Raw genomic sequence first — 72089 nt, 5'->3', positions numbered from 1 at the left:
TACCTTTAAAGTTATGAGTCACTGAGCAGCAAACTCAGTGATCTTGGCTTTCCACAAACTCACCTGATCATTTCAATTCCAAAGTCTTTCGTTTGCTTACTTTATGCCCCTTGTGTTAGTCAGTTTATCATTATTATAACAAAACATCTGTGATACTAGCTTAGGAAAGAACAAGGTGTATTTGGGATCATGGTTTTAAAGGTTTCAGTTCATGCTCAATGGAGCCTATTGCTTTCAGAGAGATAGCAAATTGTAAAGGAGCACATGGTGGAGCAAGCTCACTTATGTCATGTCTAGGAAATGAAAGAGAAAGAGGAAGGACCCGAGGTCTTACATATTCCTTCAATTCGTCTCCTTTTAATCTGTTATTTTAGTCTTATTCATAGTCTGACATCAGTGACTGAAAGGACCCCCAAACTTTCTGCAAGTCTTATCTCTTAAAGGTTCACCACCATAGTGTCTATAACACATATACCTTTGGGGGACATTTAAAATTCAGATTTTAGCAGTCTTCTTCAGAAGACTTACTCTTGGTGAATCACTGTCAGCATTCATAGAACTATCTTCATTGAAATAATTATTACTATCCAAGATTTTATTCATTTTATTATTTTATTATAAGCTATATGGCAGTAGATCTTTATTGTCTATAATCATACTAGCCATATAGAAGTATAAAATTAACACACATTTCATGGCTGAAGAGATGGCTAAGTATTAGGAGCACTTGTTGCTTTTGCAGAAGACCTAGATTTGCTTCCTAGCACCCATGTGGTAGCTTACAATCATCCATAACTCCAGTGAATATGATGCTCCTCTGACTTATTCAGGCACAAGGCATGTATATAGTATACATATATCCACACAGGCAAAACATGCACATATATGAAATAAAAGATATTGTTTTGACTACACTTTGTCAAGAACACACAATGAGGAAATGATATAGTATGGATTCAGAGACAGATCTGTTCTTAGAACTTGTACCATTTTTTTCCCATTTGATATCACACCTTCAATCAACATACAATGAGTCTTGAAAATTCAAGACCTTACAATTTTCATAAATACTTCATTAAATTGTCAGAATATGTGTATGGACACTCACATTTCAGCAGTTGCTGCCTTTCCAGAATGCTTCAAAAGTTTATACACATATCCACTCCACATATATCCACTCCATAGCTTATGCTTCAGCTTTCCTGAGGGAAGAGTTAAAGAGAAGAAAAACACCTTTCAAAACACATCAATGCAAAAGATTGTTTTAAAAAAAAAAGACAATCAATGACACACCACTGACAATCTGGTAAATGCACAGATCCGAAGAATTTCAGACCATGAAGTGAAAGTGATAGAGCCAGATGTCTTTTATCTCTTTGATCACAGGTTCAAGTTTAGCATAGGCCTGGAGCAGTGCTTAAACCCTCATACTGTACAAGAGGAGCTATTGACCTCGGCATTAGAGAGGACCTAATGCAGATATCGAAGTCAGGTTCTACTGATTTCGAACACAAAAAGATTTCTCTTAAAGTAGTCCAGGCAACAGCCTTTTAAAGACACACATACGAAATGCTCAGTTTTCTTGTTTTTAAATTATGACTTCATTCTCATTTAGTTCACCTTTCAGGAATGAATTGGGTTTGACAGAACAGATGCTGGGTATTGCTTTGGCTAGAATATATCTTTCAAAGTTTATATGAAAATCAATAAACTGAACTTTTATCATAGTGATATGCGTTGGATCCCCTGAGTCACTTCATATTTTTCCCCAGGAGATATCACAATAGCATTTATGTCATTCTAGTTTTCTCACTCTTAGTCCTTGTGTGGCCTGAACTAGGGTAGTCACTTAACTTTGTGGGGCGTCCATTTATGAATGTATAAATTAAGGATAATCCTGTCCCCCTTCTCATAAAATTCTGATGAAGGCTAGAGGAGAAAAATGCTAAACATGCTGTTGGATGTTCAGGAGATGCCAGCTAACATATGCCTGTTCCAGGCTTTGTCTTCACTACTGACATCGATACTATTGACATTTTGGATGGGGTAATTCTGTGATGTAGAGTACTATGCTGTAGATTTAGGAGGCTTAAGAGCATTCCTGACCTCTACTCATTAGTTGTAGGTACCAGCCACTTCCCTGTTCTGTGTTGCTGTAATGACAAAAAGTATCTTCAGACATCACAAGTTTTCCTGTGTCCCACCTGGTCCACAGCCACTCAGACCCAAGTAAACACACAAAGGCTTATATTAATTAAAACTGCTTGGCCATTAGCTCAGGCTTACTACTGACTAGCTCTTGCACTTAAACTCAGTCCATTTCTGTTAATCTATATGTCGCCACATGTTCCATGGCTTTACTTGTATGCCATTACATGCTTCTCCCCAGACAGTGGGCTAGCTTCTCCTGACTCAGCCTTCCTCTTCCAAACTCCTTGTCTGCTTATCCTGCCTATACTTCCTGCCTGGCTACTGCCAATCAGCATATTATTAAACCAGTGTACAAAAGCATTATTCCACAGCAATTATCCATGTTCCACTTAGGAGAAGGAGACTTAGAGTACATGGAAAGCCACTGTGTTAGACCAATGTATTTATCAGATTTCATTTTCATATCTGGCTCATGAGATGGGGGATAATGTTATTCAAGGTTTAAACTAAGGAAAGCAGGCTGTGGGGACATTAAATATTTGCTATGATATATCTGAGGACTGAGCTGTTACTAGAGCCTAAGTGTGCCTGACCTGACAACAATACTTTGAATGTGTGCTGGTTGCACTGACATGAATTTAGATTGTCCTTTGTGATATTTGTAGTTGTTTGGTTGCTTCTGCACAAAATACCAAGAAATCAACATTTTATCCCACTTCTCTGCTCTCTAACTCAAAAGACTCTTCTGTCTTTTTAGACTATTTTCTTTCTTCTTTACAACTTGTTACTATTCTCCACTTTTGCTTCAAAGAATGATAATATATCTTGCTGTTGAAATCTGATTGTTGCGACTTCCCAAACCTTACAAAATATCATTTGCACACTCAGCTTGACATTAAAACAAAAGTTTCAGCTTGGAAACTGTCAACAGATACAATCTGCACTCTTGCTTCCTGTCTTTGAGAGTCACATTGAACTTGCTTTTGCTTAACATTTATTACAAGCTTCACTGAGAAGAATGAATTCAAAAATATTGTCTAAAAATGCATAGTGTTGCTGATGGCTGAGCAAGGCACTGATCTATAAGTATGGCAGAATGCTATTAGATGTCATTTTATTGCTGTGTTTCTTTAGCAATACAGTAGTATTTAGTCCCCACCCCCCTTCCAGGTCTCTAGCCTATTTAGTTCTTCAGCAGTTGAGAACAAATACAGAGGCTTACACCTGGAGAGTGTGCAGAGAATGAGAAAAACATTGGAATTTTCAGTCATAAATGGAATGTTTCTATCTAATACCTACCTTCAGGAAGAAAAGACAGAAAGAGTGTAAGAGCCAAAGCGCATGGAGGGCACCATGGAAACAAAGCCTTTTAAATACAGCATGACGGATGTACATAAGAACTCACAGAGACTATGGCAGCATTTGTAGAGCCTCTGGGACCACCTTGAATAACAACTCATAAGGAGGTATCCTAGCCTTGGCACTAGGGTTTTTGTTTAATAGCCCATAGTTTCTGTAGACAATGTTCTTCGAGCCTTGTAGGGTATTTCCCTTTAAACTATTATTTTAAGAACTCTCAGTTATATTTTAAAATTTGGTTACAAGATCGTAGATTTCCATATAGATTTTTGGTTGTGGGTAATTCTCCTCCTCCTCCTCATTTCTTGTATCTTCTCTCCTTTCCTTGCTTAAGACCTTTTACTCTCAGTATTCCCCATCTCTATTTTCATATTGTCCTATGTTCTACTACTTCCCATCCCTTACAACATACCCTTTCAATGGCCTCTTCCTGGCTTTTACAGAAATTCTAAGTTGAACATACAAAAGCAAAGATTCAAGGCTGGATTCACATATGAAGTAAAGTGTTACCTCACTCAATATGATTTTTCAAGTTCAATTTACTTATAAATTTCATTTCATTTTTCTTTGCAGCTTAATAAAATTCCATTGTTGTGTATACATACAACATTTTTATTATCCTTTCATCATTTATGGACATCTAGATTGATTCCATTTCTTATATTGTAAATAGAATGAAAATGAACGCAGATAAGCCAGTATCTCTGTGGGAGAATACAAAGTTTTTTGGGTATATGCTCAGGACTGGGATAGATGGGACATAGTAACTCTGCACTTGGCTCTTTGAGGAATCTTCACATTGATTTCTATAATGAAAGCATCAGTTTGCACTCTTGAGCAACAGTAAAAAAAAAAATGAGCTCCCCTTTTCCCACTTCCTCACTAGCATTTATTGTCATTTGATTTCTTGGTGAGAGTCATTCTGATTGGGGTGAGATGGAATGTCATAGTAGTCTTAATTTGCATTTCCCTGGTGGCTATTTATGTTGAACACTTTTGAAAGTGTTTACTAGTCATCTGTATTTCTTCTTTTCAGAATTCTCTCTAGGTCTATATCCATTTTTTAAATTGAGTTCTCACCCTCCTTCCCTCCCTCCCTCTCTCCTTTCTTTCTTCTTTCTTTCTTTCTTTCTTTCTTTCTTTCTTTCTTTCTTTTTTTCTTTCTTGGTGTATTCTAGATATAAATCCTTTGACATGTATATATCCTTTGACAGATATTTTTTGCACATTCTCAGTGTTGCCTCTTGACTCAATTGACTTTTATTTTATTCCTTGCTACACAGTAGCTATTTAATTTCATGAAACCCCATTTACCAATTGTTGACCCTCTTTCTTGAGTGACTATTTAGAAATGCTTTAACTGTGTCTGTGTGTTGTGGTGTACCCCCAACCTTTTCTTTTATGAATTTCAGAATTTTAGCCTTCATGTTGATGCATTTCAGACATCATACACTTTGAGTTCTTTTTGTGCAGGCGAAGAGATAATGTTCATTCTAGTTTCATTCTTCTTTACACGAACACCCAGTTTTCCCAATATTATTTGTTGATGGTGTATTTCCTTGAATGTGTATTTTTGATGTCTTTATAAAAAAGCAAGTGTTTGTAATTGTGTTGCCTTAAATATATATCTTATTCTATTCTTTTCATTAATCTATGTGTTTGCTTTTGTGTGAATACTATGGTTATGTAGTATAATGAGATCTTGTTTGTTAAGGCCCCCAGCATTATTAATTCTTGCTCAGGATTGCTCTAGCTATCTGGAGCCTTTTGTGTTTTCATATTAATTTTCAGGTTTATTTTTATTTCTGTGAAGAATAGTATGGGGATTTTTATTGGATTTAATTGATTTAGTAGGATGTTATTTTTATAATATTAATTTTAACAATCCATGCACACAACACATTTTTCAATCTTTTTGTCTTCTTTAATTACTTTTTTTTTTTTATCTGTTTGAAGTTCTCAGTATAGAGCTCCTTCATCTTCCTGGTTAGGTTTATTCCAAAGTGTTTTATTTTTAGATCATTGTGATTGTTTCTTCAATTTCTTTCTCAGTGTTTTTCATTAATTTATTGGAAGGCTGATTTTGTATGTTAATTTTATATTTTGTCTCTTTGCTGAAAGTGTTAACTAGTTCTGGGAGTTTTAGGGTGTGGGATATCATTGCAGGAATACTTTGACTTCTTTTCCTACTTGTTTTCCTTTTGTGTGTTTTTCTTGTCTTCTGCTCCATCTAAGACTTCAAGTACTACATTGAATAGAAGGAATAGAGACATCGAACAGCCCTGTTCTGTTCCTGATTTTTCACCAAATTCCTGTGAGATTTTTCTCCATTTGGGATGATATTTGGCCATATATGTGTCATATAAAACCCTTATGGCATTGGGGTTTGTTCCCTCCAACCCTATTCTCTCTAAAACTTTCACTATGAAGGGATGTTGGATTGCACATTTATTGTGATAATTGTATGATTTTTGCCTTTCATTCCATCTATATGATTTATTAAAATTATCCATTTGTGAGCTTTGTTTCTCTTGGATAAAACCAATTTGATCATGCTGAGTGATTGTTTTGATATGTGTCCGTACTTGGTTTGCAAATATTTTGTTGAAAACTTTACTTCTCTGCTCGTCAGGGATATTGAATTATAGTTTTTTCTTAATTGTGTCTTTATTTGGTTTTGATGTTAGAGTAATGGTGGTTCTGTAGAAAGTTGCAAAGTGCTGTTTCTATTTATATTTGAGAGATAATTTGAAGGCATTGGCTGTGGGTCTTCTTTTAAGGTCTAGTAGAAGTCTGTTGTGAATCCATCTAGATCTGGGCTTTAATTAGTAGAGATATTATTGAAAATAGTTTTTCCGATATGATATATTCTGATTGTGGTTTCTCCTCCACCCCTCTTCCCACGTTCTCCCCACCTCCCTACCATTCAAATCCACACTTCTCCCTCTCATTAGAGAACAAACAAACATCTAAAAATAAAATAAGATAAAATAAAAAACAAACCAGAATAGGACAAAACAAACAAACAAAAGAAAAAGAAAAAAAGAAGTAAAAAATGTAGAGGAAACAAATATAGACATAAACATACACATATTTGTACACACAGAAATTCCAAAGAAACAGAAAGTTGGAAACTATAATATATAAGCAAAAAAACTTTTAAGGAAAAAAAAAAGAATCATAAAATAAAATACCTCCAAAAATAACATTGAGTTCAGTTTGTGTTGGCTGTCTATTGCTGGGCATGGAGCCTGCCCTTAAGTATGATTTGTATATCCACTAAGACTCTGTTGGAGAAAACTAATTTTTCCTTTGTATATCATTATCAATTGGAGACAACTTCTTGGTTAAGGATGAAGGCTTGTTTCCACTTCCTTTATCAGTGCTGGAGCCCTATTGAGCTTAGACCTGTTCAGGCCCTGTTCATGCTGCCACAGTCTCTGTGTTTATATATGCATCCATCTTCTTGTGTCTAGATGGCTTTGCTTTTTTTGGTATCTTCCATCCCCACTAGCTCTTACAATCTTTATGTCTCCTCTTCTGCAAAGTGCCCTGAGTTCTGAGAAGAGGAATTTGATAGAGACAGCTCATTTAGAACTGAGTATCCCAAGGTCTCTAACTCGCTGTATACTGTCCAGTTGTGGGTCTCTATATTTGTTCATGTCTACTGCAGGAAAAGGCTTCTCTGGTGATATCTGAATAAAACACTGATCTATGGGTACAATGGAATGTGGTTAGGAGTCATATTACTGCTATGTTCTTTTAGCAGAAGAATAGTATTTGGGTTTACTCTAGGTCCATGCCCATTTAGTCTCAGGTTCTTGGCCCCTTGAGTGGGTCTAAGATGGCTTCCATCTCTTGTGGTTGATTTAAGTCCAAGCAGATAGTGGTTGGTTTCACCCACTACTTTTGTGCCACTGTTGTACTAGTGTATCTTTCAGGTCACCATTGTAGATAGCAGAGTTTATAGCTGGGTTGGTGTTTACCTTTCTCCTCTGGTAACTTGCACAGGTACATGTGGCTTGGTGGAGTACCAAGTAGGTATAATCAAGGGGAGTACTTCTTTTGCCAAGGTTGTCCACACGGGCTAGGTATCTGGAGTGGGTGCAGCTGAGGGTGCAATCAGGTCAGATCTCTTATTGGATACTGCCTATATGAACTGACTACTGCATGAACAACCTGTGGAAGAGTCTGTATGGAAAACTTGGTGAAGGCAAATTGGTCTTGTGTAGCCTAGGGAGGTAGCACAGAACAGTTGGTATCCTACCTTGCTGGTCTTTTGTGTGGATTCTAGAGATGTCAATGCAAATCTTAATGTTACGATTGAAAACAAAATTTAGGGCTAAAATAGTGATGTCAGGAATGCTGATGGAAAGGCATATAAGAGGTCTTGCATCTAGGTATAAGACAACTTTACTGACCAGATAGGAAAATGAGAGGTTTCTGGGAAAAACAAAACAAAAACCAATAAAACTGATCTTGGATTGGGTAGGCTCTGGCCAGTATCCACATAACAACAGACTAGGCTCTAAGAAAAGCTAAGAAAGTCTCACCTGATTCAGGAAGGAGCCTACCCCAGTGCCCTTTGGACAAAAGCTGAATAAGGTAACTGAAGAAAGCTGCAGTTCCCTCATGGTAGCTGTGTCTCTTGACGTATTCCTTTGTGGCTAGATATACTTGAAACTGAAGTTAGGTCGCTTCTTGTAAATAAAATATTAATGCACCAGGACATTCCCCTACATGTGTATACCAATGAAGGATCTGCATTCTAGAATACTATGACCTATTGTAATATCACTTGCACTGTGGTTTGATAACTTTCTTTGTTGTGGAGCTCATGAGAAGAAATATCCTAAAAGGTAGGTTTCATCCACCATGATTTGGGACAGAAAAAAATGGGTCTCTTCACTTCATGAATACGCTGCTGACTTCATAAAGGCTTTTTAAAAAGGTCACCGGAATCTATAACACAGAACCTTACCCCTCTTGGAGGATCCCACCTCAATTTTTTTTGAATATGCTGATTAGCTTTACTAACTAAACTTTAGTCTTAAAAACAAGCTTTTGTTTAAATTGATTATGTCTTTTGACTGAATTCATGCTTTCAAGGCAGACTCAGATGTCCTCTTCTATCTATATCTACTATAGCCTTGCTTCTATGATGAGTGTTTTACCATTGAGTCATCTTTCTAGCCTCTAATTCTGTTTTTGGAGACAGGGTCTCATTTAGCCTGAGCCAGGCTTGGACTTATTAATGATGCCTTTGAACTCCTGATTTTCCTGCTTCTACTTTCAAATGCTGGAATTAGATGGATGAACCATTGTACTCGGTTTGTTACTATTATATGAATCATTGAATAATTATAAGGATGATGTAAATATGATTTAAATGTACCTTTAATATTGATTACATTTGATTATATATATGACGTATGCTATGGATTTCTCTTTATATAATTACCATACATAAAGTAACAGGCTTTTTAACATAGAAGTATGTGTAACATATCCTGTTGCTGTTAAAAAGTGTCAAAAGAATGTGAAATGTGACTGAGGTGGATCAACAAGCCATTATTTCTCTCATTTGTACTCATTTTTAATGATCAGCAATTGAGCTCAACTATATTTTTGTGACACTTTCAATCTCCAGGACTGAGCGAGTGGCTGTTTATCCATATCTCACTGGAGATATTAGCATTAACAAGCTCACTCCTGTACTGCCTGGTGCCAATTGTGGGTCACATTGGTGTGAAGGCAGCTGCCCCTTGGGGTTGGCCATGCCATCTCTATTTCCCAGACAGCAGCTGGCAGAGAGATCTCACCCTATTAACATCAATGTGACCCAAATGCCACCACTGCATTATGTCCTCAGGTCTAGGAAGGGAAGCGTGGCACTGTTAGCAGACTCCACGCATGTTACCCATAAAATATAGAAGGACCCTCGGATGGCAGGTGAGCAAAAGAAGTCATTAGCCTGCCCCTTGTACATGTCCCATCAGCTGACACTGTTGCCCTGCTCTTCGGCATCAGCATGAATAAAGTCAGAGCCACTAACACACTGAGTTTGGAGTGGATGGTTTTCTTTTCTAATGGTCTCCAGACATCTGCTGCAAAACAACTTGTGTTTACTCATTAAAACAATTACTTTGATTTTCAATCATGCGCATTCTCTGAGAGCCACTGATATTAGTAATATCTTGTGTGCATGAGAAAATGATATTCTTTTCTGTGTAGAAGTTCTCTCAGTTCTTGGTGAAGAAACCAAGCTGAAAGAACAAATATAATATGAAAAAGAGCTGCTCTTTGCATATATATATATATATATATATATATATATATATATATATATATTACTGCATTTCTATTTGTTGAAAAAATTAAAAGTAGTCCTGATTGTCTGAGCTTTGTATACTTCACAGTTCTTACCTCTTGTAAGTCCCATAGTTCTTTGTACGTTTACTTTTTAGATTAATTCCTGATTCCTTTCTTAATTCTTGAAGTGTTAGATGTTTTCCAGTAAAGCTTCTTCCTGCTTTAAACAAAAGTAAATTTTGGAAAGTATGTAAGTAGTCTAAATTTGTAGACATACGATTTTGGAATAAACAGAGACTGTTGAGAACTGGTTGTTGGATTTGTTTTCAGTGAAAATAGAGAAGAGGAGAGGAAAGTCCAGGATTTGAACTTGCTGATTAGAAGAAAGTGGATTATTTGTTGGAGTGAAAGTCCAAGTTGGATTGGATTCGCATGTTCTAAAGAGACACTGCTCTGGGCTGCATGCACATTGTTTTCCTGATGCAAATAGATGAATCCTGTGGTAGTCTCACCATTTAGAGAGAAAAACTATCAAAATCCCTTTTGGGGAGTCCCCAAAGGAAGTAGTAGCTTTATCATTACGTTCAGGAAATGGGTAATGCTGAAACAACACAAATGAATTCCACTGTATATAAATAAGCCAACTTAAAGTAATTTAGTAAAGAAAAGTCTCTATTGCTTTAATTTTTTTTTTTTTTTTTTTTTTTTTTTTGCAAACATTTTGTTTCATTGTAGCATGCACCAGGCTTCCGTGCTTTAATGTTCTTTCTCTTTTTACATCCCCCTCTGGGTTTTAGTCCACTAAATTCAAAAATCATTGCCTTTTGAGAATTTATTGGTATTTAAAAGCAGATCCCAACATCTTACAAATTGCATTGGTAGTCTGTGTAAGGTAATGGTCAATAAATAAGAGATGAAAAAGAACACTAAAGCTAGATGGTAAGAGGAGAAAGGAGGTGCTTAGTACATTCTTTCTAAACAAACAAAAGGCATAATTGGAAAAATTCATTTTTATGTTTTCTTACATTAGATGAGACGGCTGAGTGAAACATTCACTGATGAATTACTCCTGTAATCTGTGCAGGAAAAACAGCTACTGGCAAATTAAAGAGTCCTGGAACAGATCCGTGAGAACTAAATGGCTAAAAATGAAAACAGGCAAACATTTGAGAGTATTCTACAGAATACAGATCTTTCAACACCTCCCCCTTTTCACTAGCTAATTCATCGTCATGGAAACAGAATTTATCAAAATGTTCCTGCTTAGTCCTGGTGACCCAGTGAGTAGACTTGGAGAGCAGGGAGGTAACTCAGGCTGAAGCAATTTTTACAAATGATACACAGCGGTGCAGAAATTGGTGAATTCTGAATGGTGACATTGTGTCGGTTGAACAGGTTCCCAAGTCCCAAAGGGTTCACGTTTTTTGTGTGTTATTTTTTTTTTTTCCATGTCTGCCAAGCAGAGAAATCAGAAACCTCCTAGTGCGTGAGCACGGTTGACTGACCCCCACAGAAAGTGGTTGATTTTAGGTTTGAGTTCACCTTCTCCCCTCAGCTTGTTATCCCCCCCCCCCCCCCACATACACACACCTCTTGTCTAAGAGATGTCAAATCCAGAGTCGGGTGGTGTTTCTTTGGCTCATCTATCTGCCTCAGTGCTCTCCTGGCTATTCTGAAGTTCAAAGATGCAAAAATCCTTCACTCCTCATTGCAACTGCGTTCCCTTTCCTGCAGCAGAAGTGAGGTGTTGGCAACCAGAGCCTGACAGACCTGGACAACATTAAGCTAACACCTCTGTCAGACATGAATTAAACTTGCAGTGCTCTGGCTTTTTCCTATCAGGAAAGTGACTTGAGGAATTCCCCAAGAAAAAAGTGCCATTTCAAATATTTTAAAAAATATTGCATAATATCCATGTGGCTGCAGAAAAGGTTCACTATTTATTTATTTATTTTCCACTTTATTTGCAATTATGGAGTTGTCCTGGAATCCACAAATCATGCCTCAGATGATTCTTGAACTTAAATGGTGGAATGTCAACAGGCAGGAGCCCTCCCACTTTTTCGGCTCAGTCAGTAGTAGATGTCTCTCACTTTGGTGAGTCTAAGAACAAGATTACAGAAAACATCTCTAAACATGCAAAATAATAGCATGGAGCAGCATCAGTTAAAACTGAATATTTAATCATTCATTCTTTAATTAAAGCACTCCCCTCTTTTCCTGAAGCTGGAACCTCTCGAGTGTTGAAGCAGACATGAAACCTAAATCGTTTAGTGAAAGAAATCCTCTCTAATTAGCAGTTTGCAGTCCAATGATGAAGGAAAACAGGATTTGGAATTCCTCCCTCTTTTTATTTTTGGTTTTTGATGTTTTTATACAGAAAAGAAAAAAAAATGAAATGTTTCTTTTGGAAAAAATATATTCAAGGTGAAATAAGTGGTTGGAGGTTGGGGGCTTTGTGTGTGTTTCTTTTGAGTCCGAGTGAGGGTGAGTTGGGGTTTTATCACAGAAACAACAAGACCTGCTTGTGTTTCCTGGCAGCCAGAAATAATTAATCTGCATGGAGACTGCAGGCAAAATGTCCATGTTTGCATATGTGACTCTTCTGTGTGAAGCTGGGCAATGAAAACCTCTGGCTATCAGAGCAGCTCATTGTTAGAAAGAAAAAAAAAATCAAACACTCAGGCACTCTGGATTTGTTTGCTGATCTTTGTTTGAATACAGAATATACTCCTCTTCAGAGATTCTATCATGTGCATGTGCACTGAGTTTCACGTGTAGGGTCTCTTTTTACTGTTGAGGGATGTCGAGGTCACTCAGCTTACTACTTCATTATACGAATAATTAATCAATCAATTAATTAATTAATTAATTGCACTAGAGAGCCTTCAGAGAGAGAATCAAGTAAGCCTGATCAATTTTTACTTCCTTTCTTCCTTCCTTCTTCCCTTTGTTCTTTCGCTCCTCCCTTTCTTCCTTTCTTTTTTCTTTTCCAAGTAGGGGATATTTTAGCACTTCTAGTGAAAAATAAAGGCTTTTAGTATCTTTTAGGTGAGTAGCTAATATTTATAGCAAATTTGATGCAACATTAAACTGGACATTCACATTTTATGTTATATGAGATCTATGTCTCATCTGTTATCTCTTTCCTAACTTATGTCTGTCTTTATCTATCAATCACCTATCTATCTATCTATCTATCTATCTATCTATCTTTCTGTCATCTATTATCTATTCATTTGTCTGTCTATCTCTGTAACATAGCTATCTTCTATTGTCCCATCTATCCATCTCTACATGCCATGTGCCTTAAATGAAGGAAACATTTAAGGCTTTTTGAAAATAGAAGTGATATGATTTAGATGACTGTCATTGTACCCTACTTTTAAAGAACATGACCTAATTTTTACAATGATGCCTCATTTTTAAAGTTTAGATAAAGCATCTAGTATTTGAATGGCTCTTACTTCTTCATCTTTAAAATGAGAAAAGTATCTGACCATTTTAAGTTCTCAGGGACACCTTTAAATGTCATTTGAATCTTGAGGTACTCAGAATTCATGTTGGTGAATGAATAAATAGTCTTGATATTTTCTTTTGCAAATTGAACAGTGACAACACTTGGACTCCTTTTTAAGACAGAGGTGCTATGGAGGACAACGTTTGCTTTGTGTCCTATAAAAATTCATCCCAAGAAAGAGATAAAAAGTGAGATGCATAAGATATTTGAGACCACAGACAACTGGTAAAGTGGGACACTCCTCCTCCTAATACTACTACAACAGCAACTACTACTACATAATTTGAGTGTCTTTCTAAAATAGAAATTTTTAGTAGGAAGCCGAAAGTATCATGGTTTATCTTGCCAAGAAGCAGTATGCAGTTGGAAAGATATGATTCATGAGGGCAGCTGTTTTGATTCTGAGGTCAGAATTAGTAGAAGAACAAGATTCTTGCAACATCCTCTGTAGTCCTTACTGGCACATGGCCCTCTCTGCAAAGCTAGAGTAAATCAATTTATTCCTCCATAAGAAAGGTGCCCAGAAAGGTCAAACACAGTTGTGAACTGTAAGGAAAGATGCTAGTACCCTGTGCTTCTCCCTCACTGCTACGTGAAAACCCAGAGAAGTTAACTTCTCATGACCCACTGCAAACTAGTGAAGGAAGAGCACATTCATATCAAAAATGGAATCCAAGTAAAAGAACCGGTAGAATGTTATACTTTTTTTCAGCATTCATTTTCTCATCTTATTCAGAAAAATCAGCATACTAAATTGAAATCAAGTTGATGAAAGACCCATTTCTTCAAACATACTATGTTCTCCAGAGGAAAATTACAGACAAATATATGTGCACACCATACACACAAACATGCATTGGATTCCAGCATACATCTACCTTTTTGATTCATCAAGTTTTATTAGAGCCACAATTTAAAATATTTTGGAAAAGCAGACACTGTGAAGTTACTCAAAGGATGGATGGGATCTTGGCAAATGTCTATCTTAGGATGGACCAATCAATGTCTTTTCTATACCTTTTGGTCACCAGGACACACTGAGTAGTCTGTGAAGTCTGGCCTTGGGCCAGTAGAAAATTTACATTGGAGCTGTTATTTACAGTGTTACACTTGACTCTTTTCCCATATCCTGTTGCACACAGACAATATTATTCTCGATGGATGTTTCCACTCCATTTGTAGGTATCATTAGTAGGAGATGTGCAATCTACTTTCAGTAAGCTAGAAACCAAGATCAAGTAAAAAAAAAAAAAAAAAAGGCATATTGAATCAAAGCTCCCCTCTTCTTGGGAAACTTAAATTCGCTTTCTGTAGCATTGTCCTAAATACATAGATATTCAGATAAATTTGTAACATGGTAACAGATCACCTTATCACTAGTCCCTTCCAATTGTGGACTAGTGAGCAGCTTTCTGTCTGTTTATTTTTCTGTATAACTTGTCTCCTTAGATCAGAGTTAACTGGATCAAGAATCAGCACTGTACCTCAGCCCAATGCAGTCATCTTGTAAAAATCCCATTGATAATCAAGCAGTGTGATGAACAATATCTGTTGAGTAGGGATTATTATATTGGCATATGATTAACATAGCTGCATTATTTTTAAGCCACTTGTGTTAAAGTTATTTTTAACCCACTTATACTAATTTTTTGAGCCAAATAAGGACACAGAGAGGAGCACTCTAAATTGACCAAAAAGTTAAAAGTCACACCTGGTGGTAGGAGCCATAAAGCAAAGAACATGAAGTAGAAAAAATGAAGAAAGCAATCAGACGTCTCACTATGGGATGATGAACGACTGTGAGACTGTGTTGCGTGGACATTTACAGCCTAATCATCCACGAACCTGGCTCCCTTGGCAGCTGAAGTGCTGGTTTATGCCCCCTAGTTTCCCCTTGTATTCCTACACAGGGTCCCACTGGTGGAAAATGCTCATCACTAGCACTTTGATTTCTTCTGTTTAGTTTCTACTTTCTTATCTTTTGTGAAATTTTTATTAGTTATAAATAAATAGGAAGTTCTTTAATTCTATTGACCTGTCTTTCAGATCACTGATTCTTTCCCTGGCTGTGTCTCAAGTCTACAAATTAAGATACTAAAGTCATTTTCCATTTTTATCACATTGGTCTTTATTTCTAGCACCTCTTTATTCTTTTGTAGAATCCTCATCTCTTCCTTCCTTGAATCATGTGTTCTTTCATCTTTTCCTCCTCTTCTCTTAGATCCTTTAGCAGATTAGACAACACTGGTTTTCAGGCTTTCTGATTCCCAGATCTTGTTAGTGTTGTCCTGTCTCTTCAGGGCTTTATTTTGGCCATCTAGGATGCTTTCAAACATGTCTTCTCATTGGAATTTGGACATGGCATCTATCAAGTGAGAAGAATTGGGGTCATTAGAATATTTGCGTGAGGTTTTCTATTTATCTGGTTAATAGTTAGGCTGTATTTACAGATTACATTGTCTCAGGATAAAATTTTATGTGGTGTACTGGTTTTTATTTTAGCTATTGTCTTTAGTTTCCTAGAAGGCTCCTACACGAGCACTATCTGAGAACTGCACTTCATTTTAGCTGCAATTCTGTTGTTATGCAGGATCCCTATTGCTATGTATGTAGGGAGTGGGGAATCATGGCATAGTATGAGACTGTCTCCACTTCTCCATGATCCTCTCTCCTTCACTCAGGCAGGTCTCTCTCATCTTTGTTATTCTTTATTGTTGTTCTGTTTTCCCCTTTTGTAGAAAATAGGAATTCTATAGGGTTCTAGAATTGGGTGTTTTCTTTCCTCCAAGCCTCCAGGTCTTCCTTAGGATCCCTTAAATCTCAAGTGAGTTAGGCTTCAGTGGTGAATTTCCCTTCACCAAAGACTTGGTTAGGAGAGCAGAATGCTCCATGCATTTCTCAAAGTGATCACACCCCAGTAGCAGCAGCACCACCACCGACCGCCAGCACCTTGCCATGTACTGAGGTAAGGGGAGATCTTTCTTTAGATACTCCGAAGGGAATGAAATTATGATAGCTATGCAGGCAAAGCTCACAAAAGTGTAGAGGCTCCCTTGAGGCTAAATCTCCTAGGGATTACTTTCAGCAAGCTCCTTCAGCGATCGGTCAGTTCTTAATGCTGCTAAGGTCTCTGGTCCTATACTGAGTACATTGCATGGGTGTCAGTTTTCACTGTTCCTTCCATTGGAAGCATACAGAAATAGCGTGCCCTTTGTTTTCTTTGTTTCTTGAGACAAAGTTTCTCGATAGTGTGGATGATGGTCTCAATCTTGCCATCCTGCCCCCTCAGCCTAGACCTGGGATTACAGGTAAGTGCCACTACATCTGGCTAGGAGCTTTTGATTTTCCATTTGCTCAGCTTTCCCCCTCATATTGATGGGAGTGATGACTTCCAAGCTTGTTACATGTTAGATTAGAAGCTGAAAATGACTCTTAAAATAACCTAAATCCCCACATTTCTCTCCCTACTCTAAAATATCATGCCTAATTACTTTTTGAGGACTGGTTTTCCTTTTCTCTTAAGATTGCTAGGAACAGCCTATCAACATATGTGAACGCTCTTTTATTAGATGACCTGTCTTGTGTTTTGTTCAGTCTGAGCTGAGACAAATTGTATGGCTCATTTTAGTTCTTTTTTTACTGAAAGAGGAAAGATGGTAGGACAGAGGGGCCAAGGAGAGAGAAAGACACACACATTTAATTTCTAATAGAAGACTGCTAGAAATGTATGTGTGAGTGGTGTTTCCAAAATAAAGACTACTCTAGAAATTGGAATATTCCAATCTCTTACAGCTTTTGTGGTAACTGTATTTTAAACACTTCATACAAATTTTTATTTAAAATAAAAATATTATAATGCAATTTACTTTGCATTATTTATGAGAATTTTCTTCCTTTAAGTTGGTCTCATTATTTTCAGATATGCAGTCATTTTAGGTGCCTTTTCTGAATCTTCAGATTTGTGGGAATGGTAGATAGGTTGGCAGGTAGGCTCTAGACAGTGTTTTCTTACAATCAGGTTTCAAAATATACATGTTGCTAGGTGTGATGGTGCACACATCTAATCTTGACATTTAGGAGGTAGAGGCAAGAGGATTAATTTCTACATTCAAGGCCTGCCTGAGCTATATTTTTTTCCAGGATAACAAGGGTTACAGAGTGTGGTGATATTTTGTTTGTGTTCTAACAAATAAAGCTTGCCTGGAGATCAGAGTGTGGAGGTCAGGCCGAGGTGGCACATACCTTTAATCCCAATACTTGGGATCTCATGCCTTTGATCCTAGTACTTGGGAGGCACACTACTTTAATCCCAGCACTTGGGAGGAGAAAACAGGAAGTGATATGTGGCGGGGGGGGGGGGGGGAGTAATAAGGAGGCGTGGAGACAGGAACTTGGCCTTTTCAGTGGGAGGTGTCCTGGAGGTAAAAAGTTTCACAGTGCCTGGCTTCTCTGATCCTTCAGCTTTCACCCTAATATCTGACTCTGAGTTTTGTTTTTTTTTTTTTTTTTTATTAAGATCAATTAGAATTTGTGCTACAACAGAGTAAGACCTTGTTAAAACAAAACAAAAAGTATCAAAGACAATGGATTTGTTATACAAAGTCAGCCTTTGATGTATAAGTTGTAACATTGATAATTTTTAACAATGTAACTAATGTACAGTATTAATTAGTTATAGGCTACGTTAAAGTACAGCCTGTAGTTTAGGCTCCATTATTTCCTGTGCATTTGTCTGGATCTTTATCCTGTGTTAGAACCTCTTATTTGTGCTTGTTTTCATGAATTTAGCAGAATATACCTGTCTGTGCAATAACAACATGGGTGAAGTGAATTAACTGCTAACTCAAGTGTATAAAATACAAAGCCCTTGGCTTTGAACTTATATGATCACTGCTATGTAGTGTCTTCCTTTGAAGATAGAAAACAGCCCTGTGGAAAAGCAATATTTTGACTTCCCTTTTTTATTTATTAAGCCACAAAGAAATCTTGAAAGACTGGTTTTCACAGGATTCTAGAGATATTTTTGTGTTTATTTATTACTATTGGAAAATAAAATATGTATAAAGAAAGATAATTAGGCATGCAGGTGACTTGATAGTTTGCTAACAGAAATTAACCTTTTTGTACAAGCTGTATGTGAACATCTAGCTGTGTGGCTATAACCTGAGCTTTGGTCTGAGGGACTGCCTTCATGAATGTAAAGTCTGGGGTTGCTGGCACTGAAGACAAAGGCCATTTCCGCTCTATGCTGGGCGGTGTGAAGTTGCCATGAACAATCCGATGTTTTTGCTTGGGTTGGGATCTGTCTATTGATGTGTTCATCTCAGAGCCATCTCTAGAGGATGTGAGTACTTTGGGCAAGAATGCTGTTTTCCCTTCTCATTTAATGGTCGAAGAAACTAATGTACAGTGAAATGATGTGGACAAAGGCAGGGCAGTAAAACTGAGATCAGTGCTCACGGTCCTCCAGTTTGAAGCCTATTGTCTCACCATTAACCACCCCACCTTGGTTGTGGTATTCTCGAATTCAGAATTAATCTCCTCTTTCTATGAACCTCTGGGGCTCTTTGTCTATGTCTCTCTTTCACTTCATATCAATCTATAGATATTGTATCAGGTATGTATGTATGTTTTCTCCTCAGTCCCACTCTCTGAGGACCCTGAAGACTGAGGAATCCTAATCTTTAGACTGCATTCAAATGTCAACCCCAGCTTATGAAGCTAACAAAAAACTTATCTCCCATACAGCATCTGTGTAGTTCACCTAATTATTTATTATATATCATATGAACAAGAATTCATTAACATTATTATTTTTGTGAAAGGGAAAAGCAGAAATGAGCTTTAGTGAAATCCAGTGAAGGGACATTAGTTAACACGTAGACCAAATGCACCTTTACTTGCTGTGTCTCTGGCATGAAATTTCTAGGATCAGAGAAATGATTTCTTTGAGGGGGAATCCTAAGCAACCACTTGCAGCATTCAGAATCAGGCAATGAGTCCCAAAGCTCTTGGAGTCTTTGTATCAATTTTCAACATGCATTGAGGAGCTTTCTATTCAGCTGGTCCCTGATAGGCACATCTGTCTTAAACTTTTACAGCACAAACCTAAAATAACCTAATGCTCATCTTCTGCTGATCCCAACCCAATTCATACATATCAGGTGAAAATGGATATCCCCACTGTGGTCATCATCAGCTTTCCTTCCAACCAGCGTGTCAGCCTCTGACCCTTCTCCCTTCCCTGACAACATAGCTTGAGGGATTTGAAGTTTAAACTATATTTTATCTCTGTACCCTCCTTGTATTGGTAACAGAATAGGTTGGCTGGAAGACAGATTGTGAATGAGAAACTGTGTTGCTCCTAAACTGTGAACCTGGCTTTATACTCTTTAAAAAAAATCGAGTCTGAAAAATGACTTCTGCTGTTCTGGTTTGGGGTAACTGTAGTTCCTGACCATTTTCATCTTCTGTTTGACATAACACCAGTCGTGGAAGCAGAGAAAAGTAGCGTAAGTTCCCTCTGCAGGATCTGCCCTTATGTGTCAAACCCAATGATCAGTTCTAGATTAAAGTCACAGTGCCCTTGCTTCTTTCAGTTCCCCTTCTTTCCATTTTAAAAATAATGATCCCAGGTTACATTTATTTTGGTTATTATCACATCCTGTGGGCTCAATATATTTGACTCTAGCAGGTAACCGAGTGAATTAGATATCATAACACAGATGGTGAATATCTCGCTGGTGTCACCAAAGCTTAGGAAGTGGAGTAGGTTTGAAATATTGTAATGGGAGAATAGCTCCAATTCAGTAGGAACAGATTTTGTTTAGTGAAAAAGTCACAATAATCTTCCACGTCAATATCATTTATGCCTGCTCAGAAACCCAAAATCCTAGGAGTAGAATTTCCTGGAGATCATTGGAGTGTGAAGGAAAGGGGAAAGAGCAGATGTAATAATCCTGTGAAGATGTACAAAGAAATCACTTGGCTCTAAAGAAGGCATAAATGATTTATTTGTAATTTAGGCCATACAAGTGAAGAGGTAGAATATATATTAAAAAGATGAATTTTAAAAACTGAGGGAAATTTGGGAACTATTAATGGAGCTTTTATTCACCCAACAGGGCAATGTCGGACAAGTGCTTTATCTGTTGCTTTAAATATATCTCCCAGAGTTATTAAAATCTACAGGCAATAATGCTTATTTTGTAGTTATATTTGAATAAGAAAGATGATTTTTGATAAAATGGAAATTGTAATCTAGTTGGCAAGGATGTGGCTGTGTCTTTTCAGTGGATGCAATAACAGGAAAAGGTGCAAGCATGTATTTTCACCACACTCTCTAGGTTCTGGAGAAATGGATTTCTGAATATTTGGAATGATATCATGGCAATATCAGATGTCTCTAGAGAAGTCAAGAGAGGCTCATCATGTTCATCAGGGATCGAACCTATAGCTCTGAATATCAGAGCTAGAATGAGTAGGGAGAAGCTGATGGAAAACACATTTCAGTTTAATGGAATAAACAACACTCTAACTTTCAAATCTGTCCAAAGATTTAAATGGGGCTTTAATTTAAAAGAAGAGGACTGTTCATCAATTGATTTAGCCAAGCAAAAACTAGATGAATTCTTACCTAAATATTCCAGAGAAGAGCTGAGTATCAGATGAATAACTAGAATGGATGATTTATCATTCTTTTCATTACTGGAAGGTGCCAATTATTGACAAAAACCACTTAGGACAGCTCGGGCTCTGTTATTTAACACTGCAGTGGCTAACACCATTCCCTTCATAAGTTTTTCTGTAAATTGTCCTTCAGATTCCCTACTGCCACTCTAGTAATTACAACAATTGCCAATGAAAGCTTCTACTTGCTCTCCTTCTCCAAAAGATATATATCTAGTTTCCCCTGACTCAACATTTCTCTGTTTAATGGGACATACCACCGACAGAACATTGATATGGTTCTATGTGACTATCACCACTTAAACAAGGTAGAAATGTGCTTTCCTGCTATACAGTTCAACTCTGGAGGTCCCCAAATTAGTTAAAAACCCAGCTTTCTTAAATCTTGCCATCCCATTATTGTCAAAATCGTAAGATGATTCTTAGAAGTCTGGAAAACCTGTTCCTGGTAGGAATAAAAAGAGCAAGGGACAATGGAATCTCCCTGGAAGTTTTGTTTATCCCAGTGAGCACATTTATTTACAGATGCGGTTGGAGGTAGAGTTCCACAAGGCACGTTTTTGCAGCCTTCTATTGTTAAACACTAAAGAAAAAAGGTAAATACAAAGTGAAACTTGCAGTTCTTGAAATAGACAGCAGGTATTACATCTCCACAGCTGGGCAAACAATGACTGACTTTCTTACACATACATAATTTTCAGTGACACACAGCCAAGACCTAAGGAGTTCATAGATGTTCTGACCAAATGTATAACTCAGCATCCTTTTAAAAAGCCACTGTTCTTTATTTGTTCTGCAATTAGTTAGAAAAGACACAGCATACAACAAAAAAAGAGGAATGGAGGATAACAGCTAGTCACTGTGACCTCAGCCTCTGCCTCTGATTGGTTTCCCCTCCTAGAAAGAAAAGATTTGTAATTAATGGTCATATGTTTCTTAGTTCCTTTTGACTCTATTAGTGTATTTATTCATTTTCCCATTAATCCAGCAGCTCAGCTTTATTGGGTTGTGGTTGTGGAACATAAAAGTGACTGATATTGATGTAGTTTCTTATGGATATGGCAACATGATATTGTCAGCAAATGCATTCTGGAGGGTATTTTCCATATCTTTGGTTTCATTCACATGGTCTTCAGTAATTGCTCCCCAGATGAGACTCAGTATAACACTGTTGAGAAAGGTGGCTATCAAAGGTTTAGGGAAAGGATGTGTCTATCTCTGAGCCAATCAGAGGAAGAGTTATAGATGATTAGAGTTGAAAGAGAGTGTCAGCTTTAAATGGGGGAAATTTTAACACTAGTGAGTGCAGGGTGAATATAAGGAGGGAAGAAGGGCAATGGGAAGACCATAGGTTTCAACAAGGAGTGTGGAGTTTCTTTATTGGCTTTGCAATTTTCCAGCTCAAAAATGAAAGTCATGCTAATCTCAGGATAAGTTTCTTTGTAATCAAATTCAAAGACCAGTATCCAGTTTTCAGTCTTATTGGAGGACAAGTGACAACACATTCAGTAAATTCTCCTTGAACTAGTGCTTGCAGTAGGAACTACCAACATTTAAACAAATCGCACCAAGTGGAAGAAAACAGGGAATAGAAACCACAGTCAGAATCTTTGTTGCAAGATAATATTAGTGGATAGAAGTTTGAGAAGAAATGGAATTTGTACAATTTTTAAGTAGCACCCTTGAACTATATATTAGTTTTAAAGGGGATCTAGTAACTTTACTACAAGGACCTTTTAGAAGTGACCTTAACCATGCATGTGCCTTGACTGTGTCATGTGTGAATAAAGCACGGACATCATCAACCCCCTGACGTAATGCACCAAGAGCACACCACTTCCATGGTGTTGTGCATAAGCAACACACTCAGTGCAGCAGAGCCCCTGGAGATCTCTTCTATAGCATTGTCACAAAAATGCACAACTTCATTCTTAGGATAAAACATTAAACAAAATAAATTGAAAGAATTCTAAAATAAACAAACAATAATAACAACGAAAAACTCATCAGTCTTCTTCAAAGGGGCAAAAGGTATATGATGTACAAAGAAAGGCTAAGAGATTATCACAGATTAGAAGAAACTAAGAAAAGCATCAGTTAAATGCCATATTGCACTACGGGGAAAAAAATAACTAGTGAACAGACTAGGAAATTTTCATTAGCATCAACTGTTCAGTTAACAGTATTGTAGCCGCTCGATTTCCCTCAGTCGGATCCCTGTCATCAGGTCAGGTAAAAGAATGCTTTCCTAGGAAGCAAGCAAGGAATAAATGAGAACTCTTAGTGTTATTTTCACTACTCTTCCATAAATATAAACATATTTCAAAATGAAAACTTTAATAAACCTAGTCTTCAGTGATTCTCATATGCAACCAAGACTGAGGATTCTGGTTTATGATGTACTGAATCCTCAACAGATGCTACCTGTCACTAAACCTGGCTGCAATGTCCTGCGTGACCAATCAACTTGCAGTGAAGTAAGTGTGATGCATTTTTTATGTTTACTTGACCTTGCAATGTCTTTAGAGATGGTGACAGTGAGCATATTCGCAGTGTAGTCCTGAAAAGTATTAGTAATCAAAAGAGACTTCTGCAGCAGAGATTTCTGATTTGGCAGCAGGAATTCTGCCCCATCCCCCTGAGGTAGGGAAGGAAATAAGAGAACATCCTTTACTTCCTTAATGAACTTTCCACAACAAGAATGTCAATGACCTTCACCCTCACTTAAATGTCTGAGTTCTTTCAATCTAATTTTGTGATTTTTTTAAAAGAAATAAAAAGAGATGCACTTTAAGTTTGGTTTGTTGTATGAGGGGGGGAAATCCTCTTCATAATAGTATTTCTTAGACATAAAGTACTTTCTAAAGCTGAGAAATTATCTTAGTTTAATGAGAAGGAAGGAAGCAAACAGAGAAGAAGATAAAGACCAAAAACTGAGAGGAAGACTGTTTATTTTCAAAGCCCAAATTTAGACGATTATTTCTTTTAAGTAGCCAACATTAAACCAATAATTAAATTAAAATGAGTAACAATTCCTATATTCCACATAAACCACAAGAGAGTTGAAGAAGGAGAGAGACTGCTGTTATTGTGTGCCTGTTTGCAAGATATTGATCACAATGTGTATAGTCAGGCCTGCTTCATCATTTGGAATAATAATTCTACTCAATTTTTTAACAGCTCAAAGCTCTTCTTGCAAAGGGATCTGCTGATAAGAGAGGTGATTTATATGTTTTAAAATGGGAAACTTCGAGTATTTTTATGAAAACCATTGAGGATTTTGACTAACTGATAAAGACTTTTAATCTGTAGACTCACTTCAAAGTCAGTATTCTGAACACAATGTGGTTGTTGTTGTCAGTTGCTCCACATCTTCGCTCACATATTTGTCACCTGTAGCGGGGGCTAATGATGGTGCTTTCCTCACATGCTATTGTAAGCAGTGTTGACACAATACCTTCTTTTGCTTAAACAAATGTACTTGATAGATATGATAGATGGTAGGTTCTAAGTATATATCACTAGTTTTAAGTTGTTTGTGTGTGTGTGTGTGTGTGTGTGTGTGTGTGAGAGAGAGAGAGAGAGAGAGAGAGAGAGAGAGAGAGAGAGAGAGAGGAGAGAAGAATTAAAAGAGAAAGGAGGAATAGATTAAAGATCCAGTTTCTGGAGAAACTCAATACATGAATGCTGTGGATATCGCTCTGTGTAAATAAAGTTCTGATTGGCCAGTGGCCAGGCAGGAAGTATAGGCGGGACAAGAGAGTAGAGAATTCTGGGAAGTAGAAGGCTAGAGAGACACCAGCCAGCCGCCGCCATGAAAAGGAACATGTAAAGACACTGGTAAGCCACAAGCCATGTGGCAAAGTATAGACTAACAGAAATGGGTTAATTTAAGATAGAAGAAGTAGATAACAAGAAGCCTGCCACGGCCATACAGTTTGTAAACAATGTAAGTTTCTGTGTGCTTTCCTGGTTGGGTCTGAGTGACTGTGGGATTGGTGGGTAAGAGAGATTTGTCCTGACTGGGCCAGACAGGAAAACTCTAACTACACATGAACTAGCCCTACCTTATCACTTGAGTATTTTCAACTTGCTTTTGACATACTGAAGTTTGATGATCAATGTTGACTAAATGAATAAAACCATTCTCTTATCAACACCCTCAGCTCCTGTGCCCCTCCATTCCTCCTCCATCATGACCTATAACAGCCTACAGTGACCTACATGACCTCATCTCTATTTGAGTTCATATAGATTTTTCCCCCTGAGAATGAGGTCATTGCGGCAGCAAGCTCCAAGGCTGAGCTGACTCTCTCACTTTAGACTACCACACCCCTCCATGGGCCTTTGGCATTACTCAGAAGTTGTCTCCCCAGTAACTGTGCTTCCCTTCCCAGCACGATTTTAATTTCAAACTTGCAGTTTTCACACCTCCCACCCTCTCATTCTTAACTGAATACCTCACTTCATGTTTCATTCAGAAAATAGAAAACACAGAATGAAAACTCCATCTGCCCACAACTAAATCTAGAAAACGCAGTTCATTTGCCTCATCACTGTGATGTCCCCACCTGTTACTATGGAGGCCAGTGTCTCTACTGCTGCCCCAAATTCCATCTCCTCACTTTCAAGGACACATTTTCTGGTCTTGCCTTCTAAATCTCCCCTTTTACCCCTCACCATTTCCAGAGCATTGCAAACATGTCCAGATACATGTCCTTTCTTAAAATGCAGTCTTCTTTGGGAGTAACTTTCCCTTCTGCTATGGAGAATTTCCTAGGTCTCTTTAGAACCTCATTTTAAGAATGCTCACATGTTCTTTTCTATCTGCATCTCTCCTCCTTTCCATGCTCTTCATCCCTCAATTTTCTGCTTCCTTCTTCTATTTCACTGAAGGTGATATATTTACTGCGTGGTCAGTGAAATTGAGTTCATGTGGACCTAACTGGGAAAGCCAGTGCCCTAAACTACAACTCATCAGCTCCAGTTTCAGTCTTTCAGCAGATGGGAATTTGGCTTCTACTCTAGATTCCCATTCAGAATTTGAGAAAAAGAAAAGTACATCACCTATTAAGCCTTTGAAACCCAGCATCTCCATTAATTTGCTGAGTATACTGGACTATAACCAAGGACTAGATATTGGGACTAAATGGGAAGACATGCTTTTGTGAATGACTGGTTATTTGGCATTAGCGAGGGTGGGTCATTCATGTTGATTTTAACCTTAGTGGGTTATATCTATGAAATATGCTTCTTGACTCACAAAGATAATCCAGGTTAGATGGAGTCCTCAGTGTGCCCAGGCTGAACAGCAGTCTAGGGCAGCAGATGCTGACCTGAGTCAGTCAGGTGCAGTTCCCATCTAAATGGCATAGCCAATGTGTGGATTAGATTAAGTGGAAAATAATCTTTTCATCCTAATTAAGATATGCCTCAAAACAAGCAGATCTTTAACATATGGAGTGAAAGTAATTGAATTTGAGGAACTCAAGAAATTGACAGGGAAATGTGTCAGATGGCAGACTGCAATGGAGAACAGGATTCTGAGTCAAAATAACAACTTGGGAGTTTGGTAGAAAATTTCCAAAGAAGAAAAATCAAGAAATGTTTTGTTCAATTTTGAATGATTTCCATGAAAACACATTTTTTAAAAAAAGCAATTTTGGTGTTTAAAGTTAACTGTTGGGTATTTGGAAGCTTTACTCATGAATTACATGAACTGTCCCATTTTCCAATGGTGTTTTAGGAGCAACTTCTAATCTACATCTTGAATATAGCCATTGCTAACTCTTTCCACTGCTTCAACCACAGTCCCAGGCAGCAGCATCTCTTACCTAGGCTATTGCTATTGTATTCCAGACTCCCTCCTGTTCTTCCCCTTCTGGAGTTTCCCTCTCCACAGAAGACAGAATGACCTTTTACATATGTAAATCAAATCATACCACTCGCCCGCCTGAAATCCTACAGTGGTTCCCATAGCAATCATGTAAAACCCGTATTACTTTCCTTGACTTGCAGGGACCCTATGTAATCCCCCCCCATTCTTATCATCTTTCCTTCAGACAATTATACTTTGACTATGTCCCAGCTCATTTTGGTTTTCAGGGCTTGCAAGTTTTATTCCCTTTGACATGAAACCCTTTCTCTGTCTTCTCCTGTCTCCATTCATCCATTACTTCAAATGTCATCTCCTATGAAAGGTATCATTGTCTAAAGCAGTGCCCAGCCTCATCTTCACACCTTCTTACTTTTTTTCTTCATATTAAATATACTTCTTATGGTAGATAGTCATCATTTGCCCCAAGAACAACCTAAAGCCAATAGAATTTTTAAACTGTTTTCTTATTTACCATATGAGATAGACTGCTAGATATAGGAATCCAGGAATGAACATGAACAATCTCTGCTACCATTGTCCTTATCCAGAGAAGGGTCTGTTTGAAATGATTAGCTAACCACAAAGAAACCAAATTTGTATCTCACCTTTTCTTTGAAGGATAATGATATTTTTTCTCTACATTTTAGAATCTAGGTTAAAGTATAAACCCATGAAACCAGTGGAAATTGCATTTCATGTTTTTTTTTTCTTCTACATAAATCCTTTAATGAAAGACATTGGAATCCAGTTCCTTTGTAAGTACTGATTCAGTGATTAAAAAACTAATTGCACATTGGGTAAGGAGGTACAATAGTATCTTTATTGATACTTGTGTTGCAAATTAGTGCACAACACACTTTTGTGTAATAGTGATGGCTAGTAGCAGAAGCTGCATTTCTGGCAAGCCACCAAGTGTCCTGGAGACCCTGGCCCTCCACGGAGCATTTGGACTCTGTGCTCATCCTGCTACCTTCTGTGGTGATTAATATTGATTGTCCACTTAAGAGGGTCTAGAACAGTGGTTCTCAACCTTCCTAATGCTGCAACCCTTTAATACAGGTCCTTGTGTTGTGGAGACCCCAGGGCCATAAAATTATTTTATTGTTACTTCATATCTTTCACGCTCACCAAAACCAACAGGCAACTTTCTTAAAGATGGTGTCTGGGTGCACAATTGTCACTTTCTGAACCAGGGAAGACAAAATGCACTGGCATATGATAGCTTAATCTTTTTAATAGTCACAGTATAAGAGTAGGAAAGAACTGAATGTAAGAAACATATGCCACTTAGCCCAGTGTATCAAAAATACCATTGAAATTGGGGATAGTGACACATGACTGCAATGCCACCATTTTGGAAGGGTACACAGGAGGATCAGAAACTCATGGCCATCCTCGGCTAGGTAATGAGTTGGAGGTGAGCCTGGGCTACATGGGATACTCTCTCATAAAGTTAAAAACATGTCTTAGTCAATGTAAAAATTAGTACTGGCTAATCCTAACTCCCTTTTCATATTCAGTCTCTGAAATCTAGTCTGTATTTTATTCTTTCGACTCAGCTGACATTGCACATGCTGAAAACACCCCTGTGGCTAGTTCTAGCCCTATTGGTCCATTCAGTTGAAAGTGCAACATTTCCAGCACCTTCCCATGCTTGCAGCTCCAGGGAAGGCGGTAGCTTTCTGCTCTTATTACTTCTATGACACTTCCATGTTTGCGGTTCTGTGTACTCATCAGTGTACCCTTAACTCCATCTCAATAATGAGTGTGCTTTCTATTCCTTCACCTGATCCTATCTATTTGTGTTTGACAAAGTAATGATGGAGCCAGAAAAAAAAAATGAGACGTTTACAAACCAAATTGTGAACAGACAAAATGGCTTTATTATATTCTAGGAGCAGGGAGGGAAACTGAGAAGCCCCAAAGAAGGAGATCTTGGCAGAATGGCCATGTAAATTGAAGGCTGCTCACACTGAGCTCGGGAAATTTTGCCTTTCGTGTGGAGTGTGGGCTGCACTGCAGTGTGGTTGCTTTCTCTCTCTCTACTTCCTCTTTTCCTTTCACATCACAAAGAGAGATGCAACGATTATCTGATGGACTTTAGCCAAGGCTTTTATAAAAGCATAAGATGGGCTTTGGAATCATCCATGTTTAACATCAAAACAAGTTGTAATATCTTTGCCCTTAGCAATCTGGGTAAATTTTTAAATGTTTACCCTTTGTGGCCCTGTTGTCAGCTGCTGGGTTTATGTAAAGTTTATATGATTAAAAGTTAAAAAAAAAAGTAAATTGATAAACAAAGAACCATCCATTTGCTTGATTATAGTAGCATGGAAATCAATTTAATTATGTTCAACTTATTAACTACATGCTGCCAAAATGCTTTTTTTTGTATGCAAATACAGCTTCGGTGGTCAGTGTATTTTATATTAGAAACTCTGAATATGATTGCAAATATTTCTCTTCACCATATGCCACATGTCAAGCAAGAAATAAAACCGTATCCCCATTGGGTTTGTGAAAATGATTATTATTGTTATTGTTATTATTAATTATATTTTGGAGCAGAAAGCAATGGACTGGAGTGGTTCTGATTTCATGGAATCAAGCAACAGAGGGTAGAGGGTAGCTCCATCAGCAAAGTGTTTCCAGTATGCATGAGGACCTGAGTTTAAGCCCAAGGTTCAAAAATGCTGGGCCTAGTGCTTTTATAACCCAACACTGGGGATAAAGACAAGACACTCCATGAACATGAATCTCACTGGTTACGGGGCCTAGCCTAATTGCCTAGGGTCCTGGAAATAGATGTTGGCTCAAGAAAAAAAAGAGAGAAATAGTGGTGGTTCCTGGAGAATAGTGACAGCCACGGTTGACCTCTGACCTTCAAGCACACACACACACACACACACACACACACACACACACACACACGCACGCACGCACGCACGCACGCACGCACGCGCGCATTAGAGTTAGGCAGCAGCCCTGTTCCTCTAACTCCTATTACAGATCTATGAATTCCACCCTCTATTGTTTAATCATGTTCCTTTTCCCTATGAACCTTTCATTCTTTGGCTCTCTCATTCTCTGATGTTCTTCTGCTACTTTTTCTTTTCTTTCTACTTTGAATAATCATTCTGTTTGTTGCTTAATGAATCTTCTCTTCTAGGATTGAGAAACCAAGACAGGTTGAGGAAAATCTCTCTCTTTCTCTCCTTCTCTCTCTCCCTCCCTCCCTCCCTCCCTCCCCCTCCCTCCCTCCCTCCCTCCCTCCCTCTCCCTCCCTCCCTCCTTCCCTCCCTCCAGTTCCTACTCCTTACTCTATCTTTGTATTTGATCTCACATCTTTCCTACAGGCCTGCTTCAGTTTGAAGGCCTCGTTGTGACTTTCTGTAAATCCCCAGTCTTGGCGCCGTCCTCTCATCTTTCCATTTCCATTAATATAAATTTTCCTCACTTAAATCAAGACTTCTCTCTTCGAGGCAGTGTGTGAACTTTAGCTAATCCTCTGAGAAGGCTCCTTTATTGCATTGCTGCAGAAGGCAGGAGGGAGATGAGACTCTCCCGATCCCAGAGGGGTCAATTTGGTGTCTGATCCAGAAGTCAGATAGGCCTTATGCTTAGTTCTTTATTAAGACTGGGGGATAAAGGCTCTGTGTCTCACGTAATAGTGTCTGGATTTACACAGCACCCTTTTCCTGAGGACCTAAAAAGAATCTCCACACATTTTGCCCACAGTCTCATGGTGTCCAAGAAAATAAATGCTTGCCAATATACCTGTGTGCTAAGGAGAAACACAGTGGGGCAGATAGGATTTGCTTAGTGGAGCGCAAAAGGCCGTCATAGTCTTGCTTCTCCTTTGGGTTTTGTTTGGTCTTCCAGGGAATCTGGGTTTGGATGAGCGCTCTTCTTGTGTGCTCACTGCAGGCAGATGCTTGCTTCCTTGGCAGAGTTGCATTCTATGCAAATCAGTAGCTCTGGGAGATGCAAATCTCACAGGCTGAATGGATTTTCTCTGGGCCAAAGGGCATTTACAAATTAATTGCAAAGCTACCCTATGACATTGTGAAGTGGGCTAGCAACTTGCCCAAAGTCACTTTGGGTACGAATGTTGGGCTTGAGAGAAGAGAATCCCTTTCTGAAAGAAAGCCTTCCTGTGATCCTATGACTGCACACTGATTTCTGATTTTTCTTTACAGGTAAGTCATAGGAACCAAAGTGCTGACATAACACTCCCGGGTCTAACAGGTAGCCTAATATGCATTGAAAAGGACATAGTCACTTATCCACCTTCTCCAGTACTCTCTGTGGGATCAACTGAGCTGTTTCCACACAAATCTGAATTTCCTCTCTTATGAAGGCTCTCAGGAGACTGTGTTCATCCCCCTTGGGTTGAAGCAGTCAAAGCTGTGTCTCCTTTATTGGGGTTATGTGCCCGAGGCCCTGAGCACATTGTGTAGAAGTGCAGAGCTGAGCAATGTGAGTAAGAGATTTCTCTTCTTTATACCCAACACATCTGCAGGAGCTTCAGGTGGCTTTGAAAGACACAAAACCACTCACTTGAAGTTCCGAAGGTCAGAGTTCCAGGCAGCACCACTGGGCACTGGGCTGAATTCCAGGTGTAAGCAAAGCTGAGTCTCTTTGTTGAAGGCTTTTTATCTCTTCCTGCTTCTGGTGACTCAGGTCTTCCTTGGCTGGTATCTGAATTACTTCAACCTTCTGCCTCTATGGTCACATTCCTCTTCCAACTCTCCTGTGTCTTCCTTACAAGGATACTCACAATTGCAGTTTTAGTTCATCCCCATAACTCAAGATCATTTTTCCCTCACAGGATTATGAGGAACACAGACCCTCACTCCACAATAGGAGGACTGTAGACTCGAGAGTGGGGAAACTAAGTCAGTTTATTTTATAATTTTTACAAAGCCAGGCATCAGCTCTGAAGGCAGGAGTCTGAGTCCCTGGCTATCGCCATGCCTTCCCTGCCATGATGGAATCTGTCTCTGTGACACTGTAAGGCAAAATAAACCCTTTCTTCTTTAAGTTGCTTTTGTCAAGGCATTCTATCACAATAGAAAGGGACCTAATACAGAGGGGAACTTGCTGAGAAGAAAGGATCCCATAGAGAAGAAGGCAGAAGAGATACGGAATGAGAGGTGTAAAACGACTAAATTTATTATATAAATGTATGGCAGTAATTAGGGGACTTTTCCCTGGGGAAGACTGATGCTCTTTGCTCAGCAGTCATTAATCACCTGTAGCTCTTCACCTAGAGATGGTGCCACTGGTCAATTGTGAAAACATGTACATATGAGTAGCAGTATAGGTGTAAAAATAACAACGAAAAAGAGGCCATGTGTTTGAGTGGGAGAGGAGGTTCATGGAAAAATTTGGGAGGTACATACAGTGCACATATGTAAAATTAAAAAATATAAATCTGTAAAACTGCAAAACAATTCACTTTTTAAAAAGTTCCACCTAAAATAATTCAGGCAATTTCTTTTTTGAAACTTGTATTCCAGCGAACACTAGTGTATTTTTTAACCTACTCTGTGTTTGTTGTGCCCTTCCTTCTCCACTAATCAGAGAGTTTTCTGGTTTGCCTCCATGTTTGCCAGCCTATATCCAAAGGCAATAATGGACGGATATTGCTTTTCCCAGACTCAAACCTATCAACATACATTTACTGGATTTATGCTTTTGACCATTCAGAGAAGCAGTAAAAAAATAAAGTTCTCTGGAGTATCCTGTGGGTTGGCTTGTTATGTGGGACTTGGGGGAGATTTTTCCTTATGAGCAACTCCCTTTCCTCTTCTCCCTTCATGTTATATAATTGATATTTTTGGTACCCCGGGGCATCTACATCTCCTCAAAAGTCTGTGCTACTTTTATTTCCTTAAAAGAGACTCTCAGGGCGGTGTGTTTAGATTTCCACTGCCATTCCTCTTTGCTTCCTCAGGGCTCAAACTATTTTCCTTCCATTTTTCAGTCTCAGTGGCTGATGCAGTAAAAAACAAAGACTGGAAGATCCTGGAAACAGTCTGAAATTAGCTACCGTTCATCTTCTGTGGAGAAGTCTCTTAGCAGAAATCAGAACTCTCCTACAGATTTCATGAAAATGTGAAAAGGACTTTAGTGTATTCTCCAATTTGGGGAGGACTGAACTCCCCCAGGCTTATGATCAGGCTGGAGATGCTTTATTTCTACATTTAAGGATTCTCTTGTGAGAATCAGTGTAGAAACTTCTTTGGATTTCAGTAGAATCAGCAACTAATTCAGAAACATAGCAGGTACACTGGGGCCCTCTGCAGTGTACTATAAATGACTTATAATGGATATGGGGAATAGTATCACACTTCTCAGTCATTGTTCTTATATTTACAGGTATTTTTAATTTTTTCCCTAGGTAGAATGTTGAACATTCTATCCTTTATACAATAAGAAAAATAACACTAACTGGACAGGAAGTTTTATTTTTTCCCAGTAGTCTTAAACTACCAAAATAAGTAGTTGGATGGGTAGCTGTCATGGGTGACTTGACAAGATGTTTAAATTATCATAGCAATTAGGTCTCCCAGATCATGAGGAGAGAAGCCACGGTATAAAGGGATGAAGGATCTAGAGAGCAGTTTGGTCAGGTTTCATCCCCATAAACTATGTATCAGTGTTATTGCTCTTGTGACTCTCCTTCAGTTTATCCATGTCTGCTCAAATGATTACCACTCTCCTGTTTAGGCCACCATTACCTCTTATCAGAACAACTTCTAAACTGTGTATGGTCTCTCGCTGTTCTTCCCTAGTAGCCTGTGTTCTTTCTAAAACCAGCATCATGGGATTCCTTGGTAAAAGTGTCAGTGCAGCACACAGTCTTGAGAATAAAATCTGAACTCCTTCCTTGTCTAGTCCCGTCCCGTTTTTCTGGTCCTGCCTTTGATCTTTTCAGCCTCACCTCTGTCCTGTCTTTCACTGTGGGACACAGTAAGCTGTACTGACATGTTTGTGAGCACCTAAGATATTCTGTTTGCAGATGCTGTTTGATTTAGCCTGGAGAGCTCTACTTCCTCATTCTCTGCCTCTTGCCCGAATTCTTCTGACCGCCTCCCCTTGGTTGAACCTTGATTAGCTCAATTTAACATGGACCTCACCTACAGTCTTTAGAAAGCCATACCCTCAGATTTATTTATACTCTTCTCCCACTGTTTCCCAAGGTTTAACGTTTAGTACACTGTGATCTTTGACTTTTTTCTTTTTCTTTTTGATACATGTGCCTGACAGGCCATGTTTGTATTGTCCATTGTGTTCATCTGATGGCAAAGAAGTAAACATTTATTGAATTTATCATGGAAATGAAAACAGACAAGGAAAAGACAGAAGAGATGCTGGCTGGAAGGGTCAGCTCTGTGAGGAACCCTGTTCTATGTTGTTCTCTAAAGAGGCAAACTGTGCACAAGACAACCAAAACTTCCTGTTTCCTTGTATCTTACTTCTTCATAGCACTCTAAATCGATCTGAATAAATGATACATGCTATTATCATCTGATCCTTCCCTCTAGCTTTAACTCTTACAAATTAACTCTGATGGTTTCACATTTTCTTGTTTATTCCTGTAAGAATTTTTGAAGGACATTTGCATTTATTTTTATTTTTAAAATCCAGCTTAATGCATTTTAATGGCAAATTTACAGAGCTAGTACAGAGTATAGAAGAGACTAAATTAAAAGCACTTTCATGCAGGACCACTCAGGCAAGTGTTGTGAGTGGGTGAAGTATATAGTAGGGTGAAATGCTACAAACAACATTTAAGTGTTGTCAGAAGAAATTTGCTTTTTTTTTTTTTTTTAACAAAATGTAAATGCTGGTGTTACTAGAAAAATGTAACAGCTCATCTATAATTGTTATAAAATTGAACATTTTGACCTATCAAGGCGTCAGGACTTATAGATCTCCTGAAGACAGAGCCCAGGCAGAAGGACACTGGAGCTGCAGTATGGAGAAGAAACAAAGCAAAACAACAGTAACACATAGAGAGGAGCCATGAAATGAGGTACAAATGCTGGACTAAAGGGCACTTTTTTTTCCTCTGCCTGGAGACTCCAGCATATAATGGGGGGAAATCTTGCTTACAGAACAGGGCTATGTTTATATGGATTTGTAATATAGAAACCCATTCTGCTGCTATCTCACTCCTTGCAGCAATGCTCTGCTATGTTTGTTTCTTTTGCTATTTTTGGATCTCTATTAGATTGATATGTTGTCAAATAAAAACCATTAAACAGACTGAAGCAGAAGTGTTAAAAGGTACCCACTGTATCATTTTTGTGTATACTGATGCTTTACATCCCAAGACTCAGACTACAATCCAGACCTAATTAAAATGAAACAAAACCAAAAACTGAAGTACCCAACTTCTGTGTATCTACTTTTCCATGCATAGTTATATGTTTAGTTATCTTGACTCCATTGTGTTGTATTAATTGCATTTTGTTGGTGTGTGGCCAAATGCAATGTAAGAAAGAAAGTTTTTTTATCCTTTATTATTATTATTATTATTATTATTATTATTATTATTATTATCTGACCTTAGATTTCCAGTTGCCATCAACTGGAAGTCAAGTGTTCAAATGCATGTGCCTACAGGAACATTTTTCATTTGAGCCACCAAAAGAAGGAAAGGAGCCTTTCTAACCCGGTGTTCTCTACCACAGTGGATCACTGAATATATTCTTCACCTGTGTAAGACATGGTACGGTGGTCTTGTGACAAAATTCTGACATGTCTGGCATGGATAGCATACAGGTTCCTCTCTTTCTAAATGGCTAACCAGCTAGCCCTTACTAGAGACCTCTAAACTTCAATGGATATTCTCTAGAAGTACAGATTTGTTTCAAGTCTGTTGTAATTTTCTCCCACTGGAAGCAAAGTCAGAGAATCAGAAGTTTGGAAGGTTCCTCATAACATCTAGATGGCCACAGTATCAGGTCTGTAAAGATGAGGGTCTTTTGCCCTTCACCAGTAGGTTGAACTTTTGCAAGAGGCTTTTGTGCCTAGTAGCTTCCTTGGTGCTTTGCAGGGGAAATTTGCAGGCAGATGACCTTACTATTTGGATGGGCAGCTCTATTCCCCCCCTCCCCAATATTCTTAAACCATCAATGTAAATGGTAATTTGTATAGCTATTGTGGGTGACTTGAATGCATGTCTAAATTTCCATGATAATTCAGTTCCCCAGCCCATGGTGGTGGTAGGGCCTCTGATAGAAAGATATGAGAAACCTAGAGAGCAACTTGTTTGGGATTCCATTCCCATCACCTGTGCTTTACAAGATATGATACAAGACTTCTTTAACTCTTCTCCCTGTTGGAATTTGATGAGCCTATGGCATTGCCACTCTTAAGAGGATGGCTGCTAACATAACTCAAGTTTCACATTTCATAAAAACAACAACAACAACAACAACAAAACAAAAACCCAAAACAAACAGAAAACAAGGAAATGAAACAATACCCACTGTTTCATGACTGAGATGATGGCTGTAGAATGCAACTTTCTAGCGAGAAATGGCACATCATACTCTACTGGTGTGGTCCTTTGAAGGAAAATGCCCCCCAAAGGGAGTGGAACTATTAGGAGGTGTGGTTATTGGTATAACCTTTTTGGAGGAAGTGTGTCACTGTGGCGGTGGACTTTGCAGTCTCATATATGCTCAAGCTTCACTCAGTGTGATGCACAGACCACTTTCTGTCACCTGCACAAGATGTAGGACACTCAACTACTTCTTGAGCACCATGTCTGCCTGCACACCACCATGTACCACCGTGATGATAATGGACTGAACCTTTAAACTGTCATTGAGCCATTGGAATTAAATGTACTCCTTTGTAAGAATTGCCATGTTCATGGTGTCTCTTCATTGTTTGAAGGAATATGGACCTTGGGACTGTGGATTAGAAAAACAGTTGAACTCTTTAAGTGTTGCTTAATGGGCTGTACTAGTAGGAGCATGGAAGACAGTGGTGCTGAATGTGATTTGATGAACTGTGGGGGGCTGGTTCAAGAGTTTTCAGAGGAGAAGAATATTAATATGTGACCTAGAGATCATTCTCTTGATATTTTGGTGAAGAAAGTAGCTGCCTTTTACCCTTGTCTGCAGAGTCTGCCTGAGGCTAAAGTGAAGAGTTTTGGATTAATTCCGTTGGCATAAAATATCTCAAAACAGCCTAGTATAGACTCTGTCATGTGGTTATTAGTGCTAACTCTAATGAAGATTTACAATGAAAAGGAGCAAGCTGAGCAGGGTAAATCACAACATGTAAAATTTAAGGAGAAAAGGAGCACCAGGAAGTGGAATGGAACTAAATCCTGCATTCAAAGAAGTAAACAGATTAAGAAATGGAATAAATGGACTGGTGACTTCAGGGCAAGATACCATTCAGCTAAATTTCCAACTTGTGAAAGAGAATTAAAGGAAAGCTTAGAGCCAGGTGTGGTGATGCACATGTTTAATCCAGGCACTCAGAAGGTAGAGGCTGGTGGATCTCTTGAGTTTGAGGCCAGCCTGGTCTACAGAGCAAATTCCAGAACAGCCAAGCTTAGGCAGTGAAGGAAATTATGAAAAATAGAAAGCTAGTGAAGATGTAATTGAATGAGAGGGCCATGTTCCAGCCCTAAACAGCAGAACTTGGCAGCTTTGGCCATGTGATTCTGGCTTTAGAGTCAAGAAGAGAAGAAAGGGCTTGTGAAATTTGCCTCTGTTTCTAAGAAAAACTTCTGAGACCAGGTATGTGTCAGGAGTGTCCCTGAATGAAGGCCCAGAGAGGCCACTTCATGAAGCTGTGAAGGTGAAGCCTAGATTGCCTTGGAGACTCCAAGATGTTGGAGATGCTAGAGCCGTGGGATGTCTGCCAAGGAAAGCTGCTAACAAGGAGTAGAACAAGCCTAAGAGAAAGAGGTAAGTTGCAGTCAACAAAGCTGAAAGGAGTTGGAGATCTAAAGAGCGTTTTGACATCAGGCATGGAGATGCAGAGTTAAGTGTTTGCCCAGCTGGATTTTGGTCTTGCTTTGGTCCAGTATTTCCTCATTATGCTTCCTTCCCTATATTTTGGAATGTTAATATATACCCTATGCCATTATATGTTGGAAGTATGGGGTCTGTTTATTTTTATTTTTATTTTATAGGGTATTACATTTAAGAGATTTCATGATCTTAGAAGGGGCTTTGAACTTTGGACTTTTAAACATTGTTGAGACTTTGATAGAATATAGGGACTTTTGAATTGAACTGAATGCATTTTTACATTATGGCTACAAGCCTTTGGAAGCCAGGGATGTGGTGGTCTAAAAGGAAATGACCCCCAAAGGAAGTAGTATAGTTAGGAGGTATAGCTTTATTGGAGTAGGAATACCTTTATTGGAGTCATATGTCCACAGAACATGTCACTGTGGAGGTGGCCTTTGAGGTCTTAGATATGCTTAAGCTTTGCTCAAAGTGATACTCTCTATTGCCTGCAAGATGTATGACCCTCAGCTACTTCTACAGCACCATGTCTGCCTGCATGCTACCATGTTCCATCATGATGATAATTAACTGAACCGCGGTACTGTACATGAGCCACCAAAATTAAATATTTTTCTTTATAAGAGTTGCTGTGGTCATGGTGTCTCTTCACAGCTATAGAAACTCTGACTAAGACAACTAGTAATGTAGGAAGGTATCAAGTTTTGTATAAATGGAATCTAATTCATCTTTGCTTACTTTGTATAGTGGAACCTCTTATAAAATAGTGAACTTTCCCCCTTTTATTTACAGGCATCTGCAAGCCTTAAGCCAAAGTGAAGAAAACTAAATATTTAATAAAAAATAGATTTTCCTAAAAGATTTGTTTTGGCTGTCTCCTAATAACTTAAAATGCAATTAAAAATACACCCTCTAGTTATTGAATTGTTTCTGAAGGTCTGTTAAAGCAAAGTAATTAGCAGAGAGACAGAGAATACATAATCAACTTTCTGTCTTCTTGCTGCTATAGAACTATTGGGCCTTTCCTGGTACATTTTCTGTTGGACAAACTAGCCAAGCACAGCAGCTTTTGTCTGTAATACTGGCACTCAGGAAGTACAGGCAGAAGAATCACTGTGGGTTTGAAGGCAGTCTGGGATACATAATGAGTTTTAGGACATCTTGGGACACAGGGTAAGAGAATGCCTTTAAAAAAAAGAAAAAAGAAAAAGAAAAGAAAAAAATGACATGTAAAATAATTCCTTTCTTCCTCATTTATTTAATCCAGGCATCTGTCATTCAGAGATGGCCAGTTGAGACATTTATCTTCAGTCACATGGAGATAAAGATGGTAAATAATCATTAAAAAGAAATTTGATGATCGCAGTGTTTGAGACATGTACTGATACCATGGGGAGATCTGCGTCCAGTTGTGTGACAACAAGAAAGGATGATGAATAAGAAAGATTATTTAGAGGAAGTGGGGCAAGGCCTGACATTGTGAAATGTAGGTAATATATCAGAGATACACCTAAGTGGATAAAAAAGAATAGAAAGCTAAAGGAAGGGTATAAACATTAAGAAGAAAGAGCAGTGAAGGCTTAGCTCTGTCTGCTTGTATGTTGGTATACCTGGAATTAGAACTTGTTTCACAGAGATTTGTAGGGCTGGGGTGGCATACAGAAATTGGTCAAATAAAATGGGTCATATGTGAATGGGTTTATATAGGTCAAATATGTGTTGGGATACATAATACATTGCTGGCATTGACAACACAAAAATAAATTAGAAAAAGAAATAATCTCCACTACAATAACTCAGATTTTAGTAGGATAGGAAGACAAGGCAATAACTGGTTAACTGGTTTTGTAAGTATGATACTTGTGAATGTTTGGATGTTATCTTGGAAGTGTCTGCAGATATTGAGGGGGTTGTAAGTGGGAGGACAATGTGATTACTTTGCATTTTACAATCTTTCAGCATTGGGAAGAACACAGTAAAAGATCAGTACAGGTATCTAGGAGATTCTTTTCTATGGATCTAGTGGACATAATGAACATAACGGAGAAATAGGCAATGGAAACAATGTTATGTTGCATTGAAAACAGACTTGTTCAACTACAAATTGCCTGACTACTGGTGGGAAAGCATCTGTTTTTGGTGGAAGGTGGCTCTCAGGTTTCTGACTTAGGAATTCAGAAGGAAGTCTACCAGGCTGGAGAGATGACCCAGTGGTTAAGAGCTTGGCTATTCAGAGAACTAGGAGCTCAATTCCCAGGACAGTTCATAACCAGCTGTAACTCCAGTGCAAGGGAATCTGATGCCTCTTTCTTCTCTGGCATGAAGCATGCATGTGAAGCATAAACATACATGTAGTCTAAACTATCCATACACATACAAGAAGGAAGTGTTCTGTCTTTTTTACTCAGCTATAAGTTTGACTTTTGTGGGAACAATCTGCGAACTCTTCTTCTTTGTTTCCTCTAAGGAGGAGTATTTTTTCTTTGACTTGGTCTGAGTGTGATAGTCATTGGCTTATTATTTATTAAGGATTGTTTGTTGTTCTCAAAATAAATCAGTTCCCCCACCCCCCACCACTTTGTGCTATTGTAGAGAGATTCTTCTGTACCTGGTCTCTATTTTGTTCACTGGACAAGACTTCAGTTATGAGGGATATGCCTACCATTCTTTTTCTTCTGTTCTACATGCCTGAGGGTTTACACAGTTGCTGTTGTGTTGACTGGGAAGTCTACTCACAATCTACAATGTTTCCTAGACTTTCCACTTTGGGATATAATTAACAGAGATCTCCAGAACAGGGTTCTAAAGCTCATTTTTTTTTTTTTTTTGCTACTGTTCTTTACTAACCATTAATAAAGTTGACATGTGAGCCCCTAACCTTCCTATGTATTCTCAACAGGCCAGAAACTCAGATTATAGACTTGGGCTACAACTTCTATAGAGTAACTGAGCACCATCCAGTGAAACTGGAGAGACTAGAATTGATTTTGAAACTCTTTACATCTTATCTTCCTTCTCCTGTCACTTTCTCAATGTGACTAACATCTGTCCTAACCTGGCTCTAAAGCCTGATGATCATCTTTAATGCTTCCTTGATCATCAACATGAGGGATCACATCCTCCAAACAGCTTCCTAATCCATCTCATTCCTTCTTTTTCAGACATCATAGTTCTGGTTCATGTTCCCATTATCCCCAGCAGATGACTGGAGAAGCATTTTAACCAATCTTTCTTTCTTTACTCCCTTTCTCCTGGTTCCAGGACTTCTTTGAGCAATATATACATTTGTGCTCATACCACCTGACACAAAAACTTCCCACTCACTAGTGCTCATGAGAGACACCTTTTAAAATGTGCTGCCAGTCCACACAAAGGTGGTGCAAGGGGAACACACTTGAATGGCAGGGTGTTTGAGTTCACTTCTGGCTAGAAGCAGTTATTGCTGTCATCTTTGTAACTCACTTTGGATCATTTTTATTTCTTTCTTTTTAAACTAGAAATAGTTGCTCTACCTCACATGTCCTACTCAAAGGTCTATTTTTAGCTTTGAATGTTTTGCCAATGACTTGCATCAGGACACTTAAATACTATAAACATACTATATGCCTTCTTGTTCTGTGCATATTTGCTATCACATTTGTTTGGCATTCATGTATACTTATCTGTTTTCTTTGTTAAAACCTTCCTCATTTCTGAAGGGTCAGATCAAATTCGGCTTTCTTCATCACCCCCCCCCCCCCCCCCCCCGCCAATTCTAACATTAGTTACAATGAATCTTTCCTTTAGAAGAAATCTCATCCCACTTTACTTATAAATCCTAAAAAGTGTTGGAGTTGTTCAAGTATCCATCTGCTTCAATTCAGTAGATTTTATGATCTTCTTCGGGGAAGCACCATGTGTGCCAAGCAATGGAGGAATATTTGGGTTAAGCATATCTTCTCATAGCAGCACAATTGAACAACACACCCATTTGGGCATGTAGTCATGAATCTATTTATGAAATGTCTATTTTTATTGGTACTTCATATTTCTGATTACAAAACTTTCTTACCTATTTTTTTTTCCTTTGTGCTGAAATGACCTAGTCTCATGGAGGTAGAAATACCTGGTCAGGACACTTTGACAAGCTCTTATATTAGTGTTGAAGGTGTGGACTATGTTGAAATTTTGTCCTTAAATAGTCATCAAATTAGACAAAGACTACAAAGCTGTAATTTTGTCTTTGCATGAAAAGGAGAGTGATTAATTGCTGTCTATTGAAAAAGTCAATTAATGGAATGGAAAATAAACCAGACTCAGTGTGAGACTGCCTCCTTTTCAGGGCCAGAAACGCTCATAAGGTACTTGTCTGGTTTAGGCTCTTCAGATGTGGAGATAAAAATGCTAGCTAATTGTATCTTTAGAATGGGATAAGCACTTGGGTCTTTCTCTGGGATTCAGCAGTGATGTTCAGTCTCGATGATGCTTGCCATCTGAAATTAGACTGCCACAATCAGAGTAATTTTCCATTTAGGAACCTCCTGCAGAAGCTGAACTCCATCAGGCCACTCTAGTCCTGTGTGCTTGATGACTTTGTGGCCTTTGTAGCACTAGAGGTGAAGGAGAGGCTAGAGAAAAATCTTCCCATATCTTAGCAACTAATTGATTTAGTGGGATTCATGACATTCAACAGACATCCTTATTACTTGCCTTGTCTTGTCCTAAATCCATCTTGGAACACTGTGACATGGAAAAGCAATTTCTTCCTATGGAGTTGCTTAAGTAATCTCACAGTGTGCAATAATGTCCAGTGTTCAGTCTGTCTGCACAGCATGCTACTTCTTCAGTTTTGTGACCTAATTTGAGTGAATGAAATGCATTTTTTTGTGAGGGGGTGTATGGATGATTGAAAAGAGGAAGAAAATTGAATGCTCAAAAGTATTTCATTCTACAATGGGAGAAATGATGCAAGTGCCGATATTTCAATATGCAAATTAGCCCAAGTAAACCATGCTGTAAAGGTGTTTGACAAGCACAGTGTCATTTAATGAGGCATCGTTGTGCCACTTACTTGAACTGTTTAAGAATCATTGTTAGCAACTGGTGAGAGCCTGCCAGCTTTCACAGCTAACACGCAGAACACCACATTGTTTATGAGACAGAGTAGAGTAGAGTTTGTTTGCTTATATTCTTGCATTGGTTCTTCCTCCCTTTCTCCATTAATTTTAAATTCAATTCTCAGCGGTATTCTCTGATCCAGGAACTAGGACTTTGTGCCAAAGCCTGTTTTACTTATGGCCCCATATTTAAATATTGGGAAAAGGAATGTGTAAGTAACTGGGAAAAAGCTGTCTTGACACAGAATTAAGTAAATGGAGAATAGGTGAGAAAAAATGAAAGGGTCAGGTTTACCCCCTGTGATGAGAGGGAGTCACTGGGGGATTTGGGAGCCAATACAGACTTCATCAGACATCAGTTAATAGTGAGTCAGTAACTGTGCTGGACACATTGTTGGAACAGGAGGATTATAGATTGTAGATAGAGGATAGAATATAATAGGTATAGGACTTACAGAGGAGGCTGGGTCCATTCCTATATTCCCAGGGGAAATGCATTTCCCAGTTGATTTTTAAAAGTCACATTGTAAGGGGTTGTCACATTAATCTAAAAATACAAATTTGTCTAAATGGCTTAATCTATATAAGAATGTTGGTTCTTTTTCTTAAATGAATGTCAAAAAGTTCATATATCCAAGGCAATTTTATTTTTTTCCTGGAACAAATAAAATATAGAGATTCTTACAAGTAAAATTCATTTTCACTTTACAAGTACAATTCTTTTGTCCTGTTGACTGGCCTTAATTATTTTTCATTTTTCTTCAGAGGATCAGAAGATTTGGCTGCTTTGTCTGTCTGAGGATAAAGCTGGAACTTTCCAATGACCAGGAAAATAAATGTATTCCTTATTGGTTACCCAATAGAATAAGGAAGTTGAAATTTTTGTTTTTATGGGTATTAATACAGAATTATTGTAGTAAAATAGTCTAAAATCCTGTGATGGAGGAGCTGTGTAAATATGAAATCACAACAGCAGCATCCTCAAAGGATATTGGAAATTCACTTATCTAGATTTAAATATGAGAAAGAGCATGAGATGTGTTAGCTTTTGAGATAGGGATGTGGATAAACTTGCAGGCTCATATGTAGTGATTATTTGAAGTCTATTTTGGTTTATCCAGCTAGTTCTTCCTGACTAGATTGATAGTAGATTTTTAATATATTGCATTTCTTTCATGTTTCAGCCATCCATGGATGACTCATGCAATTAAGTAGTAGGGCATAAGGTGTGATCAGGTAATGAGTGACTTCCAACAATCAGGAAATGATGCCTTTGCCTAAGTAGTCAGAACCAAGGGGCAAGGTTAATGAACTGCTCTAAAACTCTTGTACTTATGTTACAAATTTAAAATACAATTTTAAGGAAACATTTCTTCCATTTTCTGTGTTTCATCTCTCCCAGTTAGTGTAGGATATTTACAGAGAACTGTATCAAAGAATAGCTACAACCATATTGTCTTAGGGATCATCCCTGATGTCTCTTTTGGTTCCATGACATTCTTACAGTTGACAGAATCTGTCTTGTCCTATGGTACTGCTTCTTCCTCATGTCCCCGAAGCATCCTTTGAAACTGTGAGGACACAGGGAATAATGGACCATAGAGTAGAGTGAAAGGAGGAGACCTTAGCTAGCTGTTGACTTCATTCAGCTGTACTTCTGTCTTTCACAGTTCTATTTGTGACACAAGTAACTTGAAGGAATGGTTGAGAACCTTCCCCACATTTCTCAGATATATTCATTTGGGAATTTTCACTTTAGGCCTGAACAAAGCTACCCATCTACACATCTTCATTGATTTTCAAAAATTCCTTCAGTGATGGAGTTGTCAAATACAGCAAACAAAATTTTTTTTATGAAGCATACTGTCCTGAGAACACTAAGCTTTCATATTAAAGTGTTTGCAGAAAACTCCAACTTAATTGCCTCTCCTGTATTTTGCAGTTACTATCTCCCTACCCATGTCCCCAGGTTGGAATTGATGTGTTATGGCTCAGAAAACATTTTAATATCTAAGGAATCAAGCTAGATCCAAGGAAAGAATCATAATCTATGTGATTGGTTATGAGACTTGCAATAGTCTATTTAATTGAACTTGGTTTGGAGACTGCTTCATATGCTGTAGTTTATAGAACTGCTGGGTATGTTTAGGACTTCCTTTCAAACTCTTCCCAAGGCTTTCTGACTGTTTTGCTCTCCCTAAACCTTGGCTCCTGTCAGAGGGAATGGTGAGGCCAGAAGATCTGTCCTCATTGCTTTTGGAAGCCTGTGAAGATGGAAACCTTGCTGGCTGGCAGTGCAATGAGGTGGAGCGCTGAAGGGAACCATCCTTCCAGAGACTGAAGGAAGCAGCAAACACAAGTGTAGCTGTTTCTTACAAAGAAAACTGCCACTCTCCAGTTTCCCTGCTTCCATTTTTTAAGAGTTTAGGGGATGAGAGACTTGGAATTCAGCAAGCTCTGGCAAAAGTCTCCCACTCTACAAAGCTCCCATCTCTTCCATTATGTGACTTCAACCAGGAGGACCAGTCCCATGATGAACTCCAATTATAACCTTGTTGGTTACCAATGTGTTGACATGGAATCTCAATCTTTTTTTTTTTTTTTTTTGTAGCCTGAAATACTTCACCTCTTCTGATGGCATCACTTCTACTGTGCCTCCTTCCAGTGTGATGCTTTCCTCTCTCACATATTTACTAAAAGAGGGCCGGCAGTTTCTTTGCTTTTTCCTTACTGTCTTAGCTAGAGTTTTTAATGGCTGTGTAGCCACATCATGATCACAGCAACTCTTATAAAGGGAAACATTTAATTGAGTGGCTTACAGTTCAGAGGTTCAGTTCATTATCATCATGGTAGGACATGGCAGTGTGCAAGCAGACATGGTGCTGGAGAGGTAGCTGAGAGTTCCACATCTTGCACAAGAAACAGGAAGTGGTCTGTCTCACTGGGTATGACTTGACCATGTATGAGACCCCAAAGCCCACCTCTACAGTGACACACTTTCTCCAACAAGACCACACCTATTCCAATAAGGCCACACCTCCTAATAATGCCATTCCCTTTGTGGGGGGGGGGGCATTTTGTTTCAAACTACCACACTTAGTACTATTTCTTGACCATGCTTCTTACTTCCAAATTTCTAGATTTGTCTTCCTTAAAAGTAGTCTGCTCTCTGTTCCCTGTCATCAAGTTGTAGTTCTTGCCCACTATACATTTTTCTGTGACCACCCCTGCCCCTCACATCCCTTTGGGAAATCCCCTCTCATTTTTTTAAGATTTAGTTCCAACATTTCTTTGCTACCCAACATCACTCTAGTCACAATCTTAATTATTCTAAAATCCATGTATTGGATTTTCCTAGTGCTCTACATACTCAATTTCTTGGCCTGTTTTTACCTCAGACAACCTCCTGTGGCCATGTTCTTGATGCTTTCTTTACTCAGAAACATTCATTATCTCAATTTCAAACATTTCATTAACTGGTTACAACCCATCCTTATCTTCCCAGTTTACTCAATTACTTCACTTCCAGCAATCTTTCAATGCCTCCCACAGTCTATTTTTTTTTTCTGTTTTTAGCCTCCTTTCCTAATCCCCGATCAATTTTGAATTTTGTAGTCAACCATTTTACTCATTTCCCTGCAAACACTTTTAACTCCCTTGCCCTCTTTCTTTTTGTTAGGACTCATTTAGCTAAATCACAATATAATCCTCCTGAACACACATGGGGATGGCCAATTTAGCTTAAAAAATGTGATAAGAATTGGGTAGGATGGTGCATGCCTGTAATCCCAGCACTCAGGAGGCAGAGGCAGCAGGATCTCTGAGTTTGAGACTATCCTGGTCTACATAGCAAGTAGGTAGTACCACACTGTAAGACCCTGTCAAACAAACAAACAAAAGAAGTCCCCAAACCAAACATTAGCAAAAATTGGTCATTAATACCATTGAAGTCTTGCCCTTCATCCTACTAATGTACTTATCATCTTCATTTAAACTACTTTTATAACACACACACACACACACACACACACACACACACACACACACACACCTTTCTCCCCTCTAGATCCTGCAAGGCCTCCCCACGCTTATTACTTTCACCTGACAATTCCTTGTATTTCATTGATAACATAAATGCAATCAGGAGAAAGCTTTCACATGCTCTCATTACCTACTCATGTCTTACCCTGAATATCCTACAATTTCTTTCACCATAATGCGCTATTGATATTCTTGGCTGGAGACAAACATTCCAGATGTGATTAGAAGCCATCATACATTCTCTACTCAAAGACAATACTTTAGTGACTCTATCTTTTCTCCCAAAGAGGGCAACAGATTCCTTGCAGATCTTCCTGCTTCTTTCCTAGTACCCTCTTCCGTGCTGGCTTCTTTTTAACCAAGGAGATAAAGATCTTGCAATGTATATCTGAGTTCCTATCAATCCTACTCATGTGGCTCTTCACATCCAATTAGACCCTGGATTATTGTTCCCAGGGCGTCTCTGACTTCATTTATTACTACTGCCGTTTATACAAATCATAGAAGCTGTCTCACTTCCTGCCAGAAACACAGAGGCCTGCTTCAATCTGAAATACTTCACCTCTTCTGATGGCATCACTTCTACTGTGCCTCCTTCCAGTGTAGTGCTTTCCTCTCTCACATATTTACTAAACAGAGGGCAGGCAGTTTCTTTGCTCTTTCCTTAATGTCTTAGAGTTTTTAGTGGCTGTGTAGCCACACCATGATCACAGCAATTCTTATAAAGGGAAACATTTAATTTTTAAGGCCTTTGCACACTCACTTTTGGTTTATCAGAAATACTCTTCCCTCACATGTGTGCATGAATATTTCTTATCCTTCAATCAGAAACTTTATTCAACAGCCAATCTTCTCAGGGAAGGCTTGACTAAATACTTTATTTTCAAATTCACTTCCTTACATTAATATGAGTACTTCTTTCTCATTTAAAAATTAATACATGGTAGATACTTAACTTTCTAAAAATTCTTTTAGTAATTTATTTACTATATTCCTTATTATAGTCTAAACACAGTAAAGGCAAAAATGTTTTATTATCTGCTCTGTATCCCCAGTGTCTTGGAACATACAAGGCACTTACATACTGTTGAAAAAGATGGATGAAGTTCTGAACAATGTTATAACAATGACAATGAAGAGCACCAAATGAATGACACTGTAGATTTTACTCACTTTATTACTTTGTGTTTCAGGGATGTAAAGATGCTTTCCCGAAGCTCATGGAAAGAGCATGCTAAAATGTGAATTTAAGATGATTGCTTAGGATGCAAAATGGTTTTAAGTGGACAAATGATGCTTTTATGAACCCCTAACATTCTAAGAGATTAGGTAATTATAGAAAAAAAGCAGACCCATTCCACATGTGGCAAAATATTGAAGCAAATTGAAAGAATAAGGAGGATTCATGACTAACATCTCCAGGTTCTCCTAACTAATGCCCATCATCCTGTGTCCTGAAAAGAAACAGGAATCAGAGGATACAGGAATGTGAGCAGGAACAAAGGGAAATTTCTGTTGTTTTTTTTTTCCAAAAAGAGATATTAATATTTGCTGTGTCCTGGCTTCTGTGAGTGTCTGGGATTATGAAGTGATATGGATATGGAAGAATACTGTAGCTTCTGAAATTCTCACAAATGCAGGGATTGTTTAAAAGCACCATGACCCAGCAATAATGCAGGAGAGAAGGTGAGGCAATTAACGATTAACAGTTAACAGAATGAAGACTTTGCTTCATCTAGGGTCTTGCTCTTGGTGATGAGAGAGAAGTGGGCTATGATTTAAGTAGCATGTACTGATGGATTATTGTGGTCTGCAGTATATATGAGATTAAGACAACTGGGTTCAAATTCAGAATTTCTGTGTGTAGTTTGGAATCTGCTCACAGTTGCTTCTTGAATATTTGAAAAGGAAGAGGGATAGGAGGCAGAACATAGGCGTCAGGAATCTGTGTTCTGAATAAACCACATTTGGCCAAGCTCTGTAGAAGACAAGAGTCCCATGGAAGGGGTCACTGGAGACTTCTGGGTAAGTAACTTGGTTGTGATGTGAGTGTGAAAACAAAAAGATGGCAGGCTGTAGAGACCTAGGCCAAAGGTCACAACTTTGAGATTGAGCACATTCTGGTCTGATTGACAAAGTGATGAGGCTTGATAAATCTGAGGGCAGTATGGCAAACTGAAGCACTTGCATTATACCCGCATTGGGGTCTCACCCCCTCCACCCCCATCATTATGATGTTTTCCCTTATTTCCAACCTCTGACAGCAGTTCAATCCTGTCTCCTCTTTAATAGCGGTCATAAAATTATTCAGCCTTCTTTTAATATACAGCTGCTGCATTTGACTCTCTGATCTCCTGAAGCCTGAATTCCACTGTGTGCAGAGTATTTCATTTTATTGGTTTTTAAATTTTCTTGCTGCACCATTCATATGAGTAGTTATTCTCATATTGTGCAATGGCATTTTAAGCTTGGAATTGATAACTTTGTTCCCCCTGTACCTTTCCTAATCTTAAATAGCGCAATTAAGTTCCTTTCTAACTATGTTCATTGTCAAGCCACAGAAACCAAGGTTTTCAAAAAGCCATCTTTCAGTGCATGTCGGCCCTGTCACATACTCAACCTCCCTCAGGTACCTAATCTGAGTTTTCCACTAAGCATGCTGCACCCTACCCTATAATCACTAACAGCAGCAATTGTAAGCCTCTTTGAAAACCATGAGGTCATTACCTGACAAAAATCTTATATTTAAGGAATGGTTTTGTCCCCAAAGATACTTGCTGTTCTCTGGCAACAATCTTGATTCTCCAGACAGCATCTGTTTAATGGAAAAGCATGTGCTATGGCATGTCTGTTGAGGGGCATCCTTGAGGGGGAGTTCACCCTGACTTAGTGGCCGCCATAAGGGAGGACTTTTAAGGATAGAGAGAATGGTCATGCAGGCTGCCTCATGCAAGAAAGCAATGCTTGCTGTTGTTGCACCAGGCTGGTTTTCTAAGGTGGCCAGTCAAAAGCCAAATAGCAAGCCCAAACAAAATCAGACAGAACACTGAGTAGTTGCTAGAGGCAAAGAAAAGCGCCAGTCCAGTCTTTTGTTTCAGCTCTGAGTTAAGCAGGAGTGTGTGTGGGAGCCATGGCCTGGCCTAGGGTGCTGCTGTATAGTTTGAAGCTAGCAGGGACAGGTGGTGGTTCCTATGAGAATCTGCAGGAGATAGTAGTTCTGCACATCTTCTTTTTATAAGAAAGAATCCCTCCAAAGGGGTCCATCATTTTTACTGTTCTCTTGATTGGCAATTTTTTAAAGTGTCCATGTGGCTCTTATCTCAGGTTTCCCTACCTTTGTTCTGAACCTGCCTCGTGAAGGGAGGAAACTTGTGTTTGCAGGACCAACAAGCAGATGGCTGTGAAGTGGTTTAATCCCATCTCTTCAGGGATCGTGTGTGGCACAGGCCTTCCTGTTATGAAATAATAATGGGAAGCAAGGAAGCATCAACTGGTATTGTATTTCAGATGTGATAACATCTAAAAATGCAGATGAGCATGGCAGAGTCATACAAATGGTGGGCTCAATTCTGAAATGCAGACCAGACCCATTGAGACCATTTTGCTGATCTTTATACACTTTTACTTTGAGGGCTAGATTTAAGGGGTAGTGAATAAACTCAAAAATCAAAATAAATAATATCTCAATGTGGCATAAACAAGATAAGTACTAAAAACATGATGAAAATATTGAAACTTTAAAAGCAGTAACAATGGTTTGTTGTTGTTGTTTTGTTATTTTGTTTTTTGCCTCAGAATCCAGTACAGCTTGAGGCAGTCCTCCAGTGTGGCACAGACCTTAGGATCTCCCATGTACTAGAACATGATGGTATCTTACTACTCTCTGCTGTGCAAGGTTCATTCCCCAGCATACTTCTTAGAAACATCTAAGGATTGGAACATGTATCAGCAAACAAACATGCAGCCCATCCCAAACTCACCTAAATGCTCAAATTTGAGTCTCAAGTTCTACGGATATCACAGAAGACATTGAGCAGTGGACTGATAATCTCTGTCTTTGTGGTGTTTGTTTTTAAGTTCAATACCTCATCAATAGAGGTGGTGGCTTCTGTGTTGTTTTATTTAATATATTTTAAAACTATAGTTTTCTTGTAATGTAGGGAAGTTGGAATATCATTATCAGGACGGTGTCACTTAGTAACTTTAAAGAAGACTCATTCATCCTAGTGTATTTTTAATATGTTTTATATAACTTACTGCTCCGTAGAATTTTTGTAGGTTCATCATTAGCTAATATGGACCATTACATAGAACTTGAGTATTAAGCAACATTCGTGTACTTGACATGAGCTTGCAAGACTGTGCTGTGGAACATCCCACACTGCCTCGCCCCTCTTCTGCGCTTCCACTTAAGACTTTCATCTGAACTGATAACCGCCATACAGGAAAGGATGAGTTTCAGAAAATGCCCTATTCGTAGTCGATCTCAGTTGCAGAATTGAGTGTTGTTTTGAGGTCAAAATGAATTTTCTTTCACCATTTGCACTGTGTCAAATTAATCCGCTCATTACAAAAGCAGACTGGAGAGTCTGATTCACTTTGTTCTTGCTTGAGAATCTAAAGGCTGAGAGTATAAGTGTCCAGTATTTTTCCAGGTAGACATCCTAAGTTCATGCCTGCCCCTAGATAATGACTGTTAATTCAAGACAGTTGTAGAAGTATTGGTTTAATGTAGTTGAAAGAATATCAAAACATTGACTCATAGAAGCAGTTGTTCATGAACACAGATACCAATGCAAAGATAATTTTGTAGGTTGGTCTTCTTTATACTAAACAATAGTCAAGGTTTTTCTTGAGATTACAACCTGAATAAATAATTGTTGGCTATGTCAAATGACATGGATATGTATATATTTCAGAAAAGATTATGTTCTGCTCTTGGACATAGCCAAATAAAATAGAGCATAATACAAATTAGCAGTGACCTAGACAAGATGGAATTGTATTTATTGTCATTCAAAATCTAGGAAATGTTCAAGGCTGGTATGGTATCAGACAGATTTCTTCCATCCCAGTGATCTATCATTTGCTTTAATCTTTTCTTCTTAAGGTGACTTAATGGCCAAGAAGAGCTAGTCTAGCTTCTATCACCATGCAGATACTCAAGAAAAACAAGGCTTAGTCAATACAACAGAGAGCAAAGGTAAGCATTAGCTGCCCCTTAATCAAAGTATTTGAAAATTGCCATATATATGATAAATGATCTTGCAAGTTGGTGTTGTGGGACATCTCATCCATCTCCCTCTCCCTCCCTCCCGCTTCCCATTCAAACACACACACACACACACACACACACACACACACACACACACACACTCCTCTTTATTATACCACATTAAACAAATTGTGGAACATGGTCATATCTAGCAGTATGAGAAATTTGTGAGGCTTAAAAATTGGAAAATGAGAACAGTTGCTGGTGTAATACCAACAGTCTCATAGAAACAGTTGTGTAGAACACCAGGAAATCCTCATTTCCTAAAATCTGAATAACTTCCTTCTAAGGGCTGGTTTCTTACAGAGGCATTCTGACTATTCACCATTAGGCATTTGAACTTTTCAATACATTGAGTTTTGGTCCTTTCCTTTAGGTTTTTATCTTTGGTTAAGTTTGTTTTTATTATTCAATCACTTTATAAGTACATGATTAACACTAAAAATTCCTTCCTGCTTCATATTTCTTAGTAATGACCTGCGTTATTTTGTTTTTATTCTTTTATCTGTCCAGGTAAAAATCAAATGTAATTTGATTAAATAGTACATAATACTTTACTACTGCAATAATTATTTCTCCTTTTGGTTTCACAATATCTAAACTTCACCAAGCTCTTTGCAGATTATCTTTACAAATTTCTAAGAAAGGTATGGAAATAATAGAGTTCCTAATTTTGAGAGTATGACATTTTAGGATGGTATAGATAAACATTACATCAGTTTCATGGACATCAAATGTCTGGAGAACATGAGTTTCTTATAATTTATAAATGGGAGTATCAATTATGTTGGAAGTGGCACAATGTTTATGATTCTCTGTTTTTTTTCTACAAGAAACTCTTTGCTGTGGAGCCCCCAGCTGTATCAGGCCCTCTGGATAAGTGAGACAATTGAATAGCTTGAACTATTTGGGAGGCATCCAGGCTGTGGGACCAGGACCTGTCCTTAGTGCATGACCTGGCTGTTTGGAACCTTGGGCTTACACAGGGACACTTTGCTCAGCCTGGAAGGAGGGGACTGGACCTACCTGTACTGAATCCACCAGGTTTAAATGAATCCCCAGGGGAGTCTTGGCCCTGGAGGAGATGGGAATAGAGGGGAGGGGATGGGAGGAAGGTGGGGGTGGGGGCGGGAGGGGGGAGGACAGGGGAACCCATGGCTGATGTGTAAAATTAAAACACAAATATAATAATAATAATAATAATAATAAGAAGAAGAAGAAGAAGAAGAAGAAGAAGAAATTCTTAAACAGCAAGATGCATAGATGAAAATTTTGTCTACCTAGGTAAATCAATTCTTTTTTTCATTAATTTTTATCATTTATTTTACATACCAACAACAGTTTCCCCTCTCTCCTATCCCCTCCCCCTACTTACCTTCTATTTGACCCCCACCCATCCACTCACTGGGAGTCAACAAAGCATGTCATATCACAATGAGGCAAGACTAAATTCCTCCCCAGCATCAAGGCTGGGATAGGCAACCCTGTATGAGGAATAAGTTCCAAAAAGCCAGCTCATGCAACAAGGACCCACAGACAGACCAAGCCACACAGCTGTCATCCACATGCAAAGAGTTAGGTCTGTCCTGTGCAGACTCCCTAGCTTTCTGTCCAGAGTCCATGATCTCCCATTAGCTGAGGTCAGCTGTCTCTGTGGTAATCCCCATCATGATCTTGACCCCCCTTGCTTCTAAAATCCCTCCTCCCTCTCTTCAACTGGGCTCCTAGAGATCAGTCCAGTGCTTGGCTGTGATCTCTGCATCTGCTTCCATCAGTTACTGGATGAAGGCTCTCTCTTGACAATTAAGGTAGTCACCAATCTGATTATAGCAGAAGGCCAGTTTAAACACCCTCTCCACTATTCCTAGAAGTCTTAGCTGGGGTTGTTCTTTATTCCTAGGAGTTTCCCTGGTATCAGGTTTCTCCCTAACTCCCAAGTGGCCCCCTCTATCAAAATATCTTTTTCATTACTCTGCCACTCTGTTCTGCCCCCAACTTGACCACTTGATCCCTCATGTTCCCATCCCTTCCCATCACCTCCGCTTTACCCATCTACCCCCAGTTTACCCAGGAGAGCGTATCTATTTCTCTTTCCCAGGGAAATCCATGTATCCCTCTTAGGGTCCTCTTTGTTACCCAGCTTCTCTGGAGCTGTAGTTTGTAGCCTGGTTATCCTTTGCTTTACATCTAATATCCACTTATGAGTGAGTACATACCATGTTTGTTTTCTGGGTCTGGATTACCTCAGTCAGGATGATTTTTTCTAGTTCCATCTATTTGCCTGTAAATTTCATGATGTCATTTTTTTCCCCCACTAAGTAATACTCTGTTGTGTAAATGTACCACATTTTCTTTATCCATTGTTTGGTTGAGGGACATCTAGGTTGTTTCCAGGTTCTTGCAATTAGGAATAATGCTGCTATGAACATAGATGAGCAAGTGTCATTGTGGTATGATTTAGCATACTTTGGGTATATGCCCAAGAGTGGTATTGCTGGGTTTTGAGGTAGATTGATTGCCAATTTTCTGAGAAACCACCATACTGACTTCCAAAGTGGCTCTACAAGTTTGCACTGCTACCAAAAATGGAGGACTGTTCCCCTTACTCACTCTCTTTCCAATATAAGCTGGCATCAATGTTTTTGATTTTAGATATCCTGACAGGTATAAGATGGTATCTTAGAGTCATTTTGATTTGCATTTGATTTTCCTGAGGACTAAGGATGGTGAACAATTATTTTAGTGTATTTCATCCATTTGAGATTCTTCTGTTGAGAATCCTCTGCTTAGATCTGTATTACATTTTAAAAATTGGATTATTTGGTATTTTGAAGCAGAATTTCTTGAGTTATTTATATATTTTGGAGATCAGCTCTCTATCAGATATGGGGTTGGTGATGATCTTTTCCCATTCTGTATGTTGCATTTTGTCTTAGGGACAATATCCTTTGCCTTACAGAAGCTTTTTAGTTTCAGGAGGTCCCATTTATTAATTGTTGATCTCAGTGTCTGTGCTACTGGTGTTACATTTAGGAAGTTGTCTCCTGTACATTTCTGGGATGAAGCCTACTTGATTATGGTGGATGATTTTTTTTTTTTGATGTGTTCTTAGATTCAGTTTGCCAATATTTTATTGAGTATTTTTGTGTCAATGTTCATAAGGGAAAATGGTCTGGTAAATAAATGCAATCAAGGATAATTTCCACTTTCTCTTCTATTAGCTTCAGTGTAACTGAATTTATGTTGAGGTCTTTGATCCACTTGGACTTGAGTTTTGTGCATGGCAATAGAGACGGATCTATTTGAATTCTTCTACATGTTGACATACAATTATGTCAGCACCATTTGTTGAAGATGCTTTCTTTTTTCCATTGTATAATTTTGGCTCCTTTGTCAACAATCAACTGTTCATGGATGTGTGGATAAATGTCAGTTTCTTCAATTCAATTCCATTGATCCACATGTCTGTTTTTATGCCAATGCCATGCTGTTTTTATTACTATAGTAGAGCTTTAAGTCGGGATGGTGATACCTCTGGAAGTTCCTTTATTATATAGTATTGTTTTAGTGATCCTTGAGTATTATTATTTCGAAGTCTGTGAAGAATTGTTTTGGAATTTTGATGGGGATTGTATTGAATCTGTAGATTGCCTTTGGTAAAGATGTCATTTATGCTGTGTTTATCCTATCAGTCTATGAGCATGAAAGATCTTTCCATATTCTGATATCTTCAATTTCTTTCTTCAAAGACTTAAAGTTCTTGACATACATGTTTTTCACTTGTTTGCTTAGAGCTACCTCAAGTTATTTTATAATATGTGTGGCTATTATAAAGGATGTTGCTTCTCTGGTTTCTTTTTCAGCCCATTTATCATTTGTGTATAGGAGGGTTACTAATTTTTGTTTAGTTAATCTTGTATCCTGCCACATTGCTGAAGGTGTTTATCAGCTGTAGGAGTTCCAGGGTAGAATTTTTGGGGTAATTTATCTATACTACTATATCATCTGCAAATAGTGAAAGTTTTACTTCTTCCTTTCCAATTTGTGTCCCCTTGATATCCTTTTGTTGCCTTATTGCTCTAGCTAGAACTTTGCATACTATTTGAATATATATGGAAAGAGTGGACTGCTGTGGATGATTGATTGATAAATAAAACACTGATTGGCCGGTAGCCAGGCAGGAAGTACAGGCAGGACTAGCAGAGAGGAGAATTGAGAGAACAGGAAGGCAGAGAGGAGGAGATGCCAGCCTGCTGTCCAAGAAGCATCATGTAAAGGCAGCAGGTAAAGCCACAGAACATGTGGTGACATACAGATGAATAGAAATGGGCTGAGTATAAGAGTAAGAGCTAGAGAATGGTAGGCCTGAGTGAATGGCCAAGCAATTTAAATAATATAAGTGTCTGTACATTTATTCTATAAGTGGGCTACAGGACTGCTGGGGCTTGGTGGGATGTGGAGAGAAAAACTCTAGCTACAGTGGACAGCCTTGTTTTGTTCCTGATTTTAGCTGAATCATTTTGAGTTTCTCTCCATTTAATTTGATGTTGGCTGTTGGCTTGCTATATATTGCCTTTATTATGTTTAAGAATGTTCCTTGTATTCCTGATCTCTCCAGAATGTTTATCATAAAGGGTTGATGGATTTTATCAAAGGCTTTTTCAGCATCCAATTAGACGATCATGTGTTTTTTTTCTTTCAGTTTGTTTATATAGTAGATTATATTGACAGATTTTCATATGTTGAACCATCCCTACATTTCTGGGATGAAGCCTACTTGATTATGGTGGATGATTTTTTTTTTTTGATGTGTTCTTAGATTCAGTTTGCCAATATTTTATTGAGTATTTTTGTGTCAATGTTCATAAGGGAAATTGGTCTGGTAAATAAATTCTATAGTCTTGGAACAGAATAATATTAAGACGTGCAATAACTACTACATATGTATTAAATTCTAATGGCCAAATAGTTAAGGACTTTAATGAAACTCATTATTAGAGCTATGGCAACAAATCTCTCTTTGACCTTTAATTTAAGAGACCATTTTGCTTATAACATGGTCAAAGACTAGAGTCCATTCTGTACTATTCTGTTCAATTTATTCTTGCATAATTAATTGCAAGTATAAAATTGTGTTATAGTATTGCAAATTGTCGGGAAGTAGTACAATAAATAGAATCTGTTATAATGTCTCTACCTGCTCCTGTTTCAGAGAAGTATTCTGCTCCTCTGTAGTAGATGCCCACATTCAAAAGTTCTGTCATTTGACCTGGATCAGAACTGTAAGTCTCTGTCAAGCCCTTGATCTCCAAACACAAGCAACTATTTTTTAAGTTACTCTTATAAAGGATGAATCACTGCTTATGGAAGCTATACTTGTAGCAGTAAATTGCAGCAATGTATCCAAGATTAACGAGGTGGGGCCACAGGGATTTTGATCTTGCATAAATAAAAAATAGCATCAAAATCTGTTTTAAAGTTAGTCCAGAGGGGCTAAGCAAGACCCTTAAATCTTCTGGATCTTATTAATGTTCCCTCTGGATAATTGCTGCTACAGAAGCTGAATTTATCTGCCAATGAGAAAGAACTAAATCAATAGAATTGGCCAAAAGAAAGAATGCATATGATGCTGGTGACTGTACAATTCATTGCCCAGGCTGATAACAAGTAAATAACATTGACATAGAGCCACTCTTGCTGTACATGAGGAGGCAAGGAGAGATTGAGATGATGGTAAATTTTGTAGTAGATTGGGGTGCTATGTTACTTGGTGCTCCGATTAACACGAAGATTTCTATCATCATTTAAAACCCTACAGAGCTTAGATTGATGACACATAAAAATGTTTCAAAAGTATTAGTAATGGTTCCATTTTCGAATTTTCATACCTAATTCTTTTTGGTTTAATATTTGCAATATTCCCAATCATCATAAAATTAAATGGGCTTTAAATGCCATTGTATAATGCTAGCATTATTTTGTAAAATTTGTTTGTGGTCAAGTTTTACAGTTTAGATCTCTTCATGTTTTATTATTGTAAAATAAATAAGAATTTTATGAAAACACCAATAGTGCAAGCATGATTTTTCTCTGGAGTTAGAAAAGTTTTAATTATACCTATAATACCTATCATTCCTTCAAGTATTGTTTATAACAAGTCCTGGATATTAGGGTATAACAACAACTCCAAAGGCCTCAGTGAAAGTCTTTCTAAAGGCACCATGAATATCCAGGGCCAGAAAAGCTTCTCTTCTCTTCTCTTCTCTTCTCTTCTCTTCTCTTCTCTTCTCTTCTCTTCTCTTCTCTTCTCTTCTCCTCCCTCCCTCTCTGTCTTTCTTTCTGTCTTTCTTTCTGTCTTTCTGTCTTTCTTTCTTTCTTTCTGTCTTTCTTTCTTTCTTTCTGTCTTTCTGTCTTTCTTTCTTTCTTTCTGTCTTTCTTTCTTTCTTTCTTTCTTTCTTTCTTTCTTTCTTTCTTTCTTTCTTCAAGACAGGGTTTCTCTGTGTAGCTTTGGAGCCTGCCATGGAACTCATTCTGAAGACCAGGCTGGCCTCAAACTCAGCCTGTTTCTGCCTCCAGAATGCTAGTATTAAAGGTATGCACCACCACCACCTGGCTTCTATACATTTCTTGTTTGGAAATGTCAAGTAGATGCTTTTTTCCAAATGTTCTTCAATTGCTTGAGAAAATGTGGAGGAACGGTCCACTAATTTTGTCATTCATGCTTCCTTTTTTAAAAGGCATCTTGTCCTGAGGGAATGTTCAGAGATCCGTAACTGTGGTTTAAAAAGAGGGTTACACAGTACAAACATACTTTGTAATAGCTCATCAGATGGTGCCACTAGAAAACAATTCTGAAAAGAAATGTGAAGTACTGGAGAAGTGACTGTCACACTTGATGATCTGAGTTCTACTTCTGGGGCTCACATGATGCAAGGTGAGAATTAACTCCCACAAGTTGTTCTCAAACCTCTATTGACTCACTATCACACACACACGCACACGCACAAGCACACGCACACACACACAAAATAAGTAAATAAAACATTATCATTTATGAATATCTCAATTTGATTTTTTAAAACTGGGCCTAGTGACTAGGACCTCATGTTCAAGCTGCATCATGAGAACTTTCCTATTTACATGCACACACACATAATAGGTGAGTAGGCTCATCTACTCATACAAAGCTTATTTAAGATATAATCAAGATATTAAGTGTAATTTGTTATACTCTTGCAAGTATCTGCTAGTGACCACTTTGCTACAGGCTACCATTTTTATTGCTGGTGGGAGTCAGTAGTGATAGGTACAGAATTATTGCTCGATAATGACACCATTACTGTGTGTCACTACTGTATTTGGTCTTGAGGCTATTTGTAACTTGTTTGATACCCAGCACAGAGCAGTAACTGAACAGGCTATTCTAAATGTGCACATTTGTAATCCAGATACTATAGATCAGGGTCAGCTGAGAAGCACCAGACAGGATATTCAGGGCTGTTGTATTCATGTTGAGTTATGTCTGCTCACCCAACCCAACACCATTTGCTCTCAGCATTTTCAGACGGCTCTGGCCTCTGTGCCAGTAATTTGTGTGTATTGTATTTGTGATTGAAAGTAGGTCCAGTAAGGTAAGCCATATGGTTTGTCGTTCATGTCTGATGCATTTGTGAAGTAACAGATGCAAAATTGAGCACACCTGGAATTCAGAGGCAGAAGCCCTGACAGAGCAATCTGTTATGTAACACTATATATGCTGGAAGATTTGTAGGGACAGTGTCCCTACAGAAACAACCTGCCTGCATATAGACCATGTCTCAATACATAACCTGCACTGGCTGTTGGGCGTTTATTTTTCATAGCTGGCGACATTTATACTCTCATTAGTTTTCTGTGACAAATGAATAAATATGGCAGCCCATAGTTTATTTGAATGAATAAAAAGAATAAGAGGTATAATTTGCAAGTGCAGGCAGCATTGCCTTCAGTATATTATTTTGCAGTAATGTGGTAATGTTTATATGGAAATAGATAACACTTGCATGTGGTTGGTAGTGTGTACTGAGTTTTAGGTAAATAAATGGGATAGCTTCCTCTGCATTATGCTTTTGACTTATTGATAACAAGAATCCCTCTGTGGAAGAGATTGGGGGTGTTGCTGAAGGTCATGTGACTGTATAGTTGGGTTGCTTTGTGTCACTTAAGTCAAATATCACTGTATAAAGCTGGACTCAAGGCACAGTTGGGATTAGGTACACTATAACTCTAGTGTATTTGACAGTAAAAAGTCCTCTTACATCTTTATCATGTGATAACATAGTAACCCTGACTGATTGATAGAAAGGTGACTCAGCCTCACAGGAAAATAGACATTTTATGATCTAAGGACCTTTGATGTCAGCTGTATGATGAACATTTCAGCTGCCAACCAAGAATTCACCAACCCATTCTGGAAGAAACTAGCATATTTTCATGGTTTTTTATTTTATTTTTTATTTTTTTTTAATTTTTTTTGTATGTGAGAAACAATAGAACAAAGAAAAAGAGCAAAGATAATTACCATGGCCAAAGGATTTGCTCCAGTAGCCAGCAATTGTGTTAGGTTAAGGGAAAGTCACCCACAGATAAAGAAGAGATTATTAGTGTTGATACGTTCTGCAGTTTAATATATGAATTATAATAAAAGAAGTATCATTATTAATCTAATATTATGTTTTAATAGCAGTTATAAAAGGAGAAGAAGTGAACCATTTTTAAAACTCAACAATGGGCCTTTTTATTAATGCTGAGATAAAATTTTAGAAACTTCTTCAAAGTGGAGAGACACCAAGGAAGAAATGGGACTCAAGGAGACAAGTTAACACAAATAAGATTAGACAGACCTTGACGAGTGAGAGCAAGAAGATGAGAGAGATGGCTGAGCCCATGGGAGCAGCTACATCACAGTAACCCAGGTGTGAGTGCAATCTGAAGCAAAGAATACCCTCCCTTAAATGGTTCTGGTTCTTGATCGACTGTCCACCAAATTCTCCCTTAGTAACAGGACTTCACTTCATAACAGCAGCATTATATTAGGGATGAAATGGGCATATTTCCAGGGGATGGTTGACATGTAATGACCTTCACTTTGAGAAAAGCCCAAGGGAACTCGAGAGTTTTTCCCTATAAATAATGAGATTAAAGGAAAGGCTAATATTTTTATGTGGTGATAGAGATTGTATGCAGCAATAGGTTGCTATGTGCTGACTCATGGCTCCTCTTTCTCACTCTTTCTCAACATCCTGGACATGCCTTTCCTCTTTTCAACCCCTCATTATCGCCACTGCTTCAAGGAAAAACTAAGAAGTCTTTTCCTGGCCCCATACTATTGGGGAACCATGAAATACACAGATAAATATTGGTATCTACCATTTGTGATTTTTCTCTTGTGTAATTGCCATAGCAGCTACACAACCTTTACAATTCTATATGAATAGCAATCAGATTTGTTCATCTCACAGTGCTAGGCATTTGGACACAGTTACTAAAACATGTATTTTGTTCTATCCATAATTAAGCTATCAACATCACTGTGTCTTGAGTAGCTAAAAAGATCAGGGGTATTTTCAAACAGGTTAATTTATTTAATATGTTTGTCAAACACTCACATAGCACCAAATCTGTACCAGGCACCACTCTTAGTACTTGACCAGTATTAAAGTGTTGTCAAAGATACAGTTAGAAATTTTATGATGGACTGAGATTTGATTAATTTTGACTCAAACTATTTAGATTATTGAAGAAGTTGTTTATATTACTCATGGAAAACAGCAGAAGTTTATAATGTTTAAGTAAAGAACTCATATCTTATATGCACATTATCAAGCATTCCTTACATATGACATATGAATCATGCTTCTCAAAGTCCGTGGATGGGCATTCAGAAACTCAATTTATCAGATACCTATTTAATGATAGTGATCTAATACACATATTATCTTATATAGATAATTGAAATAGACTTACATCACTTTTCTTCCTTTCCTCCCCTAACTGCTTCCTCAAACCCCCTACTCTCAAACTGATAGCTCTTTCATTTTATTATTATTCTTAGGGTTGTCTATGTGTGTATGTACCAATGTATAAATATAACCTGCTGAGTTTTTTTTGTTGTGTGTATATGGATTTAGGTCTGACCACTTTGTGTTGGACAACCAGTGAAAGGGTTTATCTCTAGGAGAGGCTAATTATTTTTCTCCCATCTGTCATTAGTTGTTGAGAATTCCTTGTCTAGGAGTAGGATCTCACAAAATTTCCCCTCTGTCTATGTTAACATAGCCATTGTTCTGGTCTTGTTTATGCAGCCACTTCTATCAAAGAGTGTTTCACTGGTATTCTAGCTCTTACAATATTTTGCCCCCTTTTCTATGATGTTCCATGAGCCGTAGATGCAAGAACTGTTATGTCGATTTATTTATTGAGGATAAACTCCCCATGATCCATTGATATTTGCTTTGTGGTTTTCTGTGACAGCCTTCTTTTGCTGTAAAGAGAGACTTCTTTTCTATGGGTACAAGGATAAAATTTAGAATGTAGTAAGGAATTATGCTGGTCTAACACAGCGGTAGTTGGAGATTCTTTTCTAGTGTCTGTGACCTCATTAGCCCCAGAAGCTGGCTATGTTTTCAGTACATGGCATGATTTCCCTACTTTTGAGTGGGCCTTAAGCTCAATTAGTAAGCTATTGATTACAACTGATATATGAATGCCACTTAATGGATCAATTTATTTTTAACAAAAGAAAGAACCCCCAAAGCATCCAATGATGGCTAGTGTTTATCATCATCTCCTCACTTTAGGTTTGGATTTTATAAGCAAACTAATTGTGAAAAATTAAAACATTGACTGTGGAAAGTGGGTGCAGAATGAAAATTATTAATGTTTGTAAAGAATATAATTAAATTTCTGTTTTTAAAAAGTATGTAGCAATAATAAGAAACAAATGAGTGTGTTTTCCCACACCTTTAGTCCCAGAGCCTGGAAGGTAGAGGAAACTGGGTCTATGTGAGTTAGAGTAAAGCCAGAGATATATATTAGACCTTATCTCAAAAACAAACAAGAAATCCAGAAAAAATAGTAAAACCTCATAAAAATGTTACAGGGTTAGATGAGGATAAACCATTAACAAGTGTCAGCTGCCAAACATACCTCCCAAATTTTTGATGCCGATTATTCAGATAAGGGATTGTACTGAGACATGACACAGACTTTGTCTATAATCTACAGCTATATCCAGATCTTCTCAAAAATATCACAGATCTAAATAGAAGTAGCAAACAAAACATTCTATTAGGAGATTTATATGATAGTATAGAAGGACAGGAGAAAATGACCTAGAGAATTCTTAATAGTGAAAAATGTTGTGAAGAAATTAAATTATGACGATGTGTTGAGTTTCTTGGGAGTTAGTGGTCAGTAGAGTTTCTCTGTGAGGGTGGCCTTGAGCAGATGGCGTTTTCCCCCTCCCATTATTTTCTGTAGGTGAGATTTGCAAAAGAAGTCTGGAATTCTGCTCACCAAATCACAATGCTAGTTGTAGCATGAACCATAAAGAGTCTTATTAATGAAATCAAACCTGAGGCCAGTTATTGGGGTGAATGCTGGAAGATCAGAGAAGCAGAACAAGCCACAGTTTCCTCACCTCGCCAGTTCTTCAGCTGGTATTGTTTCCTCAGACTGCAAACTTCTGAGTCCTCATCCACATGAATCTCAGGTGAACTGTGCTGCTCCAAAGCCTGAATACTAAACCAGCCAAAATGCTTAACTAATTTAGTTCCTGATCCTCACACCTTATATACCTTTCTCTTTCTGCCCCTACTCCCTGGGATTAAAGGCTAGGTTTCTGGGATTAAAGGTTTTGTCACCATGCCTAGCTGTTTCTAAAGTGGCCTTGAACTCAGAGATCCGGCTAGCTCTGCCTCCCAAGTGCTGGGATTAAAGGTGTGCACCACCACCACCTAACTTCTGCTATGGCTTGCTCTGGCCCATTTTCTAGCCACCATTTCTGGCTCTGTTCTAGTGGCTGTCTGTTCTCTGGCCCCAGATAAATTTATTAGAGTGCACAATATTGTTGGGAACATAATACCACCACAGCTAGTTATTTTTACTTATAGTCTATTTGCTTTATTCTTACTTTTGAGTAGATATTAGCTGTCATTTACTAGTCAAATAGCATTTTGTTTGTTTTCATGATATAATAGTTGCTTACTCTCCATGCCTTAGAAATTGATAATGTGAATGTGTCTCTCTCTTCTCCACTTAACATTTAGCATTAGGAATCATGCAGGATATTGAGATCTTTGATTGATCTTCTATAAGATGTAGCTCTTCAGTTTTCTCAAAGACCCTTGTAACATTGTTTTCAATAAATTTCCTAGTACTTTTACATTCAAGAATTGTAAAACTTTCTTCTAGCACATCAGGTGAATAAATCTTAAGTGTTTTCCTACTGGCATTTAAAAAATATCTTTGTGAGACCTATAAATTAATACTCTATAATAAAGTGTAGTAACTAATGGCAATAGACAGGGCAGGATTTAAAAATATTTTTGCCATTAATCAGTATTTATTTGGATATGAGGGTCTGGAACTTTTTTTGATGCATTCTCACATAGCTATGTGCTTGTCTTTAGTTTTCAGAAAAGTACACATGCAAGAAAAGGTATTTTGTCAACAGTTCATTTCAAATAAGGTTGATGTAGACAGTTTGGTCTTTAAATAATGACACAAAGTATTGCTTATTGAATTCAAGACTGTAAGTATGAATTCTATAGCAGATTGAATTACTGTTCCCATTTCTCTTCACTCTCAATTTGAATGTTGTATATGCACTTATTTTTTGTGTAACTTTGGAGTACCTGAGATAATGAAACTAAGTGAAATCTTTTTCCTGTGCACTTGACTTTGGACTTGACCATGTGTATTGCACTGGCCAATAAATGTGAAAGTAAGTAGAAGCTGTAATGTGCTATTACTTGTTACTCACCTTTTTCCTGTCCCAGGTAGATTTTTGCCTCAAATGATGAAGAATGGACAGGTCTGAATTTGAAGTCCCCTTGCCAAGCACAGAAGTATCTAACTGACAACAGTGAAGATGAGACACATTGTGGTTGACACAGAGACTTATAAGTAACACAACACCAATATAAACAACCCCCCCAACCCCAAAAACCAAATGAAAACAAAGCAACCCCCGCAACTCATATATTTAGTAAAATAACCCAATGAAATCTCAAGGTTATTTTATATCATTAATATGCAGCTCTAGATTCTGATTATTTTTTTTTTAAATTAGGTACATTTTCTCATTCTCTAATCCCATAAACACAATAATGTTGAAAACCAAGGGAGTTTCATTACGCTGACCTGGGCCCAGTTGTGATTTTGCAACTTACCACTTCTGGTCATTGAAAAATTTCTTCATTTATATGAACCTAACTGTTCCTTATTTTTAAAACGAGTGTAAAAATAACTCCTCTAGAGACTGGGGCCTTGGCTCAGTAGGTAAATGCACTTTTTGGGCAAGCATGACAACCTGAGTTCAGATCCCCAGAACCCATATAAAAAGCTGGGTGTGGTCAGATGCACCTGTAATCTCACTGTTGTGGGGTATGGAAAAGGAAGGATTGCTGGTGCTTGCTAACTGCGAACCTAGTTCTGTGTTCAGTGATAGAAAATCTCAGGGGAGCAAAAACAGAAAGTGATAGAGTATCACAACTGAAGTCTTCCTCCAGTGTGCATATATGCACCTATATGTAGGCACTTACATAGGTACTGATACACAAAGCATACTTATATCTTCTATATATGGTACACTCTAGCACTAAAAGCATGTCCAACAATTTGTACAACTCTAGATGCAAAAACATAAGTAATTACTTCTTTAATAATCACATTGGATTTGTTCTATATTTCGCATAATTCTAAAGTAAATTAGTAAATTATTTTATACTTTATAAGTACTTACATTAGATTTATTTTGAAAATAAATGTGTGACCTTCATTGCACAGATAAGAACTTCAGGCTGAATAAATGTTGACTTTTGAAATATATTTTATTAAATAAAAAAGTCAGTTTTATGAGTATACATAATATCTATGATGTATACATAGGGATATTGTTAGGGTAGCCAGTCACAGAAAGAGTTGTGGAAATACTATGTATTTGAGTTTCTTATTAGACAAAATAATGCCACACGATAAGTCATACCTTATGGAGAACAAAGCTGGGAGGTAGATAGTATAAAGAAGAAACAGCTATTGATTAGTTAAATGAAACTTAGGTTTGACACAAGATTACCAAATGATAGCTATCTATAATCAAGTACCAGTGATGGCAAGTAAAGTCTCTGTGGTGAAGGAAGTCAGGCCTACATATCTATGTAAAATCAGTTACAGTCTGTGCTCTGGGCACAGGGAAGAGTGCTCTGTGTAGGAGCCAGCCAGTTGAATGTAGGGTGGCTGTTAGCCTTGTTTTCTTGGGTGTTAAATTTTGGCCTGCATGTATACTGAACTCCTGTGTGTGCAGCACTGTATGCACCAAGCTGTGTGAACCAGTGAATAGACAGTATGGCTCTGCCTCCGTGGAATTCACAGTCTTGCAGCGAGATGAAAGGCTGTCTTAATTTTCTTTGTCTTCCAGTTTCTCAAAAGCACATTAATTCTTTTCATCTTCAGGTCAAGATATATATATATATATATTTTTTGCCTGTTCACCTTTGCTCTCATCTAAGCCTGGAAGGCTTTCTCCTTTATCTTGACAGCCAACTTCGGTGATTGAAAGGAGTTAAAAAATATTTTCTGCCGGTAGCATGATAGTGTGAAGCTGAGCTCGCACCAATGGCATGAGACACAGTCATCTACACCAGGGATAAAAGATGGGAGCCGTGTTGGTTCTGGTAGGTTGCTAGCCTGGTTTGGGTTCTGGTGCACCATTTTTGCCCAAAGGATATGCCTTGCAAAAAAAAATATGTCTGTTTATTCTTTGACAATTTCATACATATGTAAAACTTTTTATAATATTCATACCACAGTATGAGAGGCAACATTTTTGCAGGAATTTTAAAGGGTGAGAAGGACCTGGGTCTGAGGAGAGGAGTTTGAGTTCTCTGGTTCATGTGGAATGAAACTGAGAGCAAGAACTAGTGTGCCTGACGTAGTAAGTTTTTGGATGCTACAGAAAGGATGCAGACTTATTAGAAATAAAGTGGGAACTGAAGGAAGTTAAAAGGATACATGAATAAGTTCAGATTAAAAAAAAGTTTATGTGGGGAATAGGTTATAGAAAAAGAGACAGCAAGAATGATAGAAAGGGAGCTATTGCAAAACTTCAGGTGGGAGGTAACTGGTGACCTTGGTTAGAATGGCAGTTTTGGAAATAAAAGTAGAATGAAATTTTACTCAATTATAATAAAGAAGAATACAATTCTTCTTGCAGGAAAATGGAGCATTCATGCAAAATAAGCCAAATTCAGAATGACAAACATCCAATTTTTATTTATATAGAGAATACTATCTATCTATCTGTCTATCTGTCTATCTATCTATCTATCTATCTATCTATCTATCTATCTATCTATCTTTCATCTATCTATCATATGTCCATCTGTCCGTCTGTCTGTCTGTGTGCCTATCATCTATCATCTATTTACTACCTGCAATTAGAGAGGAGACTTTGGGGAGTTTTGAATGAAGTGTTAAGGGAAGGTAAAGGTAAAGAGGCACTTTGGATTTTCATCATGAAAATCAAAACAGCATAGTAGCTGGTGGGGCTCAGAGGCAAAGTCACAGACAGCAAAAGTCTACATGGGTCATGTTCACAGGCTATTTTTAGGCTGTTTACCCAGTCCCACTATAATGCTGTAAAACACCACTAAGCAACAGAGTCAGGGTGTAAAGCAGCCTCCAGGGATACAGAGTGATGAAGTGTAAAGAGGTTTCCAAATCAAGCCCATGGCAGAAACAATTACTGGCTTCAGGCGCTTTTGTGAGTTCCTTGAATTATCTAATGTTATTTATAAAATGGGATGAAAATATTTACCCTGTGTGTTTGTTTGCGTTGGAGCTTAATTCAACCAATATTTACAAAATACCTTGCATGTAGTAGATGATAAAAATGAAGGTCTCCTGGTTTCCTGCTGTGTAAATTAATTCATATCGAAGAGAGCTCTCATTCAGCCACACAATTAATGAATATCTTTATGCTGAAGGGTTTATTCCTTGTCCATTTCATCTCAAGGCCTGGAGTATGAAATCATGGAGTTAATAACTATAGTTAATAACTAATAACTATAACTATGTTTATAGTCTAAACATCCAATGTATTTCAAGGTTTTATACCATATCACACAATATTAAATTCTTTACTTTTTATATTTACCAAGTAATTCTGTAGGATAATTATTATTTGCTATCTTTAATAACTAATGACAGGTAGGCATAGTTTTGAAGGATGGAACAAAGTCTCTTAGCTCCTGCCTGGAAATTCTGAGTCCTAGTGTTTGTTTGTGTGTCTAATCATGCTGCTTCTTTAGATCATAGAGCTTTCTGAATTTCACTCTTAGGCCTGAAACATGCCCTGATACAAAAGAATGAGTTGTCACTGCCTGCAAAAGAATTGTTTTGTTCTCTGGAGCATTATTTGTGGGGGAATTATATGACAGAATTCATAGCCTGTTGAACCTGGTCAAACTGAGTCAATCATTAATGAAGTTTGCCCTATTCCACTTTAGAGGTGGAACAGCACAGTATAAAAGATCTGGCATCCTGAGATCATTCAACCATGACTATCTTGCTTTACTGATATTTCAGTATTTCTATGATATTTGGTGTAGGTGGGGTTTTTCACCAGGACAGTCAGTTAGCTCTGTCCCACCAGCTGGCACCCAAATATAACCACAAAGAGACTTATTATTAATTATAAATGTTTGGTTGATAGCTTAGACTTGTTACTAACTAGCTCTTACAGCTTAAATTAGCTCTGCCATGTGGTGGTACCTTTTTTTCAGCATGATATATTCATCTTGCTTCTCTTTGAGTCTTCTGGTGACTCTTGACTGTACCCTTCTTCTTTCCAACTCTCTTTTTGCCTGCAATCCTGCCTAACCTCCACCTGCCCAGAAATTGGCCACTCAGCTCTTTATTAATCAATGAGAGTAATATATATTCACAGTACACAAAAAAATATTGTTCCACAATAATTTGGGGCATTTTTTGACTCCATGATGCAACCTTCTCAGAAGCAACTAGAATCTTTCTCAATTATAGGCTAGCCACACAATACATGCTACTCTGATCTCCATTTAGGCAGTTAACTGTCATCTCAATTTTTGTTTTTTTGTTTTACTTTCTTTCTTTTTTTTCTTTATTATTATGTGTTTTAAATTTTATACATCAGCCATGGGTTCCCCTGTCCTCCCCCCTCCCGCCCCCCCCCCCACTTCCTTCCCAGCCCCTCCCCTCTATTCCCATGTCCTCCAGGATCAAGGCACCCCTGGGGATTCATTTAAATCTGGTGGATTCAGTACAGGCAGGTCCTGTCACCTCCTTCTAGACTGAGCAAAGTGTCCCTGTGTAAGCCCAAGGTTTCAAACAGCCAGCTCATGCACTAAGGACAGATCCTGGTCCCACAGACTGGGTGCCTCCCAAACAGATCAAGCTATTCATTCAATTGTCTCACTTATCCAGAGGGCCTGATCCAGCTGGGGGCTCCACACCCTTTGGTTCATAATTCATGTGCTTCCATTCATTTGGCTATTTGTCCCTGTGCTTTTTCCAATCTTGGTCTCAACAATTCACACTCTTACAGTCTCAACAATTGGACTCCTGGAGCTCCACCTGGGGCCTGACTGAGGATCTCTGCATCCACTTCCATCAGTTATTGGATGAGAGTTCCAGCAAAACTGTTAGGGTATTTGGCCATCTGATCACCAGACTAGGTCAGATCAGGCTTTCTCTCAACCATTGCCAGCAGACTTCAGAGGATATATCATTGTGGATTTCTGGGGACCTCTCCAGCACTCTGCCTATTCCTGTTCTCATGTGGTCTTCATTTATCATGGTCTGTTATTCCTCATTCTCCCTTTCTGTTCTTGATCCAGCTGGGATCTCCTGCTCCCCTAAGCTTTCTTTCCCTCAAATCTTGCCCTTCATTACTCCCACTGTCATCCAGGTTGTTCATGTAGATCTCATTCATTTCTCTGTCATTGGGTGATCCTTGGGTCTTTCCTAGGGTCCCGTTTTCTTGGTAGCCTCCCTGGAGTTGTGTAGCAGTCTAGTCATCTTTGTTTTACATCTAGTATCCTCCTATGAGTAAATACACACCGTGTTTGTCCTTCTGAGTCTGGGTTACCTCACTCAGGATGATTTTTTCTAGATCCATCCATTTGCCTGCAAACCTCATGATGTCATTGTTTCTCTCTGCTGAAAAGTACTCCATTGTGTATATGTCATCTCAATTTTGATATGATCGAAAAACAAAAATGAAAACAAAACAACAACAACAAAATCCTTTTAGTCTCTCTCTCTAAAGCTCTTCTATATGCTTTGAGGGCATGAACTTCAGCACCTTTGACTCCTCTTGCTTTGGAGAAAGAGATACCCAGCCTGGTAGTCCTGGCTTGACATTGCTGTATCTTGTCCTGCCCATCCCCAATAATATCTTGCCTGGATTATTTTAGTACCCTCCAAGCATTCCTATGCCCCCCTCTGATGCTGCTCTCTTGCTACCATTTCACAGAGGATGGAGCTGATCCACTTTCAATGTTGGGTCTACATGTCAGCTTCTCTACTTTGTCTGACCTCAGTGCTCCCTGGCCAGATTTTCTTTTTCTCTCTCCTCCACCCTCTTGCCTCTAACTACAATGACCCCTCTTTAGTGTCTTGAACAAATTCACAAAATCTCAAAGCTTTTGATTATTCTTATTCTTTGGGAACAGAATCCTCTTCCTCTAGACAAGAATATTGTTATTTCCACATCTTCTTTACGTCTCTGTTGAAATATCGCTGTATCAGAGAGGTCTCCTGTGACCACTCATTATTAGATAGCTAACCCTGTGCTTCTATTCTTCACCCACTCATGCTATTGCTTTCTCTTAGCATCGTTACTGCTTAATAAATACATTTTTTTTTATTCTTTATTTTGCCATGCTATACTGTTAGGCATATTAGCTCAATAAGAATATGGGTTTTGGGTCAGTTTTGCTTACAGTTAGAATAATGCTTGTCTTAAACTAGAAACTCAAAATTCTATTGGTTGAATGAATAAAGTGATGATAATATTTATACTATAATTTGTCATTTTTATAGATTTGGTAAAAGTCCTTAAGTTTATAAATTTCAATTATTTTTTTCTTTGATTGCTTTTATGCCCCTATTCTTTGAATTTACCATAATTAACTATGGCATTGATAATAAATATTGTCAATTTTGTGTCATAATTTCTACAGCAACCCTTTAGTACACTGAATGGCTAATATTACAGACAAGTAATTTCTTGTAAAATATTACAAAATAAATCTATTTTAAACTTATTTTAATTGCATATAATTTTCATGCCATGCTAGATTTTGTTACAGTTATTTTATTTATTTTAAAATTTAATACTTACTGTATTGGGGAGACTGAACTGAATTAAAAGCATGCCTGTTTTAATACTGTTAGGAGATTTTTATCCATCACGAAGTAGAACAAGTAGGATTCCTTCTTCTGACTTAATTCC

The sequence above is a fragment of the Onychomys torridus genome, chromosome 9 (genome assembly GCF_903995425.1).
Source record: "Onychomys torridus chromosome 9, mOncTor1.1, whole genome shotgun sequence".
Classification (NCBI taxonomy): Eukaryota; Metazoa; Chordata; class Mammalia; order Rodentia; family Cricetidae; genus Onychomys; species Onychomys torridus.
The sequence above is the reverse complement of the archived record's forward strand: the minus strand, read 5'-3'. Positions refer to the sequence as shown.